We start from the raw sequence: 71,277 nt of genomic DNA on the forward strand, positions 1-71,277 counted from the left end.
ATAAAGCCATTAAAAATTTTTGGTTAAACAAATTAATTAAATCATATTTGTAATTGATGGCGCACAAGCGATTGCACAATATGTCGAATGTCGAATGCCCATTTGAGCAGCATCAAAGTGAAACCTCAAAAGGCGCCTCTCACCTCCGAAAAAAGTAGAATTCCCCCACCAATACGCCTCTTTTGATACCCTGCAGCGGCACTTAAATTACGCACACATCGTTAAACGCGCGTTTGCAAATTGAACAATATTTGAAAAATTACACCAAAAAAAATCAGAGGGGGGAGGTGGAAAAATGCCAGGGCCATGAAGTGCAAAGGAAAAATTTCAAAATGCTGTATTCCCGCTTCCTTTTATTTTTATTAATGTTGCGCCAGCCGCCGATGGCAAAAGCCGCGCACAGCTCGTTAGCAACTTAAGTCGAGCTGTTTGACGACGCCGATATGGAGCTGAATATGAAGCTATATGGCAAAAATTGGGGGCGGGGCTGGGGGCGGTTAGACGTCAAACAAAAGGCAAACGTCAATGCGCCGCCGAATTGGCAACATATTTGCGAACAGCCGCGAGTCGAAAGCGCGAAACTCCCCTCTCCTCATCAGAAACCCCTCCTGATTTTCCTTTTTTTCTGAAAACCCCGCGGCATATGCGAAAAAAATAAGGAGAGCTCAGCGAGCTGAGCAGAGTGTGCTGATTTTGGAAAAATAGTGGACTTACTGATACCCTGGTATATACAATTTATTTTAAAAGGCTTAAAGGCCATGCTAGTATGTTTCCTTTGGCAGCCAATACAAGCTTAAAATTTAAAAACATCATTAATAAAACTTTTTCTAATAAAACCTTTACAAAATATAATATTTATAAAAGAAAGATGTCTTTGAATTGAATAAAATTTGGTTTAACATAATTTAAGCAAGCCTTAAAGCATAACAAAGTATTATTTTCCTGATGATGTAGAAAAAATCTGACATAGTTAAGCTTCATCAATAAAGATTAAGATGGAATATTTTAAATAATTTGTATACAACAAAAGTTTTAATTATTTGAAAATTAGTTTTTAGTGTTAAAAGCCCTTAATTCTTTTATTTAAAAGAAATTATAGCCTTGTAATGTTTTTTCTTAAGTTTATAAGAAGAGTAAACGTAATCAACATACCGAACACCTCCTTACAGGGTACATTTTTACCAGCTTTAAAAAAAGGAAAATAAGGCGAGCGAAAGCCGCGACATTGACGACGGCACGCCAAAGCCAAGGCTAAAGCAGCAGCAACGGTTCACCCGCAGCACCACCCAGCCACCCACCACCCACTTGCCGCCCCCTGGCCAACCACCCACTTTTTGGCCAACAAAATGCGGATCGCGGGCCGCTCTGCGTGTTTGATTACCACGCGCGGTTACACGCAAAACAACGCAATTTTCGGCATGCATGCCGCCGCAGCACCACCCAAGCAACCACCCACTCAACCACCCAGCCACCCACTCCCAAGACAAGGTCGAAGGTCGGGGGTGGTGGATTGGGCACCGTTCGATCCGGGGGTCGCGCTCGCTTACAAGAAAAATCGCACAAAATCCCACTTGACAGGCGTAGTTAGCGGGCATCATGCAAATATCAGTCATGTTGCCAACAACTGCCGAGGGTTGCCACCAAAGTTTCAGTTGGGAGATAAAGTCCACAGGGAAATAAATATATGTAAGCATGACTTAGGATTTTGAAAATAAATAAATATATAATTTAAAGTTTCTTATGATATTGGAATGCCTACGATATACTGTAAAGCCATTTTCGAAATATTACTTTAAGCAATTTAAAAAAAAATCGCTAAAATAACTATCCCTAACAGTATAAAAGTTACTTATAAAATAACATATGGCTAGGGATTTTTAAAATAAATCTAGATATATTTGATTTTTTCTTGTTTTAGATAACACCATTTTCACAATATAACACTACGGTTATAAAATCAAAAAAATATATATCCTTAACAGCAATAAAGTTAATTTTAGAAAATATGTATATTTACAGATGTTCTTATAAGTTAATATAATTTTTTTTATTATTTTTTTTATTTCTATTTTTAAAATATTAAGAAAAGCTCAAAATATTTTGTCAAAAGTTTTTAAATTCAATAACATAACATTTACATCATGGCTTATATAATATCGTATATTTTCTGAGCTACCCCTCGTCGCCTTTGAAAACTGCTTGTGATATATTGAACATCGGCGGGCGAGGAACAAGGACCCAAAAGGACAGGCGACGGGCGACTTTCGCCCCCTTGGCCCGACTGCGGTTAATGGCTTATTTAAAATTGCGGCGCTGGGCGCTGCTTTTTTGAGAAATTGGCAAACCGCTGGCGAAATTGATACGCGGCAATCAGTGCGCGGAAAAGTGGGCGGGGGATTGGGAGTGGCACTGGCACCGCGGCTTTAAATCATAATCAGTAAAATGGAAAAAATATAAATAATGAAAATTACGCCGGAGACGAGCCAACGAGCAGCCAAATTGAAAGTAGAGCTCTGAGGGTTGCCAAAATTGCGAGTAGAAAAATAAATCGGTAGGCGGGGGGGTTCGGAAAAAGGAAAATTTGCATAACCCAAAATCAGGAGGGGATGAGATTTCCGAGCTGTTTTGAATCAACAGGATGAACCAAAAAAAAAAAAGTAAAACTCAAATGAAATTAATCTAATAAGGCAACTTTGTGCGGCGGGGTGGGCAACTTTGTTGCCTTGACTTTCAGCTTTTTTGTTGGGCCAAGTCAATTTTACAAACCATTGATGCAGAAGATCAAACTTCCGCACAAATGTTGTTAATGAAATATTAATGCGAAAAGGATATGCAATTGACAATTGTCTTTACCCTCGCTTTTTCCCACTGGCATTTCCCATTTCCCCCAGATTTTCTTGTACTTAGTCTCCGGCTTAAAACACAAAGCCGCTCATTTGCATAGGACCCTTGTGGGTGGACAGTTGGCTGCCTCTAAATTAAATTACAATTCCAGAACTGCCGCAGATAATGTGAAAAAATCACAGCCATTAATCATGACATCCTCCTGCAAAACTGCAGCCTCAATTGACATTTTCCATTTGCCGGCTGAGGAAACGTCTTATGCAAATTATGTCGACCACCCCATTGGGCTGCAGTTAAAAGCATTGATAAATCATAACCACAAAACGCTGAGGCGCAGATTTATTTTCGAAGCGTAGAGGAAAGCCAGGGAAATGCTCAACAGTTTTCCTGGAAAATGGTTAGGAAAAGGTGGGGCAACAGATGTTTGATATTAATCGGGGTGTAAAGAAACTAAAAATTGTCTAAAACTGCAATCCAAACTATTTAATTTGAGAATATACTTCCAAAGGTGTCCAAAAGTATGCAAGAATAATTTTATTTAACAGTATGCTGAAAGGGATTTTTAACTGTGATATTAATCTGGTGTGTAGAAATATAAAACAGTACACTTTCGCAATCCAAAATATTTTATTTAAAAATGTAACTGTTAGGGTGTCTAAAAGTAGGCAACAATAGTTTAAAATCCGGTAATCTTAAGGATTTCTTCTTTATTTTACAGCATACTTTTACGCACCAACCAAGTGATATTTAACTTAAATTTTCTTTTCCATAATATGTATATTTTCCTCTAGTGCGTATGACAAAATATCCCATTCAAGGGTCTTAAAAGAAGAGAGCATTATGCAAAGTGCTCGACAAGTGTGAATGCGTTGTGGTCACCGGACAAGAGCTTTGAATAATCCCTGCCCAACCAGGCTATATATATCTACATACTATATACAGGACAGACTTTCCCTATCACTCGATCGCAAAACAGTTTTGTGATTTTCCCGACACAACCGACTGAAAACTGGAAACCACACACTCGTGCGGTGGAAAAGCGGGGGAATGGCATCGATTGCGAGTGTGAGCTAAGCAAACTGTCAATATTTGATGTATGTTAACACCCAGGAGCAGGATAACAAGTGGCGGGATTCGGGGGGCACAGGCCATGTGTCAACATGGATGGATAGATGGATGGATGGATGGGTGGCTGGCTGGATGGATGGATGGATGGATGAGTTTTGGCATATTTTTGCATGTGCACCATTTGGCAGCTGAATGCCAAAATGCCAGCCACAAACATGCGCGCCAGTGGAGCCGCAAAATTGAACTGGAAGGGGGCTCAAATAAGGACTCCTCTCGATGCCGCAGCATCCTGGATCCTGAATCCAGAATTCTGAATCCTGCCAGACGTCTGTCATGTTGTCTGGCTGCCGCAGGAGGCCACATTTCACTGCTATTCAATATGTCAAAATCGTGTCGATAACGTTCAAACATGCCAAAAGTTCGGTGGGGGCCCACAGGGGTTAAGGGGTTAAAAGGCAGAATGTGGCAGGCTGACGATGCCGCCATTTGTGGCTGCAAAATGCGGTTGACGCCTGCCAAAAAGGAAGCCAGGAGCCAGGACATTCGGTCCTCGGCAAGGACACTGGAACAGGATGTGCGAAAATTAGCAGGCTTCAATTGCACTTGCCCAAATGTTTGTACAGGCGCGGTGCCATTAACAGCATTAATCTAATAAACTATTTTGCAAGCCAGAGAAAATGTTATCAGTATTTTTTGGAAATTGTTTATCAATATTTTTATTTGATTTATATTTTATCACTTTAACTTTATCCCATATTTATTAACCATGGGCTAATAATTTTACTAGTTTTTTTTCCAGTTTTAAAGTGACATACTTCTTATAATTGGAAATTTTATTATCTAATAATATGCATTAACATTTTAATTTGATTAAGTTTTAGGCATATTTATTTAATATTTAAGTGAAATAACACATTTTAAAAATGAAAAAAAAATGTCACATTCAACGAGCTGCTTTTTTTCTTTAAATAACCCAAGGGCCACCTTAATTTAAAGAGCTCAGAATGCGGTACACCCCAACCTCACAGGCAATTGGCTTAAATTCCAGCCCAAGAGGGGGAGACTTAATTAATCAATTTCAAATCAATTACCACAAATTTGTTACCAATATGCAAAGACATGAATCACGAGCGCCCCAGACTTCCGGCAAGATAAGGACACATCTCTCAGACGCAGCCTAATGGGTTAAGAGTGCCGGGGTGGTAGGGAGGGAGGGAGGGGTGATGCTGGTCTGGGCATAAACAAATCTTAGCTGTCAAAAGTGCTCAAAGCCATTGTGCTAATCTCAGAGTTTTGGGTTTTGGGGCAGACAGAGAGGATATGGCCAAAGGCAATTGCAACAATGCAATTGCAATTGCAATTGCAATTGCAGCAGAGGAGAAACAACGACAACTCTAACGGCATTCAATAAATCACTAAACACTTGAATGACGCTGCCAATGCAACTTGCAACACATTGCACATAGGCAGCAGCAGCAGCAGCAGCAGCAACACCAAATGCACAGCAGCAACATGAAGGGGGTTAAACGGAAACGGATGCCAGGATCCAAAAGGCAAGGCAGGCCTCATAATTCAAAATTGAAATTGCAACAATCAATTGCAACAACATGCAACAAATCGTTTGTAGCCTGGTAGCCTAATCACTGCACGTCCATTCGGGGGGGGGGCTTGTTGGGGCAACAAGGGGTTAAGCCCCCCCTTCGACTAACCCACTCTTCTGGCTGACATATAAATCTCAGTTGGAGGCGCAGTTGGCAAAGACGATGGCCAGAAATGGCAGAGAAAGTGCGGAAGGACATGTGCCACTGGTGGGTTAAGGGGCCCACGGGGGGGTTAAGGGGGCAACAGGAGGACAAAGTTCAATTGTTCGAGTCTGCAGGTCTTCTGCTGATAGGGAACTTCGGGGCCTCGAGCTTTGCGCCCAGGAAGATGGAGACGATGCGATGATGATGAAGGAGCTTCGCTTGGTTTCATTCGATTCGGCTAGCTGGAATCTAGAAAATACCCTTCTTTTCAAGGGGATGAGACTACTTAATTATTATTATTAATTTAATATTAATTTGGGGGTTAATAGGCAATATTAGAAAAGGGGCTTGAATTATAGTTTAGATAAGAGGGCGCCAGCAAAAGTAGAGCATAAAATCGCGTGTTATATACTGTGTATGTGGTGGCAGAGTTCCGGCAGAGCAAATTTTTAAACTTAGATTTTAGCTTACCTCTGCTTGGTTTTTGCTAGGTTTCGGTTTGGATGGGCCAATTAAAATGACTGAATATATGTGGTGACCTTTTCCGAATTTACATATTCAAAGCCAACTCACAAGGTGCTCTCCTTTAACTCACTCCACCAGCGTAACACGTAAAATAAAATAAAGTGTGAGAACTGGAGATGTCCTGAAATTTATTTACTTTATTTTTTACACAACTAAAATATACCAAAGCCCTCTGGTAAAAGTCCTTTGCCTTGCAATTAGCACCGATTTACATGACAAAGTGCAAAGAATTTTGGCAAAGGGAGAGGGAGAGAGAAAGTCGCAGGTGCTTTCCCAATGAGCCGTAGGGTATAATTAGTGCTGCTCTCGGCTGCTAATCTGTGATTTTCCAAATTGTTTCACAAGTGTCATAAATCAATGAAATACCAATAAGTCGTCGTCGTTGTCGTTGTCCTGCTGCTCTTCCTGCTGTTTTGCTCCCACTGCCGTTTGCAATTGTTCGAAAATGCAAATTTCGCAAAAGGATATGCCCATGCATAAATGCTGTGCCGCCAGAGGGGGGTTAAGGGGCCAAGGGGGTCCAAAGGGGCCAAAGGGGCCCAAGGAAGGACTCTCAGGACCCCCGGCAACGACAGCAGCCAGAAGCCAGACACGAAGCAAACATATTTCATGCAGTCTCAATTGGAATTCTAAATCAATCAGATTGAGACGACGCCGGCTCCACTCAGCTAACAGCTAACCAGTTCAGTTCACTGCCGTTGGGCACCGTTTGAGCACTGCGAGAAAAAAGAAGGGGAAAATTATAAGCACATTTGCCTATACATATTTATATTCTTGGGGATTCTAGCGACCAGTATTCCATTCGAATTCTTGATCAGACTTTAACTTATTATTAATTTACCACAACGAATATTGAGTTTATATAAAAAGAACGGAGAGAATCAGTAACATCTTCAGACCCGTTTATATGAAATTTCAATATATTATCAAATGTTTTTTAACAAATCAAATATTATATTAAAATATTCAAAAAGATGTAAGATAATCTATAAAAATAATAAGCTTACAGTCCTTAATGACTTAAATTAAGAAGTACGACCAAAACAAAACCATGGTTTGAAGAAAATTAAGTTAAGGATCGTTAAACAAATATACCTAACTATATTATGTTTATTTAAAATACTTTGTTAGTCAAATTTACTAGTCCTATTACTTATTGAACTTTGGTAGCTATTTTAAATACCATGCTATTTTCTTCTTAAAAATTCAACTCAACTTTTTCGCCAAGTGTGTGAAATTCGTAGGACTCTGTGCATTAAGTAAGACACAAATCATAATCGTATGCGTGGTTGGGAGCGGGGGAATTCCGGGCGATGGAGTGGTTATATCTAGGTGCCAGCTGGGCAAGGATCTGTGGCTCGGCCTCGTCCTCGTTTCTCGTTTCTCGCTTCTCGCTCCTCGTCCTGTTAGGAAATGCAAAATTTCAAATATGAATTGAACTGATATATTAATGGCCACTTGAGTTGCACTCTCCTTAGATCCTGGGGACGTTTGTCAGCCAAAAGTAACTGCAGTTTCCTGGGGGAAATTTCAAGGATGGCTGAGGTGGGTGGTGCTATAAGGTATAACCTGCTCGCTCGGTGTTGGCATTTATAAATCAAAATTTTGGGCCAACAACCTGCAAACAAACGCACACACACACACACACGCACGCACCGAAGGACATTTTGCATCCTTGTATCTTTGTATCTGTGCTTGTGTAATTGCCAGGACCTGGACTGCATCCTGTTTGAGAGGGGGGGAGGAAGGGGGGTTTGGGGCCATTTTGAGGGGGTGCCACAATTGCAGCAACTTATCTCTCGCCTGCCCATATAAATAATGACAAGCACGACGACAAATAATAACCAAACGCACACAGGACATGCCGCAGGACAATAGGCCGGGGAGAAAAATAGGGTCGAGGTAAGGACGACGACCACTGTCTGTGAGTGAGTGTGCATAATATGAAAATTTATGTGCGGAAAGGATTGAAAATAAATTTATGAATTATATTGGTTAGAAAATTGCATCTACTCAAGGATATCCTTAATGTCTCCAGGATATGCATGCGTTCAGCCTGCCTTGCCCATTGTTTTTGGGGCTATCTGTTACATTCAACAATGTCCTGATTCAATTTATTGTTTGTTTGTTTGATTTGCATTCTCTGACCGGAGACACTCGCCAGATTTGTGCCTGTGTACATCACCCATAGGAAAATATACAATATACAATATATCTATGGAGTCCTGCGTCCTTTATGTCATTTGATCAGCGATAACAGCTGCAATTTGCGCCGAAAGTGCTTTTCGAATCATCATTGGCAAAAATAAGAAGAGTCCTACAAAAAAAGATACACGCAGCCAGGCTTATCGTAAAAACCCAATAAAAGTGGGCCACTGACTTCGGTTTGGGGACTTTTATGATTCCTTCCCCTGCCTTTTCTGGCATTAGGTAGTTTATGACTGGGTTTGGCTTTCATACACTGAACAAAAATATTTATATATTCATTTTTGGACTTACACATTAATATAAAATGAGTCCAAATCAAACGATTATTGTTAAAGCAAAGAATATTCATTTAAATAATAAATATATATCGTTTAAATCGGGAAAGATAGATTATTGATTTAAGAAAAATAATTTGTTTAGGATTTTAGGTTGTACCAATTACAAATAGATTCCAAATGTACTATTATGCAATTTTATGAATTGAACTATTTTTTTCTCCGTGTTGAAAATATGTCAAAGTTCAGTCACAGGATTCGATGGGGGATTTCTCGCAAGGTAAAAGGAACTGGTCATAAAACTTTCCCGACACGTTTATGCCTATCTGTATTGTGGAATCTGAAATCTCAATGCCAATCCAAATATATATCCACATCCTGTGGCAGTTCATCAAATGGCTGACGACAAGTCACGAGTGCTGCAATCTTGAGTGGCTTATGGCATTATTTATTAGTCGGGGGTGGTTGATAGATATGCTCTTAAAGGGACATCTATTTATTGGAACGTGGCCTCAGCAAGCAAACAGAAAAAAAAATGTCAATGATTGGTTTGAAAGTAATCCCTAATTATTTAAAAATTATATTTTAGAAGACAGACAGAAATATAAACAAATTCCAATAGGTATTAATAGATAACCTCGACCTAGACGCAAATAAACACACACAAACTGCAACCAAAACACAGTTCTCTAATCGGAAAAGAGAGAGCTTCAGTGCACAAGATAATTGCGGTCGAGTTGAAATAATATTATTACAAAATCAACACCTGAATTAGTCATTTAATGTGACGAACCAATTACGGTAGTAATTACAGAGCTACTCCCTATGTGGATTTGTTCAAAGTCAGGTAAACAAGCGAGAGCCATAAAAGCGAGCTTTTCGAGGCCAATGTCAACCATTCCACATCAAGATGCGTTTCTATCTGCTGTTCTTTTTGGCCCTGAGCTGCTGTCTGCTGGTAAGTGAAAGTTCAAATAAATTTTAGATAATGAACATATTTTTAAAAATATTTAAATGTATTTTTTTAGCAATCATCCATGGCTGCAGTTAATTTGGTGCGTGGACTGGAGTCCGCCGGTCATCATCGCAACACCACTGGTTCACCACCACCGCGTGGAGCTCCTCCACCACCCCGCACCACCACCGCCAGCTCTTCGGGATAAATGGACAGCATAACTCTGTACATAAATCCGGACTGAACCCATTGACGAACCTTAAAAACGAACTCTATTGTGAATCCTATCTCTATGTAGTCCTTTAGCCTTAAAATAAAAAACACATTCCAGCAAAACAAAAAACGAATTTTAAATTATTTATGAAATAGGTTTAAATGTCTATAATAAATATATTATAAAGTAGGTAAAATCAAACGCTCTTTGTATATTAATTCCAATTTATCATTTATTTCATTGTACGAAATAAATTAAGCAAGCATTCGATTCAGTTGGGGAGCCAAGAATGTTATGCTCAAGCAAACCCCTGAGGAATATTTTTAAAATAATATATTTTAGAAGTAGATTTATTTGCTCACAGAGAAGGATTTCTCCGTTTGCGATTAAATAAATAAATAAATAAATAACACAAAAGTATTTTCAAAGACAAGCAATCAATCAATAATGGTAAAAGTGTATTACGAGTTCTTAGTCAGTGTATTATTCATAAAAGGGCCCACAAAATGATAAACATTTTGATAAGATTTATACAGTTAAGTATATATTAAGGTATTAATAATATTATTATTATTTAATGCTATCTTTTAGTTGGAACTCTAGGCTAACAGAGGGTTGATTTTAGAGCTATTGCAGCAGTGGGCCTTAAGATATACACCTATGATATACACCTAATGGTGGGTTAGTTGTTGATTATTATTATTATTTTAATAGCTTTTTTGTTACTATTTTATTAAAACCTAAATAATTGTTCTGGCCTTCATTTGGTTTTCAGTTGAATATCTTTTGAAACCAAAATATTTTGTCATCCCGGAACTAAACAAAATGAAAGGCGAAAATAGCCTATTAAAGCACATAAAAGAGCCATATTAAAATATTTTGATCAGAATTCCAGTTCCTAAGTTTTGTAAAATTTAATGGATATACTATCTGAAATCTTATAGCTTTTGTTCGATTTCTATGTATGAATTTCGAACTTCTAAGCCGATTTACCCGGACTTCCCGCCACACAGCGATTACAATCGGCATTAATGCGACAAAAGTTCAACGACAATAAATGAAATTAGGGCTATCTGATGTTGGGAAATACATAGGCTACAGTATATATCGGATCGGCCAGATGGCACGACCCATGGACAGAGGTGAGGCTGCAATTTGCGATCGCATTTGTTGATACAGCATATTCAATTGTCCGTCGTCATTGTGGCCAATTGAATGGAGCTGCAAGAAGAGCAAACTATAAAAATGAATGGAGCCCCCATGGAACTCGATCAGTTGTTCGGGGGAGTTCTGTAGCCGAGGATCACGATGAGGCAGTCCATAGCGTACATAGTCGCCCTGCTGATTGCCCTGGAGTGCCTAACCCCTGGCGACACGGCACCCATCGGTGAGCATCCGGATCATGCCGGTTGCATACGGATAACGATCATCAAGCGACCTTTGACCACCACAACGACGACAACCACAACTACTACGACCACCACAACAAGAGCCACAACTACAGTGGCCACTGGTTAATAACTTCTTATGCCAGGTTCCAATCAAGCAGTTAAAGTGTACTTAACCAACGGTTAAATGCAGGTTAAGAAGAATATCTCTACGATTAGCTTTCCTTTTTTTGCAAAAAGTTAAAAAAATATAATATTTCAATAATATGCAGATGATACATTCTTAACCTAGGGTTAAGTACAGTGATTACTGGATAAAAATAATAGATTCCTATAATAAAGTTTTAAGAAACAAACATGCGGATTAACATAGATACGATTAAATAATAAATTTGAAGTACCTAAAAGTATATAATCTCCGGTTAAATAGGGAAGATGCAACCTGAGAAATACTATTTGGTTTTCGAAAGACCATCTTTAAATTACATATTTTCCATGTACCCTTTTGTAATCATTGTAAACCATTTTCAAAAGGAAAAGGCATCCGAAATCATTGCATACTTTGAGGCAGGCACTCAAATTGCAATTTCAGCCACGCCCACTCCCCAAGGTGATGTAAAATGGGCTAAAAAGGCTGTGAAAGGCCACCGCACAATGCACAAACGAAGCTGCCGAATATAATTAAATATTTTATCGCATAAAAGTGCCAAAAATGAAACGACAACAAGAAAATGAGCAGCCGGCATGCGTTTTTCCATCTGGCTCCTCTGACCATTGTGTTTTGTGTACACAGACGAAAATTACCCGATATTTGACGGGGATTTACAATTACTTGGAGAGGGATTTTACAGTTTGGAACCACTTAAATATATATATTATTTATGTAATAGTTATTTTCTCAAGGATCAGACTATAGCCAGAAAAGAACAACAAGCTCTTCCTCTAAAATTGGATCTTACAGATATTTCTTTAGATAATAGAGATTTATTTCTTGGATCTGCAATAAAATAGCTCCCTTTTTTTTCAGTGATCTTATTTATGTATATGTGTGTGGTGCACAGGTAGAGGCCAACCCCTGCTCCCTTCTAAGCTTCCCCTTTTAACCCCTTTCAGCGCTCTTCTAATTCTGTAAGCTGACATTGTTTTGGCAGGAAAAGATTGGGGGAAAGCCCAGTAAAGGGGGATGGGTTTCTGGGAGAACACATGTTCCCCGCAAACAATAAACCCGCAGCTCAGCGCCCCTCTTTTTCGACCACTGCATTTCTTGGGTCTCTTTTAGATGAAATCTTTTGGTCAACAACAACATCAGTGGGCCATTGTTCTCGCCTTCCATTTTGTAGTGGCTGCTTTTTTCGACAATTTCCATATGAATTTTAATTATAATTTTTCTATGCTCATTTTCATGAAAACAATCAAAAATGACTTTTGTGCCTGCCCCCCACCACAAAAACAAAGGAGGTGAGTTGTGGGGCTAAGGGTTTTGGGGGTTGGCCCGTTGCAAATTGTCACTGGCATTTATATGGCCAGCAGGCATCTGAAAATTGTGAAAATTAGGAAACAGGAACTACATACGCGAAGGCTTTGTTGTGCGGAAATCTCAGAGGTAGAACTGTATTATTTAATATACTCTAACTGATAATGATTTTTGGAATGTTGTTTAAAAAACTTATAAGTTCAACGAGGCTAGTTTGTATTCAAAAATATTTTTGAGGCATTTAAACCGATATTCTTCATAAATATCTTAGTTCATATGATATCATATCATATGTCAAATATAAAAAACATTAGTATTTAAAATAGTCTAAAATTAATTTTTAAAAACCCAATTGAACAATAAAAACCATGTAATATAACAGGTGTTAAATATTTTCCCATAATATATGCTTATAATATATTTATATTTTAATATAACCTTTATGTCTTTGTACAAGACAAAAGGGTATTGAGTGGCAGAATGGGCTGGGGAGTGAGCAAATTATATTCGAGCATAAAAAGTAACACAAAAGCAACACGGCGACATAAACAAGTTAACAGAGCGGGGAGTTGTTGGCTTTTGTAGTTGGCAGTTTGGCACGTTAGCGCTGCCAGCTTCCGTTTCCTGCCGTGGCCAAAAAACAATCCACCCATATGACAACTGTCGCTGCTCCCCTGCCTTGGCCCCTGACCCCTAGCCCCCTTGGCCCCCTAGCCCCTTAACCCCCGAGCCCCTTAACCCTTAACCCCTGTCACTGGCCATGCATACAGCATAGTTTTTGAATATGCCGCGAGGTGGCGCACCTGTGCCATCTCCGCTTTTGTCCAGATTTTCAAAAAACGGATAAAGGGAAAAACTAAAAACCCACACAGTCCGGAAACTGTCATTATGCATTCTGATGACATTTTCGCCGCTGTCTCTCTTTTGTGCAAAATTATTTTTGCAGTCGGCTAATTAAGAGACACAAATCCATGGGAGTGGGTAACAAGTTTTTACCTTTACAGTCATACCTATACCATATACATACATATAGTATATACCCCAAGCAGATGTCGTCTTCATCATCGATAAAAGTTTGGGGCAAGTGTATGAAGGAGTTGCACACTCTGACTGAGGCAAAAACTAATTTCGCAAACATTTGTCAGCTCATTAACAATTCAATTTGCTGCATAAACGACCTAAACATACAAATAAGGTTGGGGGTTGGGGGTTCGGTGACCCCGGCAGAATAGTTGGGCCCACTCGGATGCAGACTGACCTGACCACACATGAAAAGCAGTAAATATTCAATTAACGGCACAGGGTAAAACTAATGTGAAAACGGAACCCTTTGGGTTGGCCACACCCCCTGTTCTTTTTCGGCCAACCCCCAACCGCCCACTTGACCTTGGCCAGACAGAGTTCACAGCCCAATCACTTGTGCCTGGCACTTGAAAGCGGAACCCTTACTCGAAACAGGGGCTCTCTAGTTCTGATCCTTTTTTCTTATAATTTTACACTTCTGCTGGGGGTATGGTTATTAAAGGGTGCTCTTACAAAAAAATATTTAAATTCTATGTTATACTCCTTTGATTCACTTGTACCTATTCAAAGGATTGTTAATTTATTTTAACTTTTCTAGTCTTTGTTTTTAGCCTAAATAAAGATTGTCTTAATAATTTTTATTATAAATATTTTATTATTAGCTTTACAAATATTTTTAGGAAATCAAGAAATATTCTTTCAGTTAATCCATAGTTGTATTTTCATATTTTCTTGTATAAAAATCCATAACATTTTCAACTTCCCTTACATTTTTAAGAGTATATAAATTGTCGGTTACAAAACCCATATTTTCTTACCCGTAGTTATTTTTTTGTGATGTTCCTTCTATTTGGGCAGCCGGCGCTTTGATTTGTCGGGTCGGGTTATATGTGCCCATCCCCGCCCCTTTCTGCACGCGCCCCTTTTTCGAGTCCTGGGCCATAACTGCGGGCATTTTTCTAATTACAGAGAAAGCAGCGCTGGAAACTGCTTTGAACCCATTTCGCAGAGGACAACAGGAGCCCAAATAATTATGAATTGTGTTTTATTTTAAATATTTGCTAAGCTACCGAAAGGAACATTGCCAGGATGATGCCGGTCAGCCTTCTCCATCTCCACGAACCGCCGCCTTATCCCCTTCACGTTTTCGTCTCCTGTTTGTTGACGGCCTTTTGGCCAGGATCTGGAATCTCTGATCGGCGATGACGACGTCGCTCCAACCAGCGCCTCACGAACGGTGTGAGCAGACGGGTATCCACTCCATCCAAGTCCGATTCCCGGAGCAGGAGACTGGTGACCAGGGCCACTACAATGGTGACCAGGGCTCCGAAGAGTGTGAAATAGAGATACGAGATGCGGTACAGCTGGAAGGGAGCACTCGGGTTGGAACTGCAGAGAAACATACCAAAATATAGCAAAAATATGTATATAGGTGAAAAACACGCGAATTCTACAGCATCACGTTCTATCTATGTTAGAAAATATTAATGAAGAGAAAACTCAGAAAGAGATCGAAAGTATCACGTAAATTCTTTAGAAATATGTGAAAGGCCATATATACGTATTTTAAATGTCATTAGACTATATTCAATTTTTTTTGACTGTATAATAGAGATAGAGTTAAAAATTGATTAAAAAAAGTAACGCGAATTCTTTAGAATTTTGCAAAAGATCTCTTATGCGTACTTGAACATCATTTAATAGTTTTTTAAAATTTTGATGTATAGAAACAGATATATTAGTTATACAGAAATTTGGAAACCCTACTTTAGATTAACCATTGCTCACCTGATGTTACCATCTAATGCCAGACTGGCGAACTCCCGGGGCTCTCCGGCAAACGTGTAATTGCAGCCCATCGTGGAATATGGCTTCCTCTTGTAGACGAGATCCCCGGTGACCAGATCCCGCTGGGCACTCACACACATCCAGGCCATCACAATCAAAGAGCTGAATCCTCCGAGCAGAGCTCCCTTGGAATTAACCCATGGCAACATAACGCCGGCGGTGAAGATTCCCAAAAGTGGTCCATTTGCCACCGATGAAAGGGTGATGGTCAGCTGCAAAACGGCACCCAACTTCTCCACAGCAAAAACCAGAGCCACGAAAATAAAGCCAAATACGACGACCACACTGCGCATGACAAAAGCGGTTTGTCCCTCGCTCAGTGGACTCTTCCTAGAGGTCTTCACGAAATCCTCCAGAACCACGGCAGATAGGGAGTTCAATCCCGTCGATAAAGAAGATAGTGCTGCACTGAAAACTCCGGCTACAAAAACACCAGGTAATCCCGGATAGTCGCCCAAAGTTTCCATCACCAAAAGCGGCAAGAGCTGATCATTCCTCTGGGCCAATTTGGTTTCCAAGGGATCACACTGGGCATAGGTGGCATAGATTAAAAGACCCGTATAGCCACAGATCATCAGGAAGGCCAGAACGCCAGCTATGAAAGTCCATATGGCAATCCGTGCATCTCGAAGCGTTGGCAGCGACAAGTATCTCTGTATCATATTCTGACTGATTGCATTCGACTTGAGCCAATGGGCTACACCGCCCAAAACCAGGGAATAGAACGTATAACGCTCACTCAGATCCCCACTGAAATTGGGTCTCTCCAGTCGAGCCGTCTCCTGGGCCTTTCGCCACACAACTCCGGGTCCTCCGATATCCATGGTTCCCTTGACCAAAACCAGGGCCATCGCCCCAAACATGATCAAAGTCTGGATGACGTCCGTCCAAACCACCGCCTTTAGACCTCCAATGCAGGTATAAAAGATGCAAACCACACAAACAATAGGGGTTACAATATGGATATTTACTCCGGTGGCCTGATTGAAGGCTATAGCCGGCACATAGATCACTATTGGAAGCCAAAGGAGCTGGAAAATAATAAAAGAAGCATGCCATAAATCCGAGTTTAGGAAGAAGTTTACATCAATGTTTAACTAATTTTAATACATTTTGTATTTTGGTAAAAACTAATATGTTTTCTGTTCAAGTAAGTTTAAAGGAACTACTTAGGATGGTATATAAATTGGTTTATTAAGATATTAAAAAATAAAATAAGTCCCAAATGAACTCACCGAGGCCACAATAAACATGACGGATCCAAAAAGCCTCAAACTTCTATTGTATCGCTGTTCCAAATACTAAAAAGAATAAATAAATTCATTTATATATGTCATATAGTGTATATCCTAATGTAAGCCCACCTTATATGTGGATATCAAATTGAGTTCGTGGAAGACTGGCAGGAAGAAGTAATACATGCAAAAGCCCATAAGGACCAAAGATCCCATGATGTACATGTACTGAGCACCATAAAGATAAACCTCCGTGGGAGTTCCCAAAAGCGTAATACCAGATATAAAGCTGGAAAATAAATTGAAAATACAATATATTTGCATTTAGTCATGATTATCATGATATTTATAATTTAAAATCTAGTTTCATAAGATTATGATTGCTTTCAAAGAGAACCCCTATACAATACACACCTAAGTCCCCCATTAAGTGGAATTTCTTCCTGTGTATAATCGCCTTGACCTTCGCCAAAAGTCTCACACCGATCATCCATCATATGTGGGAGATCAAAGTGCGTTTTATACAATTCAATTAGCACCAATGTCGTCGTAATTCTCTGGTGTCCAAGTCATGTTTCGCCATATATTCTTATTGGGTTTGGGGATTTAGAGATCGTGGATCGGGGACTTGGGGAACGGGGAAGTGGATTTGTAGTCGTAGTCGCCAATTGAGCGACGCCAATTTGAATGCCCTGCATATGCGGGTAGCTCGAATTGCCCGCGAACGTGGAAGCCAATTATTAATTATGAAGCATTTTGATTTGGTGCGTTGATAGGAGAGAGCTGTGCAAGTATGCTAAAAATAAGCGACCGACTATAACGAGTCGAAACTGGAGCAAACTGCGACCTACACTATGTCCGCATTTTTTAATGGCTGGTTGGATCCAGAGACGAGCTCTCAAGTCGAGGAACTTTGATTAATTCCATCTTATCTCTGCCCCATAAAGTACTTAACAGTGAGAAGAAAGGGGTTTCCCATCTGGATGATAATATATACTAAGCAAGTGGCTAAATTTGAAAGAAATTGTTTCTAATTCGGTTTAAGTAGCGCTTCAAGTGTGTTATGAATAGCTATCTAAAGTTTTTTTTAGTTTTCTTTAACTTCCTTGATGGATACATTTTTGGGTTAAGGAACTGTGTACTAAGCAGATCTGTTGAATCTATAAATATTTGTTTGGAGGTGTTAAAAAATACATTAAAATATTGTTTACATAATAGGTTAATTTTTTTTTATAGGTATTTTAATACTTTTACAAGAGTAGTAGGGAAACGCGGGTTCTGGGACAATTTGCATATTAATGGCCCCCGCCCCCTTACTAATTAGCATATTAATGACCCCGCCTCTCACTGATTAACATATTAATGACCCCCGCCTCTTCATTAACGTATGCGGGTTCTGGGACAATTAGGATAATCCAATAAATTAAGTGATTTTAATGGACTTTGAACTCATAAAAATGTCACGATCATGTCTATAAAGAGTATACTTAATTGCCCCCAACCCCACACCACCATGTGACAATACTGATCACGTGACCTTTTTGCCTCATTATCAACAATTAATATTCAGCAGGTGTTGCTTTACACGGGAGAAAGGTCGCACACTTTCCCCACATCCCCATGTGACAATATTGATCATGTATTCTTTTCCTCATTATTAGCAATTAATATTCAGCAGGTGTTGCTGTGCACGTGAGAAAGGTCACAAACCCAAAACATCTAAAGATGGTTGCCTTAGAGGAACATGTCCGATCATGTTGGGGAATAACGTTTCCTATGACTGTAAAATTAATTTAGAAATCAAAAGAACCCCAATAAAATGAATCCCACAAGTTAATAATTCTCAGATGTCGAATATTTTCAAACAAATATTTTTGTTTCCGCCCCCAGAAGGTTTAACTGGTAAATTCTCTAAGATTCTCTCCTTTCCACAAACGGGTCATAAACATATCAAAAAAGGGATTCAAGCAAGAGCTACCCGAACATGCGCACCTGTCTATTACCTGACCGGAATAAAAGGGACACATGCACAAGTCTGAAGGCGCACGCCCATTGACAAAATCATGAGCCTCACGCCAACGACCTCACGGCTAAGTGCGAGCTCTAATACGTTCCCATAATAGGGGTTGAAGTCACGACCGCGCAACAACTCACAAGTAGCCGACATATCTCAGTCAAGGAAATATTTTCCATTCTCCGTACCTGTAATTTTAACTCGAAATAAAATGTCAGAAGTTTATTTTGTACCATAAAAATACATTTATTCATTTACATTTATTTATTTTGGTATTGCGAACATTTTTTTTTTTTTTTTTATACATAGAAATTTATTTTCTGCTATGATTCCGGCGATTTGCATAGAAGAAGCAGGCGCACGTTTCCGACGTCATTTCTGGATTATAAAATGTAAAGTGTTCACCATAATTCGTAGTTTTGAGGTCATGACCACCTCGATTCATGAACATAGTTTTTGTGTTTAGAAGGTATTGAAAATGCTGACCAATTATCTCTCCTTTAAATTGTTCAATAAATTGGTCAATTTCCTCATGAAACTTAATTTGATTAATTTTGTTTTCTTGCACATCCTTACACATCTAGTCTCAACTTTAAAATAATGTATAAAAATTATTTTATTGTTTTGAAGCTACTTTTAAAAAATGTCAAAATAATGTATGCATTGTTTAGAGCACAAACCCCGCCCTTAAGGTGTGTTTCACAATAGGGAAACCGGTTTCCTTTAAACCTGTTTAATGACGGACAGCCCATTTCCTCGACATTAATGAGCTGACGACTCCCAAAAAACGTCTGTAGAAATCGTTTCTTTTCCACACCTTTACAAATAATTTGTTTTCCGCTTGTAATTGTCCTTAGATACTTTCGAGTTTGTGGAAAACTATTTTCTCCATCGTTCCAAAAAATTTTGTGATGTGTATTGGTTAACCAAATTGCAGTCTTTCGAGATTTTGTATTTAGCAAAGTAAAATCATATGGTGGTTCTATTAAAAAACTATTATTCAAGTTTGGATCTTTTTCGAATACAATTCCAATTTCCTTTAGAATAAAATTATTATTATTATCAAAGAAACCTTGAACATCAATCGAAACAGTATCATTCAACATTTTTCTAATGTTAAACAACTCGTTGTACTAGTCCGTTTAGTGGGTTATATTCAACTAAACGGTCTTGTATGAGGAGACAATAATCTTGGGTATTTTCATGACTTGGTGTCTTTAGTTCTATTGAAATTCTCACATCAATAGGACCAATTTTACTGATTCATTTTGATATGAAAGATCAACCACAATAATAGGGGTCTTCAATTTAAATTCATTTGGGGTCAAAAATGGTTGTGATTCACGATTAACTAGATTGAAATCTTGTATACATTTCATATAGGTGAGCATACTAATTCTTACTAAAATCAACATTCAGATTATCACATGGATATGACTCAGAATTTAAGTGAACTTTCAAGTTTGATAAGTTATTTGTGATAAGTTCTCCATTTAGTGTAAATCCAATTATGGCAAATCTTGGTTTTTTGCGGTTAGCCGACAATTTCACATTCCAGCTGTGTTGACTTCCATACCCCAATTTTGCGTTAACATATGAATCCCAACTCCGGAATGCGATTGGTAGGTTTACACCACTTTTAATAATATCGTACATCTTAATTTTTTGCAAAATCGCTCAGAGTTACATGGGGAATTTTCCAGATTTTATTCGTAATTTCCAACTTAAAAGTTTGTTCATTTCTGGTTTGCTCAAACACATCACCAAGATTCTTAGTTAGCATCAACACTAGTTCATGCTTGCAATTTAACAAAACTTTTTTATAATCCTCAGTCAATCCCAACAAATTTTTTAACGGTACAGAAAAATTTTAATTGGGGATCCCGTAGAAATTTCGTCTCCACTGCTCCATCCAGAATTTAATAGGTATTGACTTTGAAGATTATCCAGAGATATACAATTTTTAGGGTAGTAGCCATACCGACATAGACTTGACACGTTGGACTCGTTGTATTTAGTTGTTACCTAGCAGTATTTTGATGGTTACTTTCTTTTTAGTCTTGCTTTTGGATGGTTACTTTTTGTATAGTACCTGTACAGTACTTGATTTTGGATGGTTACTATCTGTATAGTATCTGTAAAGTACTTGGTTTTAGATGATAACTAAATGTTAACAAGTATTATGACTCGCTATAGTCTCTTGTTAAGAACTATCAAAGTACACAAGTTAAAGTTTCTAAGATGTGTTAGCCAAACACACTTGCAGTGAACTATCATTACCTGACCGTCATCAAAGTCACATGCCCAAGACCCAAGGACATTGAATAAAATACTTCCCCTTCTTAATTTTAATTTTTTTATTTTTTAATTTTTTAATTACAGTCAGATACAAAATTTGTAGGATTATTCAATATTTCTTTATATATTTTATTATTGTAAACATATTTCATTAAATTCATAATTAATTATATTTTATGTATATTTGTATATAATTAATTTTCTTACTTCAGCCCTCTGTAAGAAACATGTCGCTTATTAATCTTCGTTCCAAGCGTAGATTTTCGCTTGGTTCCCATAGATAGATGTAAAATAGTTCTCACAATGTAATCTTTCTCAGATGCTGAATTATTTTTAAAGCATTCATTTGTTCCATCCCATAATAATATTGTAACATATTTCGAAGGCATCATTAGCTAGCATAGGAGCGCCTATCAATTTAATTTTTGATTGAAGTTTATGATAGAGGTGTTGGGACCTGGTAATATCGGTTTTTGTTGTCAACTATTTTTCTAGTTCTAGTTTTCTAATTCTATTCTATTTGTATACTTTTTGTATGAGTAAGGCATCATTGTCTAAGATTCTGAATAAGTTTAATAAACTCTTTAATTACAATACTGATTAGCTGGTTACTATATATTTAGTAGATGTATACAAGTTGTTTAGTATCTGGTTTGATATGTTTAATAGATGTATACAAGTTGTTTACTAGATGTATACAAGTTGTTTACTAGATGTTTAGTATCTGGCTACTATATATTTAGTAGATGTATACAAGTTGTTTAGTATCTGGTTACTATATGTTTAATAGATGTATACAAGTTGTTTACTAGATGTATACAAGTTGTTTACTAGATGTTTAGTATCTGGCTACTATATATTTAGTAGATGTATACAAGTTGTTTAGTATCTGGTTACTATATATTTAATAGATGTATACAAGTTGTTTTAGATGTATACAAGTTGTTTACTAGCTATTTAGTATCTGGTTACTATATATTTAGTAGATGTATACAAGTTGTTTAGTATCTGGTTTGATATGTTTAATAGATGTATACAAGTTGTTTACTAGATGTATACAAGTTGTTTACTAGATGTATACAAGTTGTTTACTAGATGTTTAGTATCTGGCTACTATATATTTAGTAGATGTATACAAGTTGTTTAGTATCTGGTTACTATATATTTAGTAGATGTATACAAGTTGTTTAGTATCTGGTTTCTATATGTTTAATAGATGTATACAAGTTGTTTACTAGATGTATACAAGTTGTTTACTAGCTATTTAGTATCTGGTTACTATATATTTAGTAGATGTATACAAGTTGTTTAGTTCTGGTTACAATATATTTAGTAGATGTATGCAAGTTGTTTAGTATCTATGTTTAGTAGATGTATATAAGTTGGTTACTAGATGTATACAAGTTGTTTACTAGCTGTTTAGTATCTGGTTTCTATATGATTAGTAGATGTATACAAGGTGTTTAATAGATGTATACAAGTTGCTTACTAACTGTTTAGTAACTGGTTTATATATCTTTAATATCTGTTTACTTTAGCTGGTTACTAGTTGTTATTAACGTCTACGAGCTTTTATAGTCTTTTGTTAAGAATGATCAAAAATTCTTGATCACTAGACGACTTTCGATGTGAAGTAAAAACTTACACTCTGATTTTCAGTGTGTTTGCTATGTACGTAAGAAAGAATGCAAAGCCAAAATAGCTCAAGATTGATATATAAATCTTAGAGGAATATGTCCGATTATGTTGGGGGAAGATGTATCCTGTGATTGTAAAACTAATTAAGATATAACTTGTTCACAAGTTGTCTAAAAGCTGTGTAGAAGCTGCTTTGATAAACAATTTTGATTCATAATTACAGATATTAAGAATATATAATAATATCATCCACTTTAACTAGTATATTGTTAAAATAAAACATTTCCATTTTTCATATTCTTTCATCTTATGTAGGTATAATAAATGTAATCTTAACTACGATAGCTAGCCTTACATCCCATAACTATAGTTATTAGCTACAATAAAATGTCTAGAAAGAACAAAATATATGAATGTCCAAAAACCATTTAAAACTAACTATAATTGGGAAAGTAATTGAAATCGCTCCGGCGTAATACAGTAAAAAACAAAAAACACTGTGATTATCCCATTTTCTATCACCATAACAAATATGTATACCCACACCTAAATGACCAATTATATCCTTTGTCCAAAAATGTCTGTGACTTTCACTTATAAATTTGTCACCGATAATTTAAATCCCATTAAGCAAACCACCCATTGCTAACCGTACCATAACCCCAGAGTCAAGTTGGTTACCTACAATAAACATAGGTGGTGGTGTAAAGGATTGCTAAAATGCCTCGACGCAGGCGCAAATGTCATAAAAAATGATCATAAAAATATAATTAGGAAAGTATTTTTTATTTGCGAACCATTTATAACTGTTACCAACAACACAAATAGTTATGTTACAAAGGATTTGCTTCAATGCCTCGACGCAGGCGCAAAGGTCAAGGTATTGGAAAAAAATTCATGGAATATTATCCCTTCATAAAAGAGGTCATAAAATATATAATTAGGAAAGTATTTTTTATTTGCGAACAATTTATAAATGTTACCAACAACACAAATAGTTGTTACAAAGGATTGCTAAAATACCTTGATGCAGGCGCAAAGGTCAAGGTATTGGAAAAAAATTCATGGAATATTATCCCTTCATAAAAGAGGTCATAAAATATATAATTAGGAAAGTATTTTTTATTTGCGAACAATTTATAAATGTTACCAACAACACAAATAGTTGTTACAAAGGATTGCTAAAATACCTTGATGCAGGCGCAAAGGTCAAGGTAATGGAAAAATTCATGGAATATTATCCCTTGACCAAAAACGAAAGTTTCTTCTATTTGGATAATAAAAAAATATATATTAATTCAATACTTTGATTTTTCCATCAAAATGCTTGATAAATCTAGTTGTTTGATATTCTCTAACTAATTGAGTAATATGTTTTCATGTGCCTATTTAATTTACCAAAAACAGTATTAGTCTTCTCTCATAAAATCCCTCTAATTCCCCACCGGTGAAATATATGTTCCTCATATTTAATAATGATGGTTTGTCATAGATGGGTACTTGTAATTCATATTTAAGATACTTACATCCTTCTCTAACTAATATCCTTTTATCCATCATGTAAACAGGTTTAGAATTGTATTGCGTGCTTCAACCCCTAGCCACACCCACCACTGTAACAGATTTCACTTTTCCAATGGCTGCCCCAGCTACCTAAACTGTACATTTCTTTTGATTTTCTCTTTTCCTTTCTAAGCAATGTACACAATTTTTAAACTGGTTCTGACCTCCCTCTTTAATGGCATCCTCTACTTTATTTTCGTTATATTTCTGATCTTTTCCTAACAGTAGGTTGTTAAACTTTTATTATTTTATGGGATTATTGAGCACCCGAAATCCCTGATATTAAGTCATAACATGTAACTAGCAGAATATAGTAAAATACATTAGACTCTAAAAAGACCAGATTTACCTACAATTCAATTTACCATCTACAATCCCTGGAGAAGAGCTTAGTATTTGCAGTTTAATTTTCAAATTTATTGATTTCACAGATTCCCGCTGGTAAATACCAATTTTTAACAAATGGCTGCCAACTCCATACCATTCAGACACTGGTTTACAACCTCATAGAACTGACTCTCAAGGTATCTGTAATGCCCAATATATTTCTGTCTCTTTTCTTCTAATCAATATTAAAAAATTTCATAAACTGGTTTTGGAGTTCATTTTATTCTTAGAATTAAATTATTAAAAATTATTAAGCCAACAGAGATAATAATGATTTTGTGATAGTATCCCGTTAATAATACATACATAATTCTTATTTGTATATTTTCAAATTTTTTTATTTTAGAAAATTATTCATTAATCACATTCAAATAATATTCATAATATATCTTACAATTTTTTAAATTTATCAATAATGTTTCCCAATTATTAATATTAAATGACATTGCATCATATCTATTTTTAAGATTAAATATTAAGAATAAAAATTCTTTTCCACTCCTCCTACTTAATGATGACCATTATAAAATTATAATTATCAACAACTATTATCATTAATAACACGAGGTACTTTAACATTTTTCTTAGAACCGATTGATTGATGAATTGATTTACGTGCAACTTTAATTGCACTCATAATGTCTAATGGTTTTTGTTTTTTTAATGTCTTAGTAGCAACATTAATAACAGTCGAAAGGTTTGTCTTCTTCATTTTATTCTTCAATATCTTTCTCTTTCCTTTCTTTTCCGTTTTATTCAATCCCATACCAAATTTTTTCTTGGCTTTCATTATATTTGTAACAAAGTATGCTGCTGCTTTTTCACCAAGACTGCTATCGGGTGCCTTGACACGCGACCAGGCTTTGTCAATTAATATGGAGTCTGCCCTATGTCGTTCACTCAATGCCTTGTTTTGAGAATATGCAATATCGTGCTCTTTGCAAGCTTCATCCAATGGGTTTATTCCTTGATCACCACGTTCCAACCGTTTCTGTAACTTTGTACCCGGTCCACAAAAATTATATCCCGGAATATGGGCTTCAAACGGTAATGTATTGATTAGCTTATCGACAAGACCACCACCGTGTTTACAATTAAAAATACGACTGATGCGATTATAAAAACGTTTCCCCATTTTATTGATGTTTAATCATCAAAGATTTCTCATTGAATGAGGTACATTAGATTAAGAGATGCGTTTAATAAGTCAAAAACAAAAAATTTTAGTTAGAAATATTAACGATGAAAACGAGAAAAATCTACCGCCACGACATAGTGCTCTCTTACCGAACACAATAAGGGCTCTAATTGTTGGGCCTTCGAATTGTGGTAAAACTAATATTATGTTAAGTCTAATAGAGAGTCCTAATGGATTAAAATTCGAAAATGTTTATATATTTTCAAAAAGTTTATATCAACCTAAATATGAGTACTTGGAGAAATTAATCAAACCGATTAAAGGAATGGGATATCATACATTCTCCCATAATGAGGGTGTACTAGACCCCAGTGAAGCTAAAAATAATTCCATTATGATATTCGATGACGTAGCTTGTGAAAAACAAGATAACATAAGATCTTATTTTTGTATGGGTCGACATAAAAATATCGACTCTTTTTATTTATGTCAAACGTATAGTCATATACCTAAACATCTGATTCGTGACAATGCCAACTTTATTATAATGTTTAAACAAGATGATTTAAATATGCGGCATATATATCGGGACCATGCTAACACTGATATGAATTATGAAACATTTGTGAAAATTTGTCAAAAATGTTGGAAGGACAAGCACGGATTCCTATTAATTAGCAAGGATAACGAAATGGATAACGGAAGATACAGAAAAGGATTTGATCAATTTATTATGATTTAAGGAGTAATTTCAATATAAAGCTTGGTTAGATACTTACAATGCCACAGTTTATCAAGAGATTTCAATATGTCTAGATCACTTGCATTATCCTTGAATGGAAATAGTTCCATTATAAATACAAACTTTTTTCCACCTATCGAATTGAATGGTCGATATGAGTGTGCTCTTATCGATTTTAATATGTATAATTCGATTCCAAATATTGATGAAAAAAATAACCTCTTCCACATCGGTGACAAGGTTATTACAATTCCAACTGGATCATATGAATTGAATGATATCACCGATTTCATTTACAATAAACTAAAAGACTATAACCTGGAAAATACATTTAAAATTCAAAGTAATAATAATACACTTCAAGTTGAAATAACTACCATGCGAGAGTCAGTTTATTTTAATAAGGAAAGATCGGTTGGACAGCTGTTTGGTTTCCATCAAAAAGTACTAGAACCACATCCTACAAAAACCTATCGATCAGATCAGACCGTGAACATATTAAAAATTAATACAATTCGTTTGGAATGTAATATAATCAGCGGTTCATATGTAGATAATACACCGAATCATACATTACATGAGTTTGGCATTAATGTTCCGCCTGGGTATAAAATGACAGTGACACCACATAACCTAATTTATTTACCAATCAACTGTGACGAAATAAGCACACTATCTATACGCATAGTTGATCAAAACGGTGATTTGGTGAATTTACGTGGTGAAAACGTTTCGATTCGCATGCACATTCGGTTAATAGAATGATTATTTATAATAAAAGACTTAGCTTAAGTCCTCAGCCAAGCATTACTAATTGTAAAGCTATAGAAAGAGGATCAACAGTAAAAAGAAGCTCACTTACTTTGAAAAATAAAGTATTTTTAAAGTCGTTAGGCTTGAAGCTTCGAGTATAATATAAAAGGTGGAAAGGAAAACAATGAACGAAATTTTAAATGTTCGAGAAAAGGTTTACTCAGATGAGAGTATTTCGAAGAAAGAGTTTCATACTTATTCATCGTATAATCAAACATTTAAACCAAACGATGAAATTCGAATTACTATTCAAAATCAAGACTTGTACGTGCTTCCTCACGAAAGTTACCTTAATTTTCAAGGAATTATTAGAAAAGATTCACCGAATGGACCTACAACTGATAATGTTACCACTTTTTTTAAAAATAATTGTATGGCTTACTTTTTGGATGAAATTAAGTACGAAATAAATGGATGTGAGATTGATAAAACACGATTTGTCGGTATGACTACAACCCTAAAAAATTATATTTCTCTGGATAATCTTCAAAGTCAAAATCTATTAAATTCCGGATGGAGCAGTGGAGACGAAATTTCTACGGGACCTCACTTTAACTTTTCTGTACCATTAAAAAATTTGTTGGGATTTGCTGAGGATTATAAAAAAGTTTTGTTAAATTGTAAACACGAACTAGTGTTGATGCTAACTAAGAATCTTGGTGATGTGTTTGAACAAACCAGAAATGAACAAACTTTTAAGTTGGAAATGACGAATATAACCTGGAAAATTCCCCATGTAACTCCAAGCGATTTTGCAAAAATTAAGATGTACGATATTATTAAAAGTGGTGTAAACCTACCAATCGCATTCCGGAGTTGGGATTCATATGTTAACCCCAAATTGGGGTATGGAAGTCAACACAGCTGGAATGTGAAATTGTCGGCTAACCGCGAAAAACCAAGATTTGCCATAATTGGATTTACACTAAATGGAGAACTTATCACAAATAACTTATCAAACTTGAAAGTTCACTTGAATTCTGAGTCATATCCATATGATAATCTGAATGTTGATTTTAGTAAGAATCAGTATGCACACCTATATGAAATGTATACAAGATTTCAATCTAGTTACTATAATCGTGAATCACAACCATTTTTGACCCCAAATGAATTTAAATTGAAGGCCCCTATTATTGTGGTTGATCTTTCATATCAAAACGAATCAGTGAAAACTGGTCCTATTGATGTGAGAATTTCAATAGAACTGAAGACACCAAGTCATGAAAATACCCAAGCTTACTGTCTCCTCATACATGACCGTTTAGTTGAATATAACCCATTAAACGGACTAGTACAACGAGTTGTTTAACATTAGAAAAATGTTGAAAGATAGTGTTTCGATTGATGTTCAAGGTTTCTTTGATAATAATAATAATTTTATTCTAAAGGAAATTGGAATTGTATTCGAAAAAGATCCAAACTTGAATAATAGTTTTTTAATAGAACCACCATATGATTTTACTTTGCTAAATAAAAAATCTCGAAAGACTGCAATTTGGTTAACCAATAAACATCACAAAATTTTTTGGAACGATGGAGAAAATAATTTTTCACAAACTCGAAAGTATCTAAGGACAATTACAAGCGGAAAACAAATTATTTGTAAAGGTGTGGAAAAGAAACGATTTCTAGAGAAGTTTTTTGGGAGTCGTCAGCTCATTAATATCGAGGAAATGGGCTGTCCGTCATTAAACAGGTTTAAAGGAAACCGGTTTCCCTATTGTGAAACACACCTTAAGGGCGGGGTTTGTGCTCTTAACAATGCATACATTATTTTGACATTTTTTAAAAGTAGCTCCAAAACAATAAAATAATTTTTATACATCATTTTAAAGTTGAGACTAGATGTGTAAAGACCTACAAGAAAATAGAATTAACAAAATGAAATTTCATGAGGAAATTGACCAATTTATTGAAGAATTCAAAGGACAGATAATTGGTCAGCATTTTCAATATCTTCTAAACACAAAAACTATGTTCATGAATCGAGGTGGACATGATCTCAAAACTACGAATTATGGTGAACACTTTACATTTTGTAATCCAGAAATGACATCGGAAACGTGCGCCTGCTTCTTCTATGCAAATCGCCGGAATCAAAGCAGAAAATTAATTTCTATGTATAACAAAAATGTTCACAATACCAAAATAAATGAATAAATGTATTATTATGCTACAAAATAAACTTCTGACTTTTTATTTCGAGTTAAAATTACAGGTACGGAGAATGGAAAATATTTCATTGACTGAGATATGTCGGCTACTTGTGAGTTGTTGCGCGGTCGTGATTTCAACCCCTATTATGGGAACGTATTAGAGCTAGAAGTCAGCCATGAGGTCGTTGGCGTGAGGCCCATGATCTTGTCAATGAGCGTGCGCCTTCAGGCTTGTGCATGTGTCCCTTTTATTGCGCCTGTCAATGAGCGTGCGCCTTCAGGCTTGGGCATGTGCCCCTTTTATTGCGGTCAGGTAATGGACAGGTGCGCATGTTCGGGTAGCTCTTGCTTGAATCCCTTTTATGACATGTTTATGACCCATTTGTGGAAAGGAGAGAATCTTAGAGAATTTACCAGTTAAACGTTCTGGGGCGGAAACAAAAATGTGTGTTTGAAAATTTTTCACATCTGAGAATCATTAACTTGTGAGATTTATTTTATTGGGGTTCTTTTGATTTCTAAATTAAATTTACAATCATAGAAAATATTATTCCTCAACATGATCGGACATGTTCCTCTAAGATAACCATCTTTGAATACTTTGGGTGTGCGACCTTTCACACGTGCACAGCAACACCTGTGATAATGAGGCAAAAGGGTACGTGATCACACCTTTCCCCAACATGATCGGATATGTTCCTCTAAGATAACAACCTTTGGATACTATGGTTGTGCGACCTTTCTCACGTGCACCTTTCTCACCTGACTATTAATTGCACATAATGAGGGGAAGGATACATGATCAATATTGTCACATTGGGGATTTTGGGGCGATGGGGGCAATTAAGTATACTCTTTATAGACATGATCGTGACATTTTTATGAGTTCAAAATCCATTAAAATCACTTAATTTATTGGATTATGCTAATTGTCCCAGAACCCGCATAGGTTAATGAGGGGGAGGGGGGGCTTGGGGCCATTAATATGCTAATTGTCCCAGAACCCGCGTTTCCCTACTACTTACAAGGTTTACAAGTTCTAAGAGTTTATAAAAAAGGGAAAATGGTTTTTGTGTTAAAAGAGCCTTTATTTAAAAAAATATAAAATGTGGTTAGACTGTTAAACCTTCTATTTCTGGGTTGCCAGAATTTGATTTTGTTAAATCCAGCAAATTTAAGCCATTACTGCCCAAAAGTGTGCTATGCTAGCATAATATATTCTAAATAGTTTTTCAATTTGGCATCCCAGTTTTTTCTTGCTTTACAAAATAATTGCTAATCACGTCATAATTATTAAGATATTACTTTTATTTTTCAAAGCTTTTTCTCACCTTGATATCAGTGACATGGTGATGGGGAAGATCTTCATCTGCCTGCCGCCCACCAAATAGGAGGCAGCACTACTGGCCGCCTCCTCGGAACCATGGGCCTTCTGTTTCCTGGACTCCCTTCGCAGTTGAAGGCAGAAATATATCCCGATTACGGCGCAAATGGCCAACATAAGGCAGAAGACCAGATAGTCCAGCCATCCGAAGCTCTGCAGACTAGACCTCAGCTCCTCCACGTGCATTTTACCGGCACTTTTCCGCTTTTCCACTCAACTCACAAGCACCAAACAAAAAAAAATAATTGAGAAAAAAGGAGGAAAGTAAGAAAAGCGCACCGATCGCACCGCTCGGAGGCACGCATCAGAGGTGACTGGTGGGTTTCGGTTCGGATTTCAGATTTCAGATCTCAGATGGAAGTGCAATTGTGCTGTTGCCACACAGCAAAGCCACCACCACCGACTATTATTGTTTTATATTTTTATTAATGATATTATGACACACAGGCACTCGACTGCCGGCTTTCGGCGAGATCGTCGTCACTTTTCGCGTGGCGGCTGCGATGGCGACTAAAACTTTTGCCTGGACCTGGAGCAACACAGCTGACTGGCCAGCCAACCAGCTGATTTAAAAAAAGAAATACAAATAAGCAACACCCATTGTCCCCACCGCGAAAGACCCACCAGTCCCACAACCACCCACTCGGCTAATTGAGTCGGTGGTTGTGTAGCAAATTGAGTCGCCAGCGGGGCACTTAAGCCAACGCGATGTCTTTGCCTTGCGGAACTCACAGATCGAGGGATTCTGAGAGCAAATTGGTTACACATAAACAATAGATTTAAAAAAATAATAATAAATGTCATTTGAATAGTCCCTATGATCAGCACTTTTGTGTTCATAATTAGAAAAATCGTTGAAATGTCTAAGGAAATATAAAAAATAATATATCATTCAAAGGAAATGTCTATAAAAGATCCTTAAGAATTTCTGAGATGCATTTTAAATGTATCTTTCCTTTCCCTGTGGTGTATTTGCCATTCTTAGGATTGTCTGATATTTCTTCAGACTCTCCAGATATTTTTTTACATTTCCCATATATTCAAACGATTTTTTTTTATGTGTAGGAGGAATGGGGTGCGACTGTGTAAATTAACTTGATTAGATTTAGCTGGCAATTTGTGACCGCCCCTCCTGCGTCGCACTCCAATTTCCTATAAAAAACGATCGGCACTTGGATTGCGGTCTGGGATTTGCTTATGTAAACTGCGGGTGTCAAACGAGGCAAAGACAAAATAAGATTTTGACATAGGAACATTTCTACCTAAAAATATCTGTGAAACAATTGAATATATAGAAGACAATGGGTAATTAGTATGTTATTCTTGTGCTTCAAATTTTATTACCAAAAGAAAAAAAAACAAAAATCTAAACTGCAGAACTGCTAAACACGATTTAGTAGACCGAGCCAACTGAAAATATCCAAAATTTAAGCCTGAAGATCGTCAGGCCAAACATTATTGGCATTTCTATCGCCAGGACTAAAACCTGAAATGAAAATAAACATAAAGGATTTAAATATCATTTGGATATTTCTAAGCCTACCAGGTGTAGCTCCACTCATGGCCAGAATAGAACTGGTCAGCTCCTTGATGGTTCGCTCCATTTCTCCGAATTTGGCCAAATCATCGGCCGAGGGAGCAGCCCAACATTTCTGGCCCATAAATAGGACCAAAGTCAGGGCCAGAAAGAAACAAATTGTGTATTTCATGGCTTAAGTGTTAACCAACTGTGCTGCGAACTCTAGTGAGTTTTCCGTATTTATAGATGGGCTATTATCAAGATCTATTCATGGTCGATTACTAAATTTAAGTATTTTGCTATGCTTCAATACTTGTCAAATGACCTATGACTTAAAAGTCTGAATACGATTTAATCTCGCAGTAATATGTAGAACATTATTTGTGACTAACTCTGCTATATAAATATGTATACACATATGTAGCTTTCTAAAAAGTTTAAAAATAATGGTATGTCTAAAAAATTGAATTCAGATTTTTATCAAAAAGGCTCATTTTCTTTGCGGGTTTTCAATCGTAGTTTAGCCAAATCAAGACGTACAGCTAAGAGACCGACTGTTTTGGACAGCTTGCTTCATATGCTAACGATCGGCATCACTTCAAGGGAAATTTATTTTTTGACCAATTTTCGAATTTTTTATGATTTTTTTAATCAAGTTTTTTTTTGCAAAAAATGGCAAAAATTTAAAGTTTGCAGGTTTGAATTCCCGTGTATTGGAAATAAAGGAACGAGTTCAACAAGGTATGACATTCCGCATTCTGGGTTTTATTAGCATTATGGCAGCCAAAGCACTGACATTTTATGGCTTAAAAATTAGAATTTTAGTCAAAAATGCCCATTTTCCTTACTGTTTTTTAATCGTAGTTTAGCCAAATTAAGGCGTACAGCTAAATGTCTAACTTCTTAACAGATAAAAAAAATTTTAAAATAGGAGTTAAAACAGATACTTTTAGGGGGTATGCTAGTTCCTAAGCGTCTTTCCACGGTTCGAGTAATTTGCCTTCTTTTAATGAGTAAAATATTATATATTTTTCGGAAAATGTTTTTCAACTGAAAAATCCAATGAAAAATTCAGATGCCGGGAGCATGAGCTTTCAGTTTTCAGCTTCAGCTGTGGCAAAAAGCGTCTGCACTTTAGCGGCAATCGAAGCATAAAATGAGCAGCAAGTGCCACTACACACACAGCTGGAGACACACTCACACAAATGCACAAGAACACACACACACACACAGGCGAATCAGAATCAAAAATTGTATGCGTTTTGCACCTTGAAAATGCGTTGCAGTTGGTACTCAGTGAATTTTATTCACACCCTTCGCCAAATGAATACTGAAAATACTCAGAATGCGCTACATTTTCATAGTTGGTTTTATAGCCATTTTAAATATTTGAAAAAAGGTTTTCAACGAAAAGTCAAAGAGTTTTAGACTATCTATGTTTTATAATCTTAAGGATATTAAAATTGTGGCTTTGCTATAAATATGTACATTTTTAAATCAGCAAACTAATGCCGAGTTAGAAAAATAGTTCAATTAATTTTCTAAAGATCATCTTATATATTGGGTCTCATAGTTTAATTTGGCCTCTTGTACCAAAATTAATAATTCAATAGTGGAGTTTATAATTTGAAAGAAGAACATATATTATTTTAGGTCATATTTTTAATTATGATATAATTTTAATAAAGCTTCAATTCAATTCGCCCATAACTCTGTGATTTCTATGCGTGGGTGTATATATCTTTTTTTTTGTGATTTCACTGGCTGATTTTTCTCTCGCATTTCTTGTTTATTTTATATGTATTTTTTGCGCTGCAGCGTCAACGGCAAATTAATTAATTCCAGTGGAGCGATTTTTCAAGAAAAAGCCCTTTTCCAACACACATCCCTACATATGTGTTTATATATCCGTATCCGTCCCCCACTTTTGGTGGGCCACTCAAAACCGTTTCGCAGGTGTTGTGATATTATTTGGAATTATGTTGGAATTTCTTGTTTTCTTTGGCCCCCGTGTGCGAGTGTTTTTTTTTTATTTTTTTACGTCCCTGCTGCTCGGGAAATGCCATGAAAATTATTTGCTTTTTAATTTTGTTTCAAGTTGCATATGTCTCTCTGCACGTGTGTGGGTGGGTGTATGGGTGTTTGGTTCGTTGTTTATAGCTAACTTTACAGTTGAGAAAGCATTTGTTAAGTGGTTTTAATTAGTTGCCCCGACTTTCCCCACACCCGATTTTCCTAAGCCTCCTTTGGCCATGTTTGTGATGATATATCGTGCTGCCGAATTCCCACTGAAGTGTGCAATATGTTGTACTAAACATACATAAATAAATATTACTAAGTCTTAAGTGTTCTATCCATTTAATGTTTTTAAGAAAATAAAAAATTAATATTTTTAAAGGAAAGTGCAACGAAAGAAAAAGTTTCAAATCAAAAGATACAAGAAATCAACAAATATATTTAACAGATGAGATAAGTCATTAAGGTAACAGAACTTAGTATTAACCCATTTACTGTCAAAACCATTTTTTTAACAAATTTTAAGTCATAATTAGCATCTGTTATGGCCTCGAACCCCATTATATGAGGCTTCCTTATAGCACAGAATTAACCCAATCAATTTTCGTGGATATTAACTCACCTGAACGCAACTAAGGCTGCAGCAATTAGATATGAAAACACACCCTGCCGCAGTGACACTCTACATATGCAAATGTCCACCCCAGAAAGGCCCCATCACCGCGCGAACCCACCCCCCTTTTTAGCGAGCCACTGTCATTCACACTTCGGTCGTCATCAGTGGGAAAGGCATGTAATGGGTGCTGCCATTTACAATATTTATCAAGTGCGCGAAACACACCCAAAAACCGGGATAGCGATAAGCTGGTGGAACTGAAAATGGAAAGTGGAGTGCAGAACTGGGGAACTGGGAGCAGGACTCATATATTATGGGCTTTGGCATCGTCATCGGGCCTATGCGTGGCCCCTAATTACATCGCATTGTCATAACAAAATTGAGCGCATTTGACACGCAATTGCCCCACAGTTGGATGTGCACTGAGAGAAAAATATCACCAAGCTTAGGGGGAAAAATTCTTTTTAAAATGAGTCCTGTAAAAAATTTTAAAATTATTTAGTGATGACTTCAAAGATTTTTGTATAGCCATATATATAATATTCATTAGAAAAGTTTTAATATGAATAAACTTTATCATTTGTCTCTTATCTTTTTGATAATTATATTTTTTTGATAATAGAATGTGATTCGATTCGATAAGCAATCATAAAAAAGGTATCATATGTTACACTTATTAAACAAATTTTATTGAATAAGTTTTTATATGATTAAAAAAAACATATACTTAATTTTTTCCCTATTCCTGTGACATTTTCTCTCCGTTTCCTCCACGATGACATGTGAGAAATGCCACCGAGGTCGGCAGTCAGGAGTCAGGGGTCAAAAGTCGGAGGGACTGTTGCATCAGCCCAACTAGATAAGAATTAATTGTTCAATGGCACGCATTGCACTAAATATTTGAATATATACACCCGTTAGTTGGCTCTTCCCGTTAATCGGATAAAATTCATAATTATTGTTATTACTGTCATTTTTCTAATGACCCGCCTGCGCACCCAAATTGCGTGTACTTTTCTATTAAGATGAGCTATCAAACGCACTTTTCCGACTGCGCTTGACTTGTTTGTTTTAGTTTCGTTTTTTTTTTCATTTTTTTGGCCAGGCTTTGAGCAGGAATCCCGATTTGGTGGGCTAATGTAACCATAACCATCCCTCGGATCTTCGATGGCCACGCAACGCACGCGTAAATTATGTAATTAAAATTCCGCACCTTAATTCGGGCAATTTATTACACGAGCTTTTGACTAATTGGATAACGATCTTTAACTATGTCCACTAAATACGGGGCACTGTGTGTATTATGGAGGTCGGAAAAGTGGAGGGCGCTGATGTGCTTATGAGTTCATAAGCGATTGCATTCGCCGATAGAGCTCGCAATTAATTGAATTTTTACTGAAAGTCGCTTTGAAGGTGTGTGGAATCCAGCCGGGTGATTAACTATACGGAAATTTTGGCCACAAAGGGTGAGTACGTAATTTGGAAAGCTTTTTAACTATTCACTTACCTAATAAATCACTAAATTAATTATGTCGTCTATAAAAAAGATATCTTCTTAGGAACATAAAAAAAAACCTAATTCTTAATAAAATTAAAAATACACATTTTGCAATATTATATTCGGGAAGTGTTTATTAAGGGAACTGACATGCCACCAAAAATTAAGGATAAAGTTCACAATATTTTATATAAAGCCAGGAAACCTTTGATATACAGATTAATTGAATAATTCGGATGGCACTACAAAAACTCGGGCACTACCTTCAGGCGAAGCAGTTCCATTGGTGGAGTTCCCAGGTCTTTCAGTTGCATTGGTGGAGTTCCCATGTCCTGCAGTTCCATTGCCTCCACTCGAACCTCCTGGTCCACCTGGTCCATCCTTGTCATGACACAAAAAGAATTCAGGGAAATATTTGCAGAAAGTGGCTGACGGCGGTTGAAGGAAAAGCTGAAAGATGCCCAAAATAATGATTTCACTTTGATAAATAATTCACAAGGCTGTTCGAGAACTTACAGATGGTGTTGCAGCTTGCGAGCCGCAGAAGAAAGCCAAAAATAGGCCAAGAACGGCTAGGGTAATCTTCATTTTGTCTTGGAAGTGTTGCGACTGATTTTGAAAGTTCAGAACTGCGATATTTATAGGGGAAATACTTACCTTCGCTCTCTGGCGATAAGAACTTTAACTGAAGTCGTGTCTCAATAATAGAAAATCGTGAGATTTAAAACACTTATCTTAATACACTTTTTCTTGCATACTAAGCTCATGCTCGAAATAAATTTGCCTCCAAATGGTTAAAGATAATTAATAGTACAATTTGTTTTAATAAAGACTAATCCACCACTCGTGTGAGAAGTAAAAGAAAATGTGGAATTTAAAATTTTTGAAGCAACAAATTTGTTTTGCAAAGCCCTCCAAAATTAAATCCTAGATCCGCCACTATTTTCTAGTAATCAAAGTCAAATATTATAGACTTTTATGAATTTTATTTATTATATTCTTTAAGGCTTTAGCAATACCATATATCCACAAAATTAAAAAAATCTTAAGAGTCTTAGAAAATGAATGTCTTTATGTGTTACCCGTTTCTGTTTAAAAGGCTACCTGGTTCAACAAAAATTTTTTTTGAAATTCGTTTAACATTGGGGTACCATATTTTTAATTTAAGACATTTTTGCAAAAAAAACGTGATGTCTCCCTTATGAATAATGAGAAAATTGGTCAAAAAATAAATTGTCCTTAAAAAGATGCAGATCGTTAGCATAGGAAGCAATCTGTCTAAAACAGATGGTTTTTTAGCTGTATGTTTTGATTTGGCTAAACTACGATTAAAAACCCGCAAAGAAAATATGCATTTTTGACTAAAATCGGAAACCCATTTTGTAGCCATAAAAAGTCAGTGTTTTGGCTGCCATAATGCTAATAAAAATCAGAATGCAGAATGTCATACCTTGTTGAGCTCGTAGCTTAATTTCCAATACATGGCCATTCAAACATACAAGTTTTTTATTTTTGCCATTTTCCGCAAAAAAACATGACCAACCCCTCATAAAAAATTCGAAAATTGGTCAAATTATAAATTTTCCTTAAAGTGATACCGATCGTTAGCATAGGAAGCAAGCTGTCCAAGACAGTTGGTCTTTTATCTATACGTCTTGATTTGGCTAAACTACGACTGAAAAACCGCAAAGAAAATATACATTTTTGACTAAAATCGGAATCCCAGGATTCAGGACCTTCATTAAGTTCAAGGTGTTAAAGCTTTTTTTTATTTGGTAATGCTTCTGTAATGTTGATTTGTTTTTTAATGTGGTGCTGCCATATTTTCACGATTATCAGTGACCAGTGGTCATAATTCACAACCAAACACGACAACTGACACTTTTTGTGCCCATACATCACACACAAATTGCTTACTGTTTTTTTTTTTGGCTTTTTGTTTTGGTTTTTTTCATTCACGTTCTGGTCAATAATTCGCACAGCCATTGATGGAAATTAAAACACAAATCAAACGGCGGCAGCGGTAGCTGTTCGGCATAAAAAAGCAATTTCCATCATTAAAGCGGGCAATTGAATGAGTCAACAGAGCCGACAGGTGAATCGGAAAGGTGAGAAGTGGGCGGAGGGTATGACGCCGTGGGCTAAAAATAAAACCCTATATACTATATACCAAGTATGCCATACTGCTCTGCCATATAGTAGTAGTATAGTAGTATTAGGCAGGGTCAACGGAGCTTTTTCGGTATGCGGCACACGTGGGTCCCCGATTATAATGCCTTTCAGCCGATTTGCTCGGCTCAATTCGCTGCCGATTTTGCGGTTTCAGTTCGTATTCGCCGCTCAACGTAAAATGTTGTGAGGCATTTTAACCCCAACAAAGTATCGCTGTATTTCTACCGATTCCCCGATTCTGGTCATGGTTTTTCTTCTCAAACTATTGGCCCTTTTGGCAGTGGCCGTCATTTCTATCCATATGGTAAGTGGAAAATCAATAAAGAGTGTGGCTTTTTTGTAAAAACGAATATGAGCTAGTTATGAATGTTATTTGGATGTTTACCAAATGTATATCTTCATCAAAAACTTTTATATTCAAAATCTAATATTCAGTGTAAATTCAGCAAATAGATATTTTAACTATATTTTCTATTGAACAAAAATTTAAACCGATTGAACTAGATATTAATAAACCATTTCCTTTATGCAGACCCTTGCACTGGAGTTTATGGATGAAGGAAACGATGAGGGTCATCATTTTGATGAGGAGTTCTCTGCTGAGGTGCCTGGAGTTTTAACAGGTTATACCAGAGATACAATCGCACATTTCAATCCCCGAAAAGCCGATGCTGGATTTCGACAATTATGGGAACGAGTTCCCCCTGAAAAAGTCGATGTGATTAAGAGGAGATAGAGAAACTTAGTCATAGCTACGTTTACCCACTCAAACTCATGACCAAATATTATTAAAATACAATTACTTTAAAGGAAACCCTATCATATAACGCGAATATTTTATACTTGGAATAATACTTTATTTATGCACTTAAAGTGCCGAATTTTGTAACTAATCAAACATACCTTAAGTGTAGAAAAACCTTGAACCTGTATTGATATAGATAAATGATGGAATAAAGGCAATATTAAAAAAATAGTTATGATATCTCTACTCTAAAAAGAAAGAATGGAATGGAAAATGCACTTTTAACTGGCAAAGAAATTTGATAAGAAACCAATGTGGTATGAGAACAATTCCCTTCGAGGTTTTTTGGGTCAAACCTTTTTGCTTTCGGCCCAGGGGCTAAACCAACCTCCCGCCAATAACCCACCCAACTTTGTGGTTTCCCGCCCCATCAAAAACCAAAGCAACCTTCAGCCCAAGTAGTTCTTAGAAAAGTAATAAAAAAAAAACCGTGGAAAAAAGCGGCCCTCCTAGGGTAAAACTTTTTTATTTGCATTTTGTTTTAAGCAATGGAAGGAGACAGAGAAAAAAAGTGAGACCAACTCTGTTTCTGTTTCGGGTGTTTTTTATCCACTTTTTTTGCTTTTGCTGGTTGTTACTTCTTTGTTTTGTAGAAAAATGCACAAGTTTTATGGTAGCATAAAAGTTTTTGTGGGGAAAACTTTGCACTTGTCTTGCCGAAAGGGTTTTACAATGATGCGCTATATGCGACACGCCCCCCTCGAACTGTCCAAGTGGGCGTGTCGAGCACTTAATATTTCAGGCATATCATTAGGCGAACACAATATCCCCGAAAACTGATTTTGGGGTGCTCTATAAACTTTTTTGTTCTTGTTTTTGTTTTTTTTTTTGTTTTTTTTTTTTCGGCCAGAATGTGACACTCAGTCAGTCTGTTAAACATGGCGGTTACTTAACCCCAGAAAGCAACTTTCGGCTGACCACTCTGAATGACTAGCATGCATTATCATTAAAATAAATTATTAGAGTCCAGTGTGGCCACAAACTAAAACGCATTTTGCACGTTTTGTGTGCGAGAATTTTTTACACGATTTTTACAACTTTTTTTGCGGTTGCGCTAAGTACACAAAAGCATTCTGACTGCAAAGAGGGGGGAAGTGAGGCCAGGGATGGCTATAGTGTATGGTGTATGGGGTGGTTAAAGATAAAAAGTCAAGTTGAATGCGTTTAGAGTTAGGATGTAGCATTTAGTTAACCCACAAGACGCACACAAGAAATAACTTTGCATACTTTTAGGCAGCAACAGCAGCAGCAGAAGCTCATGTTAAATACTAATGCAGAAAACGGGCCTTTCCACCATCACCATCAAAAGACAATGAAAACGAAGTGGAAAGTGGAAAGTGGAAAGTGCGCTGGAAGCCACGTAATTTCTCAAGTAACCTAACCACGTAAAGCATAAAATATTTGCCTTTGAGTCGGGGGCAAAAGTATGTCCAAGAAGTTGCCCAGTTGCCGCAAAAACAAGTTGCAAGCCGCTCATTTGAATACCCGGCTACGAACTCGGACATGCAAACAACTTTGACCACGCATTTGTTGGAGGCTGGAGATGCAAGTCGTAAACAGGATATCAGGGTGACCGAACACATTAGTACCCTATTTTGAAAGATTTAAATATCGGCTTACACAGGTCACCAAAACAAAGCAGGAAAAGTTGGTTCCCTTCCCGGTTTTATTTCATCACCCTCAGAAACATCAGAGTTATACTGGTTAGGACCCGCATTTATGAACTACCCTCATAAGTATCAAAATATTAATATAGTCTAAGATGATGTAAGATATACATTAGCCAGAACACGAATCTTATATAAATAAAATAAAAAGAAGATAGTAGTTACGATATTTTGGTATTCAATAAATAAATTTTGGTAGATCTTTAGCTATTTCCTGAGTTTAAGGCCAAAACATTCTATCAAAGAAGCGAAGGTACTGCCCAAGTCGTAATACCCTCTTGAAAAACCGTTAAAAATAGGCAAAAGGAGCTGGACGTAGGTGACGATGCCAAGTCAGGGACACAAGAGCAGCATCCTCGGAAGGAGTCAGCCAGTTGACTGGCCACATGCTTCATGCTGCCAGGCACATGCAATTTGTAAGCCAAAGCGCATAATTTACAACGGGGAGAGCCCCGTCTTCGGGGTCTTGAGACACAACTAGGAACTCAAACTCAAACCCAGACCCAGACCCAGACCTAAACCCAAAACCGAAAGACCATATCCACTGCCCCGTTTGCCGTCTTGGCCAATGAAGTGCCGGTTGCGGCCAGTTCATCTTGGGTCCCCGAAGGAGAATCATTCGAAGTTTTGACCCAAGGAGGCGGCTAGCACCGATTGTGGTTGCCCTCAAGAAAAACAGTGCTTAAGTTGGCAAAGGAGCTGTGATTAATAGACCAAAATAAAATAAATATTTGCTTAGTTTATCTCAAAGAGATTTAATGATTTGGTTTCAATGCGGAATCAGTCCTTAGTGCAATATAATTATTAAAATCTGGATGGTTTAAAAATCACTCAGCAAGATGCCTAAAAAGATAATCGTATATTGTTGCGTACTTTTTTAAAAGAGGGGTTAAGTCAATTTTTTAGAAGTTAAAACAAAATCAGAGTTGACAAACTGAATTTGTATCTTCATTGTCAACGAATGTGAAGACATTTATGTTTACTTTTTAAAAACTATCTGGAAATGTAAGCCCCGGACTCGCACTCATTTGCATGCCAGTGAAATGTCCCCCTGTCAGAGGACTACTTACCGGGGGGCCTATCTACCGACTTAGTTCTTGAGTTTATTCTTTTTCGGGGATTCTGCGACCCTCGTGTTTCGGCGCAGCGAGCTCTCGAGGAGAAGTGGAGGCCAGGATTCGCGTGGGCTTAAGTGTCCTGGCCGAAAGGAGTGGCGAGTCAAGTGGCCATGGTCATAAAAAGACGGGCCCGGCGGTGGTGGAAGTACGAGTAAGCGGTGTCCGCAAGAAAATAACTTGTAGCAAATTAAGTTTGTTAGTAATTAGAACACCACTAAGGACACCTGAGCGCCGGTTGAATTTATACCCGTGCCCGGGCCAAAAGGCAGGACAACACACAACAATTAAACTTGCCGCCTCTAATTCCACCTCCTTTTTCGGTTGCCGAGTCGAGTCCTTCGTCCTGTCTCAGGTAAAAGGTAAAGTAACAAAAGTTCCTCCAAGTCCAAGCCAGCCTTGTCGAAAATTCCTCAACTCGAAAGTTGCCAACTTTGATGTACCAAGAAGAAGACTGGCAAAGGAGATGCATTTTTTGGGGCGGGGAGAACAACCGTCAAGTGCATGCCTGGACATCGGCCAGTTGCTCCGTTCCGCTTAACCCATTGAGTGCCAGAAGTCGAAAATGCCATCAGTTATTTCACAGCTTTGTTAGAATAATAAATCTATATTATTTTAAAAAAAATTCTTCTTTATGCTATTAAAAAAAGAGTATAAAAGCATGCTGTTTCGTCTTTTTTTAGCTAGGCTTATTGGATATTTCAGCATTCAACTATTTTATAATATGCTTCAAAATATTTTTTACCCACTGCAATTTTATATTTAAAAAATATAGTTGCTTAATTTTAGACACTTTATGATTATGACAAACTTTCAAATGATTTTAACTATAAGAAACTGCTTTAAATTCCATTGCCAATAGCTTAGAAGAGAGTTATGTCTATGGGTTAACCCTGTAAAGTCCACCCTCGCACACTCGACAAGAACTGTGGCCAAGTGGCAAAAGTTTGGCAGCTTAAGGAGCAGCAGAAAGCAGTTCAGTTGACCCAAGTACACAACGTTTCCCAAGCGAACAGGTACTTTGTGGCGTGCGTGGGACAGGAAAAAGGATCTGAAAAGTAGCAGGAGGACCTCTGAGGACAGGACATTAGCAGCAGGGTTTCACAGAAACAAGATAAATACTCATATGTATACCATACCACATACTTAAAAATGTTTACACATTTAGGATGATGCAAATACCACTCATTGCTTAATAATTTAATGTCTTGCTATCTAGGGAATATTTCAAATACAATTTTGTTAAGCTGCACACATTTCGTTAGTCATGATGAATTTGACTTGAAAAGGCCCATTGAAGTTCCAGTCGATCGGCTGTCATTTGAGACTCTTCGGTCCCCTTCCCCGAATCGTTAATTATCTGGACCGATTTTTTCGGTCTAAAAGCACATGCTTGGCCTCGTTGATTTTAGCAGCCAGGTATGGTGAGCCATTGCGATCCGGATGATTGGCCAGGATGACCCGCCGGTGGGCCTCCCGCATTCGGCTCCATGGGGCACTCAGACTAGTGCCCAGAATTTGAGATGCTTCGCGGGGGGTCATCCGCTCCTAAAGATTAAAGTAATTATAAATATTAAGCTATCTATAATATATTTTTACAACATTTAACAGGAAAACCATTGATTTAAATAATTAAACCTAAAGAATTCGCGAAAAACAGTTAAAAATTGGAAGGGTGTACCAAAGACTTAATGCTGGATGCTGAAGAATTCACGTTTTACTTAAAAGAAATCGGCGCCGAGATTTCCAAACGGCATTAAAATTTCAAATGATGCTGATGAATTCGCAAAATGTCAGATTTAACTAAAGAATTCGCGTTTATATATTCTTTTGAATGTTGATGGGAGTATCAAAGATCTAATGCTGAATGCTGAAGAGTTCACGATTTACCTGAAATCCGCCGCTATAAAAGCGTCTGGTGCCGAGATCTCCAAAGGCTGATTTGCACAGCTGACCAATCCGTTTGGATGCGTTGGGGAATCTGAAGGCGGCAATACCGCAAGCGGCCACGCCCACGCCCACTACCACGCCCATTCCTATCAAATGTAACGAGTTACTAACGGCTTGCGAGAATTTACCAGTTTGCATTTTGAATCTGTATAATCGTCGTCCGAATTAAAAAGAGGAATATGAAACTGTTGAATGTGGAGAATTTAAGAAATGACTCCAAAATCTACAGATACTTGGATACATGAAAGCAAAGTCTTCGATTTGCCCAAAAATGTTTACCCAAAACCTTAAATTTAAACACATCCCTTTCAAGTAGACCAATCAAAATGGGCCCTTTAAGTTTTGAGAGGCAATCAATTTAAGCCTTCTTAAAGTTTCCATAACGCAGACAAAGGCTGGGAGCCCGGCCACACTTTCACTTTATTAACACCAAATTAATTTTGTCTCAAAACGAATACACACACATAGAACATATACATATTTGTATATGGAATTCAAAACCCCCCCCCCACCAAACTAGAGTTACACACATGAATACATTTCGTGCACAGTTGAGTGCAGCGATTGAATTTTAAACAAGAACGACAAATGCCGGCAATCAAGTCAAGTCAAGTCAAGGAGGAAAATGAACTTGGGAAGGAAACTCCAAGGCGACGGGTGCTATAATCAATATGCAGCAGTCAATAAGAAGGAGCAACAATTACACAGGACCTGAGACCTGAGAAATTTGGGAATTTTGGATGGGGTAGTTGCGGGGGTTTACGGTTTTGCCCCATAGTTTTGCAATGTGCGTCGGTTAAATGATGTGTAATCGTCTTATGTGCACTCGAATGCCTTTTGGCTTCTAATATGGCCGGGCATCAAGGACCCAGGACTACAGGACCTCAATGCACACACACACACACGCACAAAGGACAACGGGAGCACTGAGGACAAAGGCCGGACCCGAGGACCCAAGATCCCCACAGTCCACACACACAAAAGAAAACTTTGCCATAGGCTGACCTCAAAATGCACAACGACACAAACTTTAATTTACAATCAATTCAGGCGTGAATAATAAACCACAAGAAACCAAACAGGGAGTTCTCCCCGAGACGAAGTGAAAGTGTTGCCCTTTGTCCTCTCGAAAATTTAGTTACAACACACAACACCAAAAGTTTGCCAAGTTTTCGAGGCAAACAAACAAAACTCTCGGGCATCTCTTACTCCTTAAAATTTACCCGAAAACCGCAACACTTCCGCTTTTCGAGCATCCTGCCCTTCGGACAGGAAATTCCTGCCAAGTGGTCCTCGGCTATCAATATTGTTTTCCTATTAAATTGATCATCGGTCAGTCAACAATTGCGGCGGGGTCCTTTGTCCTTTTGGCCACCACACGATTGTCTGGCCTTTTCCACTGACCAAACTGAAACCAAAAAACTGAGAGTAATACAGGACTCCCACTCTACCGTTGTCTATTTTTCAAAGATTTTTATTTTTAAACAGTTTTTCTTTATCTGAACATTATTGGCAAGGCGAGTTTTTAAGTTTGTTTACATTTAACTAGTTCTTAAGCCTCTTTAAAAACATTTCCATCACATTTTCTTCATTACATTTAACTAGTTCTTAAGCCTCTTAAAAAATATTTCCATCACATTTCCTTCGTTTTGCTCAGATACTTTTAAAATCACTCAATACCTATGGCAAATAATTTGCGGTGAATTGTAAATTCCTGTGGCACCTAAAATGGGGAACTGCAGGCCGAAATCCTTGGCTGCCAGATATTTGCGGTATCCATCCAATGTCAATCAATTGCGGATTCGTCGAGGAAGTGGGGCCCTCAAGAGGGTAAACAAAAACAGATGCCTACTTACATCGGGAGGGGTGGACAGACATCAGGATATCAGGACATCGGGTGGAGCAGTCAATCAGTCAGTTCCTGGTTCGCTGATCTGTGAACTTGTGAGCCTGCCAGTCCTGTGATTCCAGTGATTCCTGTGATTCCTATGATTCCTCCGATATCTGGGCGTCCTGTAAGCTGCTCTATTTGCTTCAACACCCACTGCAAATTAAATTCATTAGTCAACTTCCGGCTGGGAAATCTGGAAATGGGAACGGGATGTGTTGCCATGTGCTGGCTGCTGTCAATTCAGACGGATTTGAAGTCAACTCAATTTGAAATCAATAGTGTGTGAATAATCCTTTCACACCGACACCGACGCACATGGTTTGTGTGCATCTAATATGGCCCTTCCCAAAGCCCCTCCCAGGGGGAAAACCCTCATTTTTGGTCGGGGTCGGAATTGCATCTGGTGCCCGGGATTGTCTAGTCTGGATGGTTGGATAAATGGCTGGATGGCTGGCTGACTGACTGACTGACTGAGTGACTAACTGACTAACTGACTAACTGGCTGCCTTTCTGCTGGGCACTTGAAAACGTTTTTGCATTGATTGCACTTCATATCAGCCATCCAATCCAGTCAGTGATTCGTTCATTCATTCATTCATTCACTCGTTCAAGCAGGCCGTTTATTCATGCCACTCGCATATGTTGCATCGTCATTTTTTGGGCGGAGAACTGCAAAGCCCGAACCCAAGTAGACATGGCAACCAAAAAAGGCAAGCCATTAAGCGATGACGACGATGAAAGTATTTAAGCAATTCAATGGCATTTCAAAAACACCACACGGTAAAAAAAAGGTATATGAAATGATGGGTTATTTAACCACAGTCAATGAAAACTAATATGTAATAATAATTTAATACGGATATATACAGTACTATATATCGTGAAATAGATAAAGCATTAATAAATCCAATCCATAAATTAACGTTGATAGTAGCACATACAATTTTAAGAGAACTGTGGCATAAATTAAAATATTTTGATGCTAAAATAAAAAAATGTCCTTATAAAAAATACTTTAAGAACTATCACAGCAAAGTTATGGTAATATTGTACTCGTTTTGTATGAGCTATCATGAGGTATCAAATGTATAATAATTTTCACAGCTAATTAATGTTAGCTGGATTTTTTCCCAGTGCACCACCACCTGCACCACCCACATGGCAGCTGCACCACTTCATCCCAGTCGAGTGGCAAGCAATGAGCTATGCTATGTGCAATTCAAGTGCCACATCTGCAACTGCAACTGGAAATGCAACTGCAATTGCAGCGACTGCCTTCCGATTCCGATTCACGGGGGAAGCCCCAAAAATTTCGGCTGGCTTGCCAAGGGTTGGAGTTTGGGTGCTCCGGCAGATCGAGAGGCATTCCCATTTCCATTCCCATGTGGCACCACTTGCTATCTGTTTGTGTCCGTAATTGTGCATAATTGAGTTGAGGCCTCCATTTCCAAAAGGTTTTTTGTTGGTCGGGAAAATGGTATGAAGGGATAAGGAAAGGATGGTAAAGTACTCAGTAAGGGTTTTCCAAAATTATAACAGACAGTTTAATTGGATTTAAATAGAGGTGTCTTGTATTCAAAATTATATTTACTCAAATTTATCTAGGTGTTTAAAAGTATGCAACAATATATTTTAGAATAGGTTATTTTGAAAGGCGGAGTTCAATTTTTTGTTGCATATTTTTAGACACCTTTTTATGCTATTCTATAACCCAACTCCCTGATCAAAAACTATTTTCCTAGCAGCATTTGATCTCAGAGAGTTGGCGTTGATTTGACCCAAGTAATTTTGGATCAAAATATGACACGCCTTTTAAATTCAGTTCTCGTTCGGCATTCGTTTGAATAGCACACAATCCATTTGATTTTTGAATAGAAAAACACAGCATTTTATAAGAAAGAAAGCGCTGGCGATGGATGTGGAATTCAGTGTGGAAATGGGCGGCACTCGTCGAACGATCCAGCGAACGTTGATCAGTTGCTGCGAGCATCTGCTCGAAATAGCCCTGATTTTGACCTATGAAAGTGGTCAATTCTTGCGCCGTTTGTGGGGACGAAAACCCCTGGAGCATCCGCAGAGTGGTCAAGAATCAAGTGGTGATGGTTGGATGTTCGGGAATCGTCAGTATCGTAGCCAAAATCCCAGGATGTTCGTTCAAAAACCCAAGACAGCTCGCCACGAATCCTGGAATTCAGGTGGCGAGGGTGACTACGTTCGGTGCGAGGATAAAATCGACCGTCCACTTCCGCGACTTGTGAGCGTGGCCTGTGGTTTTGCCAAGGACCCTGCTGAATATCCGGAATATATTCGTGGGAAATTCGGTGAGGATGCCTGGTTCATGTCCTCCAATTCGCAGTCCTACACAATGGGCGTGGCCGACGGCGTGGGCGGTTGGCGAAATTATGGCATTGACCCCGGTGAATTTAGCATGTTCCTCATGCGATCCTGTGAACGATTTTCGCTGGCCAAGGATTTTGTGCCGGAAAGACCGGACTTACTAATTGGACGAGGCTTTTGCGATCTCCTGGAGCAAAATAAGCGCATTGCGGGCAGCTGTACCGCCTGTATTTTGACTCTAAATAGAGCGAATAGCACTCTGTATACCGCAAATATCGGAGACAGTGGTTTTATGGTGGTGCGATCTGGTGCGGTGGTCTGTAGATCCCTGGAACAGCAGCACCACTTCAACACCCCCTATCAATTGTCTTCTGCACCGCCAGGTCATGAGGATAATGTACTATCCGATGGTCCCGAAACGGCGGATCGTATCAAATTTCCCGTCGAACTAGGTGACGTAATCCTTTTGGCCACCGATGGGGTCTACGATAATGTCCCCGAGAGCTTTCTCGTCGAGGTTTTAACGGAAATGTCGGACATTTCGGACCCGGTGCGTCTTCAAATGGCCGCCAATGCGGTGGCCCTGATGGCCCGAACTTTGAGCTACAATCCGGATCACGATTCTCCGTTTAGCCAGAATGCCCGAAAACTCAACATGGAGGCGTCGGGTGGAAAACCAGATGATGTTACGGTTCTTTTGGCCTCGGTTGTCTAGTGTCTGGCCACCTGGAGAATCGGAAATGGCATAGAAGATTCAGGAAGACGGGGCTTGGGCTTGAGGGAACCGAAGCTTTTGTAGAATCTCAGAGATGAGTGAAAGAACTGTTGGTCCCTTGCAGAATTTACTAACAAATGGGCAAGAGCATTTGTTAGTATCAGCTGTTTTGGAGAAGCTGGCCTTGAAAAACCAGATAATATTCACTGGCAACAGTTCTTCTCTTATCCCTTGGAACTACCCCATTTCTTCCAGTCCGTCAACCAAACCACTTTTTTCATCACTCCTCATTTTTAACATTCAGTTCAAAAGAATGCCATGTAGAAAACAAAAATATTTCCAAATTGTTGTAAGTGTAATTAAATCATTGTTTTGTTTAAATCTTTTAGTTATAATAAAATTCGTATTGGATTGGGGATTAAGTAACAAAATGTATATCATTATAATAGTTTAACTCTATAAGAAAGCAAATTTACTATTTCATTTTCTTATTTACTTTTGTGGTCTATTCTTGGCAGTATTTTCTGTCACTTCTCTGTAAAACAAAGTGTTCAATAAGCCCCGAACAAGTTGGGAAACAAAAATCTGGGGAAAATGTCAAGTGAGTGTCGTGGCCCTAATAAACTTAATCAAATTTTTACCATCTACGTGCACTCCTTGCACCGCCGTCCTTTTCGCTCCTTTTTGGTCCTGCCAATGTGTGACGTGACATACGATATTTGAGTTTGGAGTTTTGTGGCTTTTAACTTGATTTTTTTTCGAGCTCTTAGCCCCCGCTTTTGTGTCTGCCATCTATGAGGTGTTAATGCTTTGTAAAGTTTGCAGAAAAACCAAAAACAAAAAAAATGCAGAAAAAACAAAGAACTCAAAGGCAGGAACCAAAGTTGAAGAATTCCGAGTGAGAGTTTGTTGGGGGGATAGGACACAAAAACCTTGCCATCAAACAATAAAAAATAACAGCAAAAAATAAAAGAGAAAAGAAATTCCCAACCACAAAGCATTTTTATGAGTTTCGTGTGTGTGTCCGTCTCGTTCTCATCCCGCTCATGCTGTCTCTTTCCATTTCTCCAGGACTCACTTAATGCTGCACTTTTTTATTCTAAGTGGCTTTTACTTAGTAAGGCCAAAAAACTTGGCTCTAACTTTGTGGAAAACTGAGTATAAAGATGCAGCGAGTGACAAACGGGAATTGCAGATTATCCCAAGTTGGATTTTCAATTCGGATTTAATAATCCATTTATAAGAAAGCCAAATCAAAGGGTACCATAAATATAAAATCCATTACTGATTTTTGTATAGCTTTAAAGTGTATTATATTTTTACACCGATTTATTTGTGGTGTTAAATCATTTATTTATAGCCCATCACTTGTGATATCTTAAAGATACTTTGGTATCCTTTAAGTGTCCCAAAACTTTATCAACCCCAAAAATAAATGAAAAGTTTCTGCCCCAAAAGCCAAAGCAGATTTAAGGAGCCAAAGGAGATGGAGTTGAAATAGTTTTATTTCAATTAACAAGAGAAATTCGATGAGTTTATTTGTTGTGCGTGCTGGAAATGTGAAAATGTGGAAAAGTGGAAAACCCGCTCGGCGTTTTATGCGACACAAGATAAGAGCGATGGCGACGGCCAAGAATTTAATGCCCGTTTCGGTCGAGTGTGTGTGCGATAATGTTGACAGATAATAAACTGGGAAAATTACAAAATTACAATCAAACATGGCCAAGAGATGGGCGATGGGAAAAGCAAATGAAAGGCAAGGGAAAAGCGTAACCCATACGAGTGGGGACATTTGCAAAAATGTGGTACTGAGAAGGGGTTCTCTCGGGGTGGACTTTATAGAGGGGGCTAAGGGAACCCTGGAAGAATAATGCTGCTAATGGCGGACCATTGTCGAGCGGAAATGCCGGGTGTCCTCGCTCTTCGGTTTTAACGGCCCCAGAATTTCGAACCCATTCTACGACGAACGTAAATTTGCCGCCACAAAACTATTCAATTGAAAGTTATTTACGTTTATTGTTTTATTCCAGCCTTTTTATATGGGCTGCATAAAGATAGCCAGGAAATGTCCCTTTAATTAATAAAGTGTTTTTGAGAGCAATTTTAATCCATCTTTAATCTGTAAATGAGTAATCAAAAATATGTTATAGGTATTTGTTATATATAAATAAATATTTCTTCGATATATTACATAGTTTTCCATCTTTAAGATATTGCATCTTTAATCCTAGACAATTAGGCATCGGTTTGATTTATGGCCGAATGCCATTAAGTGCTCTGCCAAGGCCATCGATTCGTCGAGCCTTCATCTCCATTTCCATTGCCCTTGCCAGATCCCTCTCCAAAGATCCAAGTTACGAGTCTGGCCAAATCTATACTTCCGTTGTTAATCATTGGCATCACTTAATGGCCCCTTCCGACTTCCTTTCGAGGAATGCAATCAGCTAGACAAGCGCATGGATCCAGTTCCATTTTCATTCCCCTTTCCATTCCACTCCCAGTGCTTTTGCCCACTCGAGTGCTTTTCCTTTTTGGGGGAAAACAGCGAACACGCCCTTCAATTACAAATCACGGGATATTCACGGGATATTCGCAGGACTCGCCTGCCCAGATAATCTGCTAAAGGACTTCCGACCGGTGCGTGGAAAAGCAAAGAAACGGGCAAAAATAGAGAGATATATATACCATGCGGACTGGCACGGGACTCTGTTACTGAAATCGCAATGATATACGGCCGTGAAATCGAATCGCAACCGGACGGGGGACCACTGCACAAAAGGCTTTAAGCTCCAGTTCCAGGATCCCCGATTCCCGATCCTTGGGCCGCTCGACAAAATCAACAGACTATGGCCACGGCCCGCCAGACTCGAAGGATTCTCAGTTGGCGTCGCCATTGTGCATTCAAGGCACTGGAAAAAATATATTACAAAATATTTAGATCTCAAATCATGAAATGGTGTTATATGCCTTAAAATTATAAAAAATATACTACAACATTTTTAGATATTACATCATAAAATGGTATTATATACCATAATACAATGAAATTTATTGGTTTTCGTTACTTAGGTATATAAAGGTACGATTTTATAAGAAAATGTATTGTTAGAAAAGTTTTCTCTCTTCTACAAGGTAAGACTTTACAAATACAAGTTTCAATAAAATAGTATGACTTTTATTTTTAAAGAAAGTGAAATAAATATAAATGTAAGAGTAAATATGAATCTCACATTTTGAGCTAATATAATAGTTATATATTTCAAGATGACACCTTTTTAAATTTAAGAAGTATGTTTTAGAATTTAATAATAAAATAGTAATCCTTACTTTCTATACTTTCTCTGGCAGTGCTTAGATTTCTTGGCCGGCGCAGCCAGAAAGAATTTATTGCTCCTTGAGGCCGTGTAGCGTGTCCGAAGGACTCAGCGGGTTGCATGTTCCCTGGCCCACACTCCTTTTCCATTTTCGGAAGGTCCTGCGAACGGAGAGCTCTGCGTCCTTCGTCCTCCGTCCTTTGGCCGTTTAGGCGTTGGCATTGCGTTTTCGACGGCCGTGTTGAAATTGACAGCAAAATAATTGCTTGATTATTTATGAGACGCGACTGTCGGCCAGACAGACGGCAACTTTCAAAGCGATTCTTCTAACGAAGGTAGGAAAAAGCAACAGGATCGTGTGGTGGGATTGCTATATGTCCTGCAGGGGCATCCTTTAGGCCTGCATCTGATTCTTATCCAAATAGTTATTCAAGAAATTCAAATTGTGGTAATTAAAAATGGTCAAACACATGCTGGCCAAGGCACTTGACATATGGGGTAACCAAAGCGCCATAGCCATGGTCCAAAAACAGAAACAGCATCCGAATCCTCATCCGAATCCAAATCAGGAGCAGAAAACAGGACCGGAGAACCGGTGACGTGGCCTGGGCGAAAAGGAGCAGGAGCTTTGGCTTCGCCTGCGGCTGGCTGTTATTATTTTTGTCACTGACAAAGCAAATCACCAGAAACCAACAAAGGGTCCCAGGTCCACCTCCTTTCGTAACCCCACAATCCCCAATCTCTGACCGCCGAGACCCCGCAACCCCGGAGACCCCTTAACCCCTCCTTGGCCCACAAAACCGGAGGCGTAACAAACGATGCCGCAGAAAAACCTCGTAGGCCCGGGCTCAGTTTCAGGCCCCTTAAAATCCTAGGACCCCTGTACAGGCACTCGCAGAAAAAACGGGTATCATTTTCTGGTAAATGGAATTTAAATTAAGGGAGAGATTCCATCAAAAAGTATTTTAAACTATTAAGAATTATTATTTGTTTTAAGACAATTAATAACAATTTTAAATGATAAACATTTATTATTCTAATGGTATAATCTAAATCAATTTTTTTTACCTTTCTGTAAATGTTTAAAATGTGACTTTAATATTTCAGATTTTTTTTAATATCTAGATATCGGATTGTATCATGTAAAATCATATGATTTCATTTTTTGTTTAACTTTTATGGTGATACTTAAGTAGTTCACATTTTTCATAATATCATGATTATTTTTCACCTATTTTTAAGAAATCATTCTCATATCCAGCTTTTTAAATTAACTCTATGAAAGTAAGCTAAGTTTAAACTAACAGCTAAGTTATTTGGAAACTAACAGATAATTTTAAAGAATTGTCAAACAATAATATTGCAGTTTAACATGCCATAAACAAGTTAGATTTTTTTTTACAAAATGATACCCAAATATTGAGTAAGTTTTTCTTTACATTTTCTATAACCACTACCCTTTTTCCATATGATACCCGTACTTTCTCCGAGTGCATCCTTCAGGGTCTGCCAACTGCGGGGCAATTTTCCTGTTGAATTATGAGGATATTTGTTTCGTCATGAAAGATTGGCCCCGCTACCGGTACCAGTACCAGTTTCCATTTCCTCTCACTCTAATCCCTTTGCCAGCCCAACGGGGCCAACTGTACGTTTCTTTCTCTTCTCCGGCTTTCATCTTCTTCCCAAGGAGCGGGGGCTTTCCCACGTATCCACCCAAAAAAAGGGGTAGCAGTTAGAGATGGGGGTCGGGGTTTTCAATTTGCATTGCCTGGTGGACCCAAGCCTGTTGGCCACAAAAACAGAGCTGGAGGAGAATCGTCAACTTTGCCTTCGTCGTGAGCTTACCAAATGCACTGCAAGTGAAATGCACTCTACTGACTTTTGGGGTCGGTTGGGTTCGTGAACCATAACCCAGGGGGTTGGGGGGGGGGGGGGCTTTAGGTATGGGTTCGGTCCACCAGCACACATGTAACACATGAGTCTTAGGCAGGACCCATGGCCTGGACGATTGCATCTACAATTCATAGAAATTTCAAACGATGCGTAAACGAAAACGGAAAATGCAACCCAGGCCAACGTCTGAGGAGGATGATTGTCCGTAGGAAAAGCGAGGGCTGGAGTGGGCTGGAGGAAAAGCAGGAGCAAATGGCAGGAGGAAAAGTAGTAGTGCCCAGTATTTGGGGGCTGTGGTGTTCCGACTACGACTGGGCATCCATTGCAGCCAGTTGAGAGTAAACGAATTGTGGCCATGGCCAAAAATTGCGTTTACTGTTGCGTTTCTGAAATGCATGTGAAAAGACGGGCGGGGGCGGGCATGGGTTAAGGGTTGAGGGTTAAGGAGCAGGCATCCAAAATCCGACTTTGGTTGATGATGAGTGTCGTTATCGTTTTGCGGAGTTTTGTTTTGTTTGCTTTGGTTTGCCTTGGCTTGACCCTTAACCCACCAACCCACCCACTCAGCTGGCTCCGCCTTAACCCCCCGACTGGCCCCCTGGTCCACTGGTAGGATATTCTAACTGCAAGTTGAATTTGCATTTCGATATGTGGCACTGGTCCAGTGGCAGTAGTAGCTATACTACACAGCCCACAAAACAATCAAGAAAAGCAATTGGTGCACTCCGTTTTTCGGCTCGGTTGGAGGAGGGATGGCGATGGACCGGGGGGCTTTAGGGGGTTAAGAGCGGACCTGAACAGAGCCGGAAAGGCATCGTCGTCGTCGTCAGTCGGACGATGATGTAGCTGCACGGATTGATTTACGTTCGAAAAGATTTCTCAACTGTGCAAAACTCAACTTGGGCCCCCTTTGCTTTTTCTATATGTTTTCTCAGGCTTTCCAGTTTTTCGGCCAGTTTTCCTACCCCCCACCACCTCGCCCCCCCGAAAAGCGACGACTGAGATTTATCAAAAGGTAATTTATATATGTGGGTGTGTAATTTATATATGCAACTATGCAACTAGCCAGGGCCCCGAATCCGAATCCAAATCCAAATCCAAGCTGTTTGCCCTGCTGTCTGTTTGGCTTTTGGTAGCACTCACATCCCTTTTTGTGGACCCTTTGGTGCATTTTGCATTTTGTGTTTTGCATTTTATGTACGCAACATTTTTAAGAGTATTTCGTTGAGAATAAATCGCCTGCCCAAGCATGACATATGACCGAAAAGCTTTGAGTTGAAAGTCCAGGAGAAATGGAAGTAGTAGTGCTGGGGAAAGGGTGATGGGTTAAGTAAATACTTTTCAGATGGAATCTCTGGGCGATATCCCTGGGCACTCTGATTTCCAGGGGACAGGCTAAGAAATTGGATATCAATTGGGAATCACTTAAAAACATGCAGATGGTATATGCCTATTCGTTATATACATATACTAAGGAAAAAATAGACAATCAGCATATACATATGTAAAAGTATTAATTGGTAAAAATACAAATATTTAAAAAAATATTATCAATTACAATCTATACTTTTTGAATTTATTAAATGTTATCATTTATTTTGGTACAAATATCTGAAAATTTAATTTAAAAGTCTTAAAAATCTGACTTTAAAAATATTTTAAAAGTATAATCACTTGTTTATTAACCAATTTAAGCCCATTACACCATTAAGCTTTTAAATCTAGCGAGAAAAAAATACAATGGCAATTACAATAGCCCAAAAAAAAGTATCAATTCAGCCCGCACATTAAATTGATACTCGATATGCTTTTATTTCCACGTCAGCGCACCCAAACCCTCAAAATGCTCAAAGTAAATGCATAAATTCAATTTACCGAAAGCAAAAAAATTGCATAATTTAACGCTGACACTCCCTGAAATTCCCCAAAGGACAATGCCGCATATCTATGTGCATTTTGATGGCGGTGGTCAGTGAAAAGATGGGGATATTGTGTAAAAAATTGCAAATCGAATTGGGAGCCAAACGAGTTTTTCTATGGGTGGAGTGGTTGGAAAAGACACGGGTAGGGGGGGCTACATACCGAAACGTCAGGAGCACTACGACGACAGTTACACGCCTAAGCCCTCGACAGGACCAAAAACGCAAGGACCAAGGTCCGAGGACCCTGCCGATGGTATAAACATTGTTGACATTTGCCAAACCTACTTTAATCACTTTTTAACCCCATTTGATACAGTGTCAACATGCATGGGGCGGCTCATAAAATGGACAACCCCCTGCCCACAGAAATATCCTTGCGATTTTCGCGACGTGGGGAAAAAGAGCAGCCAGAATGGCGAAAAAATGCCAATGACAAACGCAGAAAGAAACCAAAACCTACAAAAGCAAACAGCAATGGGCGAAAAAAGTGTGTCCAGCCAACAGGGGGTTAACCCATTAATGACCAGGGGCTGAAATATCTAAAAATTTTGAAGATACTAATAAATATCGTAATCTATTGGATTTTACAAATAAGGTTTAACAAACATCTTGGTTTTGAAACATACATATTATTTAAAACTCTATTTAAATTAAAAGAAATGTTTATAGCAGAATAATCTATAGACTAGTTGTAAATAAAAAATAAATAAGATTCTCTTAAGATTAAACATTTGAAAAAATTTCAAAATAATTAAGTAAAGACCCTCAATTAAAATTCGACTCGTACAGATTTTTCTCCACCGATTTTCAATGGGTTAAGCCCTGTTTGACAGGGGTTAAAGGGCAGCTCTGATGGCCATGCCATGACCCGTTGGCCTAGCTGCCAAAGCAATTGATTTACTGCACTTTGTTTGCCAAAAATTAATTGAGTTGATGACAAGTGCAATTGATTTATGCGGGACTCAAATGAGTGCGGACACAAATGGATGGATGGATGGATGGGACAGACACATAAAAGAGTCCCCAAAGGGCCGAAAAAGAGGGTTAACGGCCAAGGAGTTGGGGTTAATGTAATGGGTTTCCATGGCCAGTTGCAGCACATGCGGGCCCCTTTTCTGGATTGACACTATCCAACACTTCCGATAGCCCCCACCGGGGATATACATTACCCACATTCACGGGCAGGTGTTGGCTGCCAAAAATTCCCAAAATAAAAAAAGGAAACTAAAAAAACTTTGCTGAAAACTCTGGCAAAGATTTTCCAAAACAAAATGCAACAAAAAAAAAAGTAAAACCTCTACCTGATCCTGGATTTTGGTTCGTGTTTTGTCACGGAAGCGTGCCGTGCACACATGTCCTCTGAAAACCCCGGCAAAACCGGGGACCAGGTTTTAGGCCCGAAAAATGCACGGGGAAATGGTGGAAAATTGGGAAAACGCCGAGGTGGGGAAGACGCAACGGAAATAAGCGCCGAGCGGATGCCAACAAACGAAGCAAATGATTCATTTCCGATGATGCGACAGCGACCTGCGTCCTGCGTCCTTGCCAGGCGGATCTGCCCCGCCCACTGGCTACCAAACACCACCCATCACCCACCGCCCACCGTCCACCGCCCCCTGCCCTTCGCCTGTCGTCTGCCCACCAAAAATTTGCATGAAATGTGAAATCAAACGGCTCGCGACTCGCTACAAATAAAGTGAAACAGTTACAGAGGCCAGAAAGCAGAAGAACACTTCAAAAAAAATACTTGATAGTCCAAAGGTATTATAATACCATTTATACTAGATATTATAGTTCCATTATATTATCCCATTTAAACAAGCAATTAAGACCACATTCATTCTAAATTTATAAACCTTTAAATTTTAGATTGCTTAACTTTTGTACCATACTATTATAGTTACTATCACAGATCTTAAATCTATATAAAATAGATACTAAAATATCAAACTGATGTAAACATCATTCCTATTTTTATGTGAATAATATCATAGTTCGTATATTTAAAAAGATAAATGTGATATTGTGATGATATTATAGGTGATTTTAAAATTTTGTGATTTTCCGGGGTTAAAACCATCCTTTAGTTTAAACGTAAATTAAAATCTAGGAAAAGTTTTGTTTCTTTTTTGTTTTTTTATATAAACTGTTATATTTTAATCGATTATCAATTTTAATATATGTACATCATATAGAATAACGATCACTTCATAAGTTGTAATTATTCAAAAAGATTAATAAATAATTAAATAAAAATAATTTTAAAAATACAAATTATAACAGTTAAGATCCCTGGTATTAAAAATAAACATACTGATAAATGTTGAAGTCAAAAATAATTTTCTCAAAGATTCAAAGTACTAATGATATGTTAAGTAACAGTGTGAAATGTGTTATTCACTTATTATTTGTTGTTCTATTTAAGTACATTTTAATACCTATTATTTGTTTATTAAACCTAATAAAGCACTATCTTTTATGTCTAGTATATTTTCTCCATTTTTGACCCTAACTTTTTTTAGCAGTGCCAATAAAAGGGGCGTGGCTGGGAGGGGGCAGTGGCTCACTAGCAGGCGTCGCTGGTGTCACGTTCTCATTCACGTGCAGGTTGACGGACGCCCGTTGCCATATTTTATGGGTCCCCCGTCTGGATCCGAATCCAAATCCGAATCCAAGTCCGATTCCCAGTCCCAAAAGTTCTGCGGCGCAGTGTGTGTTATTGATATGCTAACGGTAAATGCGGCCCATTTTTGGGGGGGAGGGGCAGTGGGTTTGGAAAGGGGGAGTGGCCGGCCAAAAAGGAGTGGGTGGCATGGAGGTTTTCCGAGGACAACCTCTGCATTTGACGGCTGTGCGGAAGTGGTTAAAACCAAAGGGGCGGCAGTGACCAAAAAGGAGGCGGCAACATATGTCGCGGGCGACGTGTGAAATTTTTAGCCAAAAATATTCGCACTCCACACATACTGGCCATTTATTAAAAGGGCAACCAAAAAACAGGCAAAAGGGCAACAACACCAAATTCAGCAAGGACGACATATTGGAAATCAAAATGTTGACAAGCAGCAGGGACAACATTTTTCAATTAAACCGATGACAAAACAAAACGCCCAAGTTGCAAAAGTGGGTGGGATAGACCTATAGACGATGCAGCTCCAGATGAGGGTGCAACCAATAATATAGGCTTAATATGAATTTTTTTAATGCATTATTAAATAGATTAAGGTACTTAAGGTATATTATCATTAAATTAAGGTATTGTTTTAAATGTTTGGCAGATTATTTCTTTTATTAAGTACAATACAAGTATATACCATCCAAGACTTTCGTTTCCAATTCACCTTAGCAAATGAATTCACAGTTCTGAAATTAAAAAAAATAATTAATTTGATAAGTGTCCCTTAAGTGGATTTTACTTTGAGTTGATTCCTAGATTCTAGTGTACAGCTTTATATATAGAGCAGAAAAAATACAAATTTCAAATAAAATATGGACTATTTCACTGCCCAACATCAAACTTCATTCAATTAAGCCGCCAACTTTCCGCCTTCGATATCCAACTTCCTGCTAATTGTTTCAAATTATCAATTCAAATCACGTTAGGACTTCTACATCGCCCAGCGAAGAGCGGAAAAAAAAATTATCATGCAGCACGCTTAAATGGCTTTTCAATTAGATTATGTCATTCAAGTGCCAGCGACGACGCTTTTTCCACTTTTCCCCAGTTTTCCCCTCGGCCACATTAAACGTATCAATTTCCGTTAAGGAATTTTCTCCGAATATAACAAGGAGAAAAAACAAGGGAAACCCTCCCGAAAACAACGGCAAACAACTTGAGTTCATTAATTTTGTGCGAGGCGCAACAATTAGCACGAAACCGAATCGAGGGGGCGATGGTGGGGTGGATTGGTGTTTTTTCGGGAAATGGGGAGCATCACCCAAAAACCAAAAAAGAAATACAATATTAAACAATATGCTAGCCCAATCTTCACCACCCCTGCACCACAAAACGTGACGCTGCTAATTAAGTTGACGCATTTGCCGCCTCGCTGGCTCGGCTTTTCCCGCTTTCCCGCTTTTCCTCGCCGTTTTGTGCCTCGCGGACTTTTTTGTCTAGTGGGCGGCGGTGTTTTCCCGCTTTTCCAAGGGGGGCGGCACCGTCTTGTGGTGAGCTTAAGAAATTTGCATGGTTGATTTGGTGTTCAACTTGAGAAAATGGACCCGGGGTGCCTGCTGAAAAGCGGATTTTCCAGGGAAAAGGGGAAAAGGGCGGGGACGTTAAGGAGCCCCAGGTCAAAAAAGCAGAGGGTGAGAGCAACAGGTTACAATTTTGAAAGAGTAAGAAAAAGGGGTGCAATCAAAACGGAGAATAATAAAGCATTGGGGGGTTCCTAAATAAAAACAAGATTCCATAAGATAACACTTTAGCACCTAATTTTCTTTGATTACAGCAAATAAAAAGCGACGGGTATGAAACATTTAAAAAAGATTAAACATCAAAATAATATGTAATTTTTGTTTGATTTTTGTGCCGCAAAACACACAGATCTTTTAAGGTGGAATAATGGCAATCAGATTTAAGTCAAAAATACTAATTTTCTTTGAGGCTTTTCAATCGTAGTTAAGCCAAATCAAGGCGTACAGCTAAAAGTCAGGCTGTTTTGGAGAGCTTGCTTCCTATGCTAACGATCGGCACCACTTCAAGGAAATTTTATTTTTTGACCAATTTTCGAATTTTTTATGATTGTTTTGATCAAGTTTTTTTGCGAAAAATGGCTAAAATACAAATGTTTCAGGTTTGAATGCCAATGTAATGGAAATTAAACAACGAGTTCATAAAGGTATGACATTCCGCACTCTGACTTTTATTTCAACTATGGCAGCCAAAACACTGACTTTTTATGGCTAAAAACTGGGATTCCGGTTTTAGTCAAAAATGCTTATTCTTTGCGGGTTTTCAATCGTAGCTTAGCCAAATCAAGGCGTACAGCTTAAGGACCGACAGTTTTGGACAGCCTGCTTCTTATGCTAACGATCGGCACCACTTTAAGGAAAATTTATTTTTTGACCAATTTTCGAATGTTTTTTTGCGAAAAATGGCAAAAATTAAACATTTTCAGGTTTGAATGCCAATGGATTGGAAATTAAACTACGAGTTCAACAAGGTATAACAATCCTCATTCTGACCTTTACTTGCATTATGGCAGCCAAAATACTGACTTTTTATGGCTAAAAAATGGCATTCAGATTTTAGTCAAAAATTCTCATTTTCTTTGCGGTTGTTTAATCGTAGTTTAGGCAAATCAAGACGTACAGCTAAAAGACCGACTGTTTTGGACAGCTTGCTTCCAATGCTAACAATCGGCATCACTTTAAGGAATATTTTTTTTTGGACCAATTTTCGTTTTTTTTTTATGATCATGTTTTTTTCTAAAAATTGGCAAAAATTAAAAATTTTCAGGTTTGAATGCCAATGGATTGGAAATTAAACTACAAGTTCAACAAGGTATAACAATCCTCATTCTGACCTTTACTTGCATTATGGCAGCCAAAATACTGACTTTTTATGGCTGAAAAATGACTGGTATTTTTCTCTTTTAAAACCCAAATCCCAGGGTCCGAATTAGGAAAAAACATTGAAGCACTTGAGAAAATTATTGAAAATGCGAAACAAAAAAGTTCTTGACTTTCGGATATTTCTCTTTAATAATTTTGAATTTTTCCGAACTTTTTTTTCTTTTCTACAATTATTATTGTTGTGTAAGAGTCAAGTGGTGGCAGAGAGGAGTTTTTTTCGATTGTTCTTCTCTGGCTGCCGATCGCCTTTTGTTGGCCGCACATCAAACGGAACTGGGCGTTGAACAGGGGTTAAGGTTGTGCTGTTGGGTGTTAAAAACTGGGGGCGGGTGGCGAGCACAAAGACATCGAGTCCACTTGTGGGCGTGTACGGGCAGAAGTGCTCAAGTGCACACGGGCTTTGATTTCTTTTCGCATATAATTAGTTTAGTCAAAAGTTGAAACCAACTGACGGCTGGCTGCCTTGTGTTTTTCCTGCTTTTCCTGGGTTTCCTTCCTTCCCCCGCCCCACCGCTTAACCCTTACCTTGCCCACTCTGGCAAGTCCAGAAATATGTTGCATTCAAACAGGCGCAGCCAAAGTCTCACCTGAGTTGCTGGGCAAAACTTATTTAGCACCCCGCCTCCTTTTTCGGGAACCCCCAGCTTGTTTTTTCAACTGTCATTTTGACAGCTGCTTCAGCTTCTGATGTTACTTTTTACCTGTAACCTGCAAGCAGTGCAACTTCTTGTTCTCAACTTTATTTCTTCTTTTTTTTCCGAGTGCCAAACAAACTGAAGAGTCTGCAGTACGAAGACCTGGCAAATCAGCTGTTCCCTATCCAAAAAATGTAAAAAAAAAACCCAGAGGCTTTTAGCTAGCCTGGGCGGTGGGACTTAAGGGTTAAGGATCATACATATGTACATGCAGCTGTCAAAGCCCAGCCACTAAACTTTTAGAACTTTCCAAGGAACTTGGAAAAATATTTAAATGGAATGGGAAGAACTAGATATACCCGTATCCCCACAAAGTGCCTTCTATGGCCCATTTTATTTTTTTAATCCACAAATAAAAAGGCCTTTAACAAACACTTCAAAAATGACCAGCTACATGAGATCCAAACAACTTTTTAAACTTTCCGCTTGGTTTCCGAAACTTATAAATATTCTATAAATACCAATAAAAGTGCAGGATAAAGTTTAGCCAAAAAAAGAACGAAAGCCGCAAAAAACAAAAGCAGAAAAACTTAAAAATCTCATCGACAGCAAAGTGGAAAGCAACAACTTGGGGCGGAAGTGGCTCAACAATTTTCAACACGTTTTCCCCCACCAGCCAGGAAAATCATAAAATTTTAACGAACCTATTGAAAGTTTACACATTGCTGCTTGATTTCACTGGGCCAATGGGGCTAAGGCAAAGGTCCGGAAAGTGTGAAAAGCACCATCGAACGGCAAAGATTTTCACACTTAGACATTAAGGAAATTTATGAACAAACATACACACACGCAGGGACGCAACAGTGATGCCAGATTTGGCCACTTTCTTGGGGTCATTTTGGTATTACCGCTGTTATAAGTTGAAATTGATCTATAAAAATGTGAGTTTATACATATATTGTTTTTTAAGAAACAGCAGATACTTTATTTCTTACTCTTAAGAAAATATGTCATTTAAAAAACGCGAATACTTTAGGATCATTTTTCAAATCTTTCAATATAATATTGCAAATATTACAAAAACGAGTTTCGTTTTTAGAAAAGAAGGTTCAAAGATTTTTTAGCTTGGTAATGATTCTCTTAAGATAACTTTTGATATCAAATAAACCAAGCGCGAATTCTTTAGCACATTTTTTCTTACTCTTACAACTATTATAAAAAAATGTTTAACTTAATTTTATCTATGTTATAGATTTTATTTTATAGCTTTCGATATCAAATAAACCTTACGCGAATTCTTTAGCATTCGTTTTCCTATCTTTTATTATAACTATTATAAGTCTTTAGCCTTCAAAATAAAATATTGTTAACTCCTTTTTAGCTAGTTTACGGTCCACTAATAATATTTATTCTGATGGTCAAAGTGTGGCATCCCTGGGACGCACATGTTTCATGCCGGGGCGCCGAAAAGTGTGCTACAGGAAAATTAAACTTACCTATGTAAACAAGCCCAAGAAAAGGTATCCTGTGGGTGTGAGTGTGTGTGTGTGTGTGTGGGAGTGTGTGGTTGAGGCGGAAGTTATGTTCAAACTTAATTTAAGGTTCAATAGCGTAACCAAAGAAAACCACACGAAACTTTGGCTGCAAAGACGACGACGACGATGAACGAGTTCCGTGTAACATAAAATCTTGTGGTTTATTAGATTTTAATAATTCACACGATTCGAGTGTGTGTGTGTGTGTGTTTTATGTGTGGAAGACACATGACAGCCCCACAAAATGGGGGGCAGAGAGGGGTTAAGGCCGAAAGAGAGAGAGTTACTGTGCATTTGAAGTCAACAAAAAACTAACTTTTATCTACCGCTCGTCTCAACTTTGTATCGCATCAGGCACCACCCGAAAATCACCCACCACCACCACCCACCACTCCCCCCGCCGAAAAAACACCCAAAGGTGTGTTTGTCTTAGCAGCAAAATAACAACAAAGACAACGACAAATTTGTGGCATATCAGCGGTGTGTCGTGTGGGTTGTTGTGTCCGTAAGATTTTCGGTTGGAGTGGCAGTAGTGGGTTAAGCCGGTGGTGCAAGTGCATACTTAAGAGTATGTGCAAAATGCCACTAAAGGGAATTGATTTGCCCAGAACTTGGCTAAAGATTGCATAATAAGTTGACAATGTTCACCATTAGTTTGAGACTTGCTTGCTTCCATAAAAAACTCATGTATTTAGAAGCACCTTAAATAGGTTAACTCTATGGAATGATAAAAAAGTTTAGGCAAGCAAAGAAGATAACTTTATCAGCAGAATATTAGCTGAAAAGGTTAAATTTAGTTTAATTTGTAGGGCTTAATACATTTTAGTGTATATTATAAGATATATGACAAGCTACACTCAAAAATTTATGCACCCTGAACTTTACAAATTTTGAGTCAATGAACTTTTTTTTAATTTTAGAAAAAGTGTTCCTTATTTACTTTAAATTTACTTTATTGGGAAAAATTGTTTTTAATATTAGATAATATTTTTAGTTTTTAAAAAGTATTGCCATTGACTCAGAGTTTCTAAAATCCATGGCGAATACTTTTTGGAGTCTAGTTGAGCTTTGCTACTTTAAAATCAAGGGAACTTTTGAAAACATATAGTATATTAATGTGTCTTTTTTCTGCAAGGCATAATAATCTTGGAAATACATTAATAAGGCACTTTAAATGTTATTCCAATAAAACAATATTTCTATTTATTTTTCTTGGATTACCAAAGCGAGGACATGTGATTGTTCATCAACAACATTTCACCTGCTTAACCCCTAATCTAATCCACTCCCAGCACTCAACGACATGCACTTTTGCCCGTTGGTCCTTCCGTTTTTGGTGACCTTCTGGGTCGGCATTCCGAGTCCACCACCGCTCCTTAACCCCCCTCCACCCAATCGATGGATTAACCCTCTGAGGCCGCAGAGGATGGCATACGAGTTAACCCCATGCTATGCCATGCCTGACATTCCTCGGCTTTATCTACCTGGCGAAAGTTGGCAACTTTGGCTGCTCCTCGCTTAGCCGGCATATCGCTCATGGGCCAAAAGAGCTTGTTGGCCCAAGTCAAGTGCCAGGACATCAACAACAAAAAAAAAAGTGAGGGGGGCTTGGGGGGTGAAATGCATGGCAGGAAGGACAGGAATCACAAGGAGCACAAGGAGCTGAAACAAGGTTTCCGCTTCCGGCGGACTCTATAAATTTTTGCCAGCTACCTGAGAGTATGCAAAAGATGATGATGCTACCAAGTAAAAAACAAAAAAGGAAGAGCAGGCCAGAATAAATCAGTGAAAAATGTGCAACTTATGATCAAGTGTTCCCACAAGAATTGCAAACTTTGCACAGGCCAAGCAAGATGCTTTCAGCTTTTTCTTTGTTGTCTCGGGAACTGAATGTTGAAGACATCATCGAAGTTATGTGCCCAGAAAAAGAGCTTGCATAGTTGAGTTGACCTTTTTTTCATCTTGTTCTACAGTCCATAAATAGTTTATAAACTATGCTGGAACCAAAGGATGCAGTTTGAAAATGGGGGTTATGGTGTATAAGGTAAATCACTTGTAAGAGGATAATTGCATTTCACACCAATTAATTTCATTCAGAATGAAGGGACCAAAAAAAAAATACAAACCAAGTAGAAGCCAATGAAAAACAAACAGAAATCGAAAAACCGGGCAGCGACAGAATCAATTTGAATTTCAAATTAACATAAAATGGAGGAAGGAGATCGGGGTCACCACTCGAGGAGGACAGCCTAAGATTTGCGACTTTACAATGGGGGTTGTATGTACAATGTACATATTATCCAAATGCAATGGCATCAAATGTCGTCTACAATGTAGCCTCCCTTTTTTCCTCCTTGGCGAAATACAAATTGAATTTTCCATTTAAAGACAATGGGTTGGCAAATTTTTATGCACCACAGGATGGGGTAGAAATGCCATTGTCGTCATTTGTTATTTTGTTGAAAAATGAAAATATTATTCCCAGTGGGAAGAAAACGCCAGTTCCTCTTGGTGAGAGAACTTTAAACAACATACACATCCCGCAGATATCATAGAAAGTTCGGCTGGAATTATATGGATTCATGAAAGTAAAATTGAGTATACATACGTAGAGAATATTATCAATTTCTGCACTAAATTATTACCTTAAGATACTACATTCTACTACTAAATATCGGAAACGGTTCAAAATTTCTTTTATTTGTAAAAATATAATATTTTAGTTACTTAAACATTGGAAACCCCTTACAATTTGAATGGAAGCCGCGCTTTTCCCCTCCCTTAAATTTCCAATAAAAACCAGTCTGGTTTTTCTCCCCCAGACGTTGGCTTCCATCTTTCCATTTAACAGAAATTAATTTATTACATCAATATTTATGTTTCACTTAAATTATAATGCGTGAATGCAGTCAGCCCTCTGTCTAAACTTTTATAATATTTTTTTTCCGTTCTGTTCTGTTCAGTTCAGCTCTCCACTTTCCAGTTCTTCGACCATTTTTGCCCGCCGCAAAGCAAACACAAAGGGGGGACCCTTTTGTCTGGCTCTCTCAGACTTTTTCGAGGAATCGCAATCAGCCATAATAAATATTAAAAAATAGCGCATAAAGTCAAACATTTGGGGGGAGCTGTCCGGATCGTTGATGGAAACTTTTCTAATAAAATAGTGAGCGTGGCAGCAATTGCAATTCTGTGAAATTCTGCAATTGCACAACTTTTCGGGCATATTCAAAAACCATTTTCGCCTATCAGAAAGTGTTTCAACAAATATTGACAGACGAAAAGTCAGGGGCGTGGCGGGGCTGGGGAAAATGGTTTGGAAAATAGGTGGAGGGGGTTGGTTTATGGGTGAAAATGGCTGCCATAATTAACAGTTAATATTGCAGAAGCGGCAAACAAAGTTTGTTCCGGTTGTTTCTATTTCTGCTATTTGACTAGAACTCTCCTCCTGTTTCGCCCCTCGAAAAAAAGGGAGGGCGTCTGCCGTTTAATAAGCTCACAGTTTGTGTTTGTGTTTTCCAACACTGCAAACACATATGAGGAAAATCTCCTCCATGCCAGCGAAACTCAAACAGAGGGCCGGAAAATGGAGGGGCGGAAAAACACTTGAGCCCCTTCTCCTTCATCTTCCTTAGCCTTTTTTCATGCTGGCACGCTTTTTGCTCATTTTTTGGTGTCAATGAACAGTTTTAACATATTAGCAAAGTTTCTTAAAGTACACATAAATATGTTTGATGTGTGAGAACGCCAAGGAAAAAGGGAAAATTGGTATGGGAAGGCCGCGGGAAAAAGGGATGGGTTTTGGGGTAAGGGAAAAGCGGGACACACAAGTGCAAAGGCAAACGGAATATTATGTAAGATGCCGGGGCCAAAGTGGCGGATGAGTATCGCATTTTCAAGTGCCCCGGGTGGAAAAAGAAGGAAAATAAAGAACGACGATGACGACGAATGCCCAAGCCAGCTGCATTGAAAAACGCGGATTTTCCACAATTTTCAGACGATTTTTATGCCGCTCAGGGGAGCCATCTTCCATCAGATTATTGAAAAGGGCTTTAAACGGTATGAAAAATATTTATTACCTATATTCTAAATTGATAAGCTTGAAAATGTAAAATACAGATTTTTCAAGGCCTTTGTATGCCCAGAAAATTTATAAAAATAAATAGCAGAAGCTATTTAAATATGTTTAATTATTATAATTATAATTATAATTATAATTATATTTAATTTAAATCTAAAAATTATTAACTCACGTTTAAGAATATTTTTGCTTAAATCCAAAAATTGTATTGTGTCAAAGATGATATTCGTAGGATATATTCTATATTGACTAGCAAAAAATGTATAAAATAGATTTTTCAAAACCTTTGTAGGACCATAAAAAATATACAAATAATTAGACGAAATTAAAATTTTGTATTATTGTATTACTCTCTTCAATTTCCTTAAGCTTCCATTCACTAAAATCCCCAGTGGGTTTTAAGTGCCTACATCATACCCACCCTTACCAAAAATTCGACTTACAAATCAACTCAATAAAAACAATTTTCGATATTAAATTATCATTTTGCCCATCGCCGCTGTGGATTGTCGGAAAACTTTCTCCTTGCCACTAGCCCCTCCTCCATTTGCCACACACACACCTATATCTATATAGATATATATATGGGTATGTCTGTATATATTCCACCACTACAACTACAACAAAAGGATGTCGTGTCGTGCCGCGTCGCTTAATCATGTCAATGATTTATAACGCTTTCAAGGAGCGCACCAAAACTCGAACTTGTCGACGCCAACTTCCCCATCCCCTTCCCCAAACTCCCATTTTCCCCACCCATTTTCCCAAGCATTTTCCTCAAGGTGAACGAGGGGGTGGAACAGGAGGCGGGAGGCCACTGAATGACTTGCCAGACAAAAGCGTAGTAACTAGCTTAGGAACCGGAGTTTGGGGCCAGGTCAGAACATAAGTTTTCCAGCTACTTATATGCCGCCATAGTCGAGGCGGAATTTATCTCACGAAAAATGATTTGGCTCATTATCAACAGGAGCTAAAGTGCAGTCAGTACACAGAAAGAAAAGGTTTAAAAAACCCATGGCCAAAAAAGTAAAAAATTAACTAACCTTTAGTTGGATTACAACCATGAGCTGTGAAATGGATTTTAATGCAGGGAACATATTTATATAATAAGTAAAATAAGTTTTCAAGATTTTAAAGCAACCAATTTCCAATACTTTTAAAAAATCAAATAATCTTTAATTGGATTGTAACCATAAGTTGGGAAAATGATTTTTATGCAGGCTATATAATAGTATTTTAAGTAATAAAAGGTTTCAAGATTTTAAATCAACCAATTTCCAACAAATTACTATTTTTCATAGCTTAAAAATGGAAAAAGCAACTTTATTTTAACATAAAAATCATTTAGTTTTTAAGATATATATTATAAAAATATTAATATAATTTTTTTTAGTTTTTCAGTGTTCCCAACACCAGAGATACATTTATAGACAAAAGCGGAGAGAGGCCTTTGGAGTGAGGGACATCGAATAAACGCATAAATCAACAACAAAAACAGAAAAAATGATTTATTTTTCTTGGCTGCCTCTTCAGCTGCTGCTTCTTCTTTCACCCCACCAAAAGCATCCCCCCAGCTTCTAAAATATTTTTTTTTCTTCCGACGGGGTTGGACCCGTTGTATGATTGCTTCTAATAAGTAAAGTGGGATAATGCCAGGAATTTCTGGAGTAGAGAAGGCTGTGTCGAAGGGGAAGTACCATAATCAGTGGGGAAAAATCGGGTAAAAGGAGGAAAATAAATAATGGTGGTGGGGGTACGGCAAGGTGTGCATGCCCACCAATAATAAAGTAATCAAAGTGATATGGTGTTGATGCCACGAGTGTAGAGGAGGAAATACTGGGGAGTTCATATGGGGGCTGTGACTGTGTGTGGGGACAGGATAAAAGGAAGCCCCGAACAATGTGTTGTTATTGTTGCCAGGATTATGCCATTAAGACATGAGGCAATCGAATTATGGTCCTGGCCTGCAAATGAAATTGAATAAGGAACGCCAGTCGGAGGAGGAGACACTGGGAAAATCCAGCTGAACAATGGCACAAAGGAGCTGGCATTTAAGAGGCCAATCTGGCCGAGAGATCTGGCCATAATTATTATTGTCAGGGGTAAATACGGATGGGAATATATTTTTAAATCAGAAAAAAACACAACTTATAGCTTGATATAAGAGGGCAAAATGGATAACACCTTGAAATCTATCTATCATATCATAACATATAAAATTAAATAGAATATTAAACAAGCAATGATACCATCTTAAATAAATAAATACTTGCAGACAATTAAGAGGACAATCTGGGTATAATAGTCGTTAATACGAATAAAGTAGGGAAGAAATAATAGGTAATAATAGATTAATCTATAATGTTATAAGAAACTATATAAAATATTTAACAAGCAAGAATTCCATCTTAAATATATTCTTTTATATTAAGAACGGTGTTTTGAAATCGACAAATATTTTCGATTTCATAATTGTGAATGCAATTATCATTCTTTTTTGCTTTGGCTTCTCGCAGGACAAACTTTGCGCTACATGTGTTTGGTGTCTCTCCGCCAAAGCCCCATAAATAGTTGCTTAATTACCATCTCAAGTGCCAAGTGCACTCACCTGGCCGGGGAAAATGGCCCACTCCCCTCCATATATTTTCTATTTACCCCTGGTAGCGGCAAAAAACTTCTTGCACAAAGAAAACCCAAACACACAAAACAGTTTGGAAGAAGTTGAGGCAAAAGCCGAAGACAAAGTATAAAACATATGCCAAAACACCGATTGCAATTAATCTTGTGCATGTTTCAGCGCTTTCTCTCCCTTTCCCCAGAGTTTTCCACCAGAGGTAAACTGTATTGGTAAACAACAAAACGGAAAACTTGCGCTGCATTTGGTTTTCGGTTTTCAGTTCTACCCTACTCCCCCCCCCCCTTTTTTTTCCACCAGGGTTGCCACCTGCAAAAAGGAAGCAAGCAATTTAATGTGGTTGTGTTTGGGTGCTGTGATCTATTGTTGGCAAAGCAAACTTTGCAGCATACTTCAAGGCGCCACCCACATAAGCTGCGATTCCCTGGATATAGCCATGGATTTGTATGTGC

General features: G+C 38.0%; 8 protein-coding genes across 8 annotated transcripts; 4 read left to right on the forward strand and 4 right to left on the reverse strand.

Moving 5' to 3' along the window:
* Positions 1 to 9,556: 9,556 nt before the first annotated feature.
* On the forward strand, positions 9,557 to 9,963 carry LOC119557456. Its single transcript, XM_037870221.1, has 2 exons — positions 9,557 to 9,623; positions 9,694 to 9,963. The coding sequence occupies exons 1-2, from the start codon at positions 9,576 to 9,578 to the stop codon at positions 9,826 to 9,828; spliced, it is 183 nt and encodes a 60-aa protein (XP_037726149.1). The 5' UTR covers positions 9,557 to 9,575; the 3' UTR covers positions 9,829 to 9,963.
* A 1,157-nt stretch (positions 9,964 to 11,120) lies between these two features.
* On the forward strand, positions 11,121 to 11,559 carry LOC119557532 (myb-like protein X). The gene has a single exon (XM_037870305.1). The coding sequence runs from the start codon at positions 11,143 to 11,145 to the stop codon at positions 11,350 to 11,352; it is 210 nt and encodes a 69-aa protein (XP_037726233.1). The 5' UTR covers positions 11,121 to 11,142; the 3' UTR covers positions 11,353 to 11,559.
* A 3,188-nt stretch (positions 11,560 to 14,747) lies between these two features.
* LOC119556504 (sodium-coupled monocarboxylate transporter 1) lies at positions 14,748 to 31,432 on the reverse strand. Its single transcript, XM_037868765.1, has 5 exons — positions 30,886 to 31,432; positions 16,932 to 17,091; positions 16,803 to 16,868; positions 15,508 to 16,598; positions 14,748 to 15,108 (listed from the first exon to the last, which is right to left on the reverse strand). The coding sequence occupies exons 1-5, from the start codon at positions 31,122 to 31,124 to the stop codon at positions 14,859 to 14,861; spliced, it is 1,806 nt and encodes a 601-aa protein (XP_037724693.1). The 5' UTR covers positions 31,125 to 31,432; the 3' UTR covers positions 14,748 to 14,858.
* Positions 31,433 to 32,365: 933 nt separating this feature from the next.
* Positions 32,366 to 32,647, reverse strand: LOC119558069. Its single transcript, XM_037871237.1, has 2 exons — positions 32,482 to 32,647; positions 32,366 to 32,424 (listed from the first exon to the last, which is right to left on the reverse strand). The coding sequence occupies exons 1-2, from the start codon at positions 32,645 to 32,647 to the stop codon at positions 32,366 to 32,368; spliced, it is 225 nt and encodes a 74-aa protein (XP_037727165.1).
* Positions 32,648 to 36,693: 4,046 nt separating this feature from the next.
* LOC119557034 lies at positions 36,694 to 37,191 on the reverse strand. The gene is made up of 2 exons (XM_037869580.1): positions 37,104 to 37,191; positions 36,694 to 37,037 (listed from the first exon to the last, which is right to left on the reverse strand). The coding sequence occupies exons 1-2, from the start codon at positions 37,173 to 37,175 to the stop codon at positions 36,807 to 36,809; spliced, it is 303 nt and encodes a 100-aa protein (XP_037725508.1). The 5' UTR covers positions 37,176 to 37,191; the 3' UTR covers positions 36,694 to 36,806.
* A 1,730-nt stretch (positions 37,192 to 38,921) lies between these two features.
* LOC119557001 lies at positions 38,922 to 39,735 on the forward strand. Its single transcript, XM_037869532.1, has 2 exons — positions 38,922 to 39,063; positions 39,292 to 39,735. Exons 1-2 carry the CDS (start codon positions 39,004 to 39,006, stop codon positions 39,493 to 39,495), a joined length of 264 nt encoding a protein of 87 aa, XP_037725460.1. The 5' UTR covers positions 38,922 to 39,003; the 3' UTR covers positions 39,496 to 39,735.
* Positions 39,736 to 43,509: 3,774 nt separating this feature from the next.
* On the reverse strand, positions 43,510 to 44,512 carry LOC119557398 (mitochondrial import inner membrane translocase subunit TIM14). The gene is made up of 2 exons (XM_037870142.1): positions 44,237 to 44,512; positions 43,510 to 43,894 (listed from the first exon to the last, which is right to left on the reverse strand). Exons 1-2 carry the CDS (start codon positions 44,432 to 44,434, stop codon positions 43,703 to 43,705), a joined length of 390 nt encoding a protein of 129 aa, XP_037726070.1. The 5' UTR covers positions 44,435 to 44,512; the 3' UTR covers positions 43,510 to 43,702.
* Positions 44,513 to 48,027: 3,515 nt separating this feature from the next.
* LOC119556967 (protein phosphatase PTC7 homolog) lies at positions 48,028 to 49,587 on the forward strand. The gene has a single exon (XM_037869477.1). It carries the CDS (start codon positions 48,100 to 48,102, stop codon positions 49,237 to 49,239), a length of 1,140 nt encoding a protein of 379 aa, XP_037725405.1. The 5' UTR covers positions 48,028 to 48,099; the 3' UTR covers positions 49,240 to 49,587.
* The last annotated feature ends 21,690 nt before the right edge of the window (positions 49,588 to 71,277 follow it).

The sequence above is a fragment of the Drosophila subpulchrella genome, chromosome X (genome assembly GCF_014743375.2).
Source record: "Drosophila subpulchrella strain 33 F10 #4 breed RU33 chromosome X, RU_Dsub_v1.1 Primary Assembly, whole genome shotgun sequence".
Classification (NCBI taxonomy): domain Eukaryota; kingdom Metazoa; phylum Arthropoda; class Insecta; order Diptera; family Drosophilidae; genus Drosophila; species Drosophila subpulchrella.

Bases quoted from the DNA above. Each gene is read 5' to 3' on its own strand.
- LOC119557001 (XM_037869532.1), top strand. From the start codon at position 39,004: ATGGTTTTTCTTCTCAAACTATTGGCCCTTTTGGCAGTGGCCGTCATT. The intron at 39,064-39,291 runs GTAAGTGGAAAA...TCCTTTATGCAG, and splicing joins CCGTCATTTCTATCCATATG to ACCCTTGCACTGGAGTTTAT.
- LOC119556967 (XM_037869477.1), top strand. From the start codon at position 48,100: ATGGATGTGGAATTCAGTGTGGAAATGGGCGGCACTCGTCGAACGATC.
- LOC119557532 (XM_037870305.1), top strand. From the start codon at position 11,143: ATGAGGCAGTCCATAGCGTACATAGTCGCCCTGCTGATTGCCCTGGAG.
- LOC119557034 (XM_037869580.1), bottom strand. From the start codon at position 37,175: ATGAAGATTACCCTAGCCGTTCTTGGCCTATTTTTGGCTTTCTTCTGC. The intron at 37,038-37,103 runs GTAAGTTCTCGA...GGCATCTTTCAG, and splicing joins CGCAAGCTGCAACACCATCT to CTTTTCCTTCAACCGCCGTC.
- LOC119556504 (XM_037868765.1), bottom strand. From the start codon at position 31,124: ATGCACGTGGAGGAGCTGAGGTCTAGTCTGCAGAGCTTCGGATGGCTG. The intron at 17,092-30,885 runs GTGAGAAAAAGC...TTTATTTTCCAG, and splicing joins ACCATGTCACTGATATCAAG to CTTTATATCTGGTATTACGC. The intron at 16,599-16,802 runs GTGAGTTCATTT...ATTATTTTCCAG, and splicing joins TCATGTTTATTGTGGCCTCG to CTCCTTTGGCTTCCAATAGT.
- LOC119558069 (XM_037871237.1), bottom strand. From the start codon at position 32,647: ATGAAATACACAATTTGTTTCTTTCTGGCCCTGACTTTGGTCCTATTT. The intron at 32,425-32,481 runs GTAGGCTTAGAA...TTTTCATTTCAG, and splicing joins CATGAGTGGAGCTACACCTG to GTTTTAGTCCTGGCGATAGA.
- LOC119557456 (XM_037870221.1), top strand. From the start codon at position 9,576: ATGCGTTTCTATCTGCTGTTCTTTTTGGCCCTGAGCTGCTGTCTGCTG. The intron at 9,624-9,693 runs GTAAGTGAAAGT...GTATTTTTTTAG, and splicing joins CCCTGAGCTGCTGTCTGCTG to CAATCATCCATGGCTGCAGT.
- LOC119557398 (XM_037870142.1), bottom strand. From the start codon at position 44,434: ATGCAAACTGGTAAATTCTCGCAAGCCGTTAGTAACTCGTTACATTTG. The intron at 43,895-44,236 runs GTAAATCGTGAA...TTTAATCTTTAG, and splicing joins TTTATAGCGGCGGATTTCAG to GAGCGGATGACCCCCCGCGA.